The following is a 66,785-nucleotide window of genomic DNA, read 5'->3' on the forward strand; positions in this document are numbered from 1 at the left end:
GTCAGGGCTCTGGAACCAGGCTACTGTATTTGAGAACCCCTCACTGCCCACCCTCTAGCTAAAGTCTACTTTCACAGTTTGGCTTGTTGAGTGGAAACAACTGCCCATGGAACTCTCTAGGCCACACAGACCTTCTTAACTAGTTCCACCTACTGCCTCCTGCTATCTGTTCAAAAAATCCTTCAAGGAAAAGAATGGACTCTTTGAAACTGGAGATGAAAATTTAAAAATTATAATTCACCCAATGCCAGCCTTTCACAGTGCAATCTTTCAATCCTGATTTTGGGCTCTTAGAGGGGGATTTAGATGACAAATCCCAAATACACAGAGACTGAAAGTTTGGAGTCATCTCACCTCAAGTTACCCCTTCTACTCCTCAACCGCCCTACGCCACCAATTATTTGAAGTTAACCTTCCTTCAGAAAATTTCCAGGAAAACTATACCTGCTTTACACTAGTCCGATTAAGAAATTCCTCCTGTGGTTTAATTTTTAATTTTTAATCCCTCTTTTTGGACCTCCATTTCATTCCTCTTTTCTTCCTACCACCTCCCATTGGAAATGGAAGATGATGGGCCCATAAAGTAGGTTTGTACTTTTTGTAGCAACAGTGGACATTCTTCCTTGGGTCTGAACTAGTCCTTTTTTAAAGATAAAAAACAGCTAAAGCAATTAAGGCACTCGAGAATCTAGGAATAATTTAAGAAATATGTAAATTCTATATGACAAAAACTTCAAGGCACTGACAATGGGACACCAATGACTTAAACATGTATATAGGAATATTCTGTGCAGTAATTCTCCCTTAGGTAATCTAAAGTTTGTTTGTGTTCTAATCAAAATAGCATTAACAGTACATTGAAAAGTAAATTGTGCTATATTCCCACAATATACTACTAAAGAGTAATGAGAATGGATGAGCTGAAACTACATATGATGTGGGCTGAATCTCACACAAATAATGTTGCACAAAAGAAGCCAGACACAAAGAATACATACTATATGATTCTCTTCATATACAAAAACAAAAACAGGAAGAACTGGTTTGTGCTATTAGGGGTCAGTAAGAGTGGCTTTCCTTAAGGGGAATAGTAGTAACTGGGAAGGGACACAAGGGTGACTTCAGGTATGCCGTAATGTTCTGTTTCTTAATCTGGACATTGGATCACAAATGTATTCCATTTTTGAAAATTCATCAAGGTGTACAGTTTTTTATTGTGCACGTTTCAATTTTTAAATTATGGTAAACAATATATAATGTACAGCAATTTTTAAAAAACAGTAGGAAACAATGGAACCTCAGTTCTTGAACTTAATTCATTCCACAAAACTGTTCAAGAAGCTATTTGTTCAAAAACCGAATCTCCTTTGTTGCCTGAAAGACACGTGACTGATTATACAGGTATCATCATGAAAGGGTTTTCGGGTAGAGAATCGATACTTTTTTTGTGAACAACTTGGTCGAGAACAGAATTAGTGAAGAACCAAATTGTTCAAGAACTCAGATGTTGGAGAACCAAGGTTTGACTGTACTAGAATATGAATGAAGAGATCAACGAAGATGAAAAACTCCAAGACAGACCAAAATACACATGGCTGTTTGAGTTTATAAAGGTAGCATTCAAAAACAAGGGAGGAAGTATGGGTTATTCAATAAGCAGGGTCAGGTAAAACAAACGAAATAAAGTTAGATTTTTTCTCCCACCAAAATAAATTCCAGGTGAATTCAATATTAAGATATATAAAAGACACTATGAAAGTATTTACGAAAAAATAGAATAATTATAAAATAATCTTAGGTAATAGGAAGTTTTTCTAAATATGATACGAAACCCAGAAGTTATCAAAGAAAATGATGAGAAATTCAACTACATAAAAATAAAAATATTTGCATAGCAAAAAGTCACTGTAAATAAAGTAAAAACACATAGAACAAACTGGGAAAAGAAAAATATATAACTTACACAAAGATAAAATATTAACATATGAACAAATTATATGAACAGAATTTACAGAAAAATAAAATACAATAGCCACTTAAACATATTAAAAGATGCTCAACCTTATAATAAGAGAAATTAAATTATAGTGAGATACCATTTATACTATCAGACAAAAATCAAAAGTTCGATAACACAATGTGTAAGCATGTTGATGGGAGAGAAAATTAGTAAAAATTCCATGGAAGGCAATTTGGCAATACCATCTATACTTACCAAAATCCTTTAACACACTGCTGGTGATTGAAATGAGACATCTTCATGGGAGGAGAGAATTTGCAAAATCCATGTATCCAGATGAAAAAAACAAAACAAAACACCACACATAATGCTCTGACCTAGCATTTACAGTTCTAAATATTTATTATACGGATATGCAAAAGCCAAATGAAATATACTTGGGTAACAATATAATGTAACATGTGGTTAAATATATCAGTATATCCCTCAGGCTTACTATGAAACCTACTATAAGGCAGAGATATCTGTACTGCTGTGGAAAGACATCTAAACTATATAAAAAGGAAACTGTAAAATAGTTTATTATCGACTAGGTAAAAATATATATATTTACTATAGAATATCTTGTGAAAAGTCACAAAATTTGATAATATTGGGTGCTTCCGAGAGAAATAAGACATTCTCTGTAATAACCTTTTCCTTTTGAATTTTGTAGAATGTGGCATGTGTTACTTCTTCAAAACATATATATTTTAAATTAATACAAAACGAAAAACTGACTACCAAAGGCCTCTCTCTGCCTAGCTGACTAAAGATACAATCTTGCGTTCATTCAATGTTCACTGAGTATCACGCACCAGAAATTGTGATAGAAGCTGGTAGGAGCACCCCACCCCTGGTCCCACGCTGAGCCCTCAGGGCTGGGCGGGGCAAGGGGCCTGGGAAAGGGAGCGGGCCCGCTCGCTCGCGGTGCTACCCGCTGCGCAGAGGCCGAGACCTGGCCCAACCGTCCCTAACGTTCCAGGACAAACGGCGGCTGCAATGCACTCTTCCAAAGCAAACCGCCACTTTGAGAAGACCCACCCGCTTTCTCGTCCCCCACAGAAACAGACCCCTGCTCCTGTCGCCGGACTGTTTCCCTCAATCCCCAGGGAAGGGCAGGCCCGCAGCTCCCTTACCACTCAGAACTCGGGTCCTTCATCTTTCCTGTGGTCACCGCCCTCATCGTGTTCCTTCACAGCGGGCCCTGGCTCTCTGCTGCGCAACAACTTCCCTTTGACATTCTCTTCATCTCTAAGAAGCCTATTTTTATGTACAAACCCCCGCACCCCGCCCCCCCAAAAAGTTTTCATGTCACCTGATCCCCTGTCGTGGTATGGGGACCGATTGAGGCAAAAGATAGCAGAGCAAACAAGTAACGGAGCACGGCCCATCATACTTTTCTCCCAACGGTCACTGGGTTGTGGGGTGACACTGGCTTTGTACAAATTTGACACTCGTGAGTGGTTCAAGCCCCTATCTCGCACCTTGATCCCAGCCACCACAGCGCAGGATTTTCACCCAAGGCTTAAGAGATGGAAGCCTCTACGGTAATTAGCCCAGAGGCGGTCAGGGAGTACTCCGTGAAATCTCTAATTGGCTGTTTAATTCTCAGCAGGTGCACTCTTCAATTAACACGGTCTGCTTTCCCTGGGCCCCATTGGCTGTTACGGTGGGCCGGCCTAGAATTCCATCCGGGTAATTGGGGTATCTGCACTCGGCCTCCCGTCGCTCAGGGGCAGCCCGCTGAGGGATTGGTTGTGGCTGGGAAATACTATTGGTGCGGCTGGCGAGCCGGACGTTGATTGGTGCGGGAGGGCTGCGGAGGTGGGGAAGAGGCGGCCGAAGCGAAGTCCGGCGGGGCCGCGAGCCAGCGTGCGAGTGGGAGGAGGCGACGGCTCTGGGCTGAGGTGCGAGGAGGAGCGCGCGACGGCCGACTCGAAGAGCGGTAAGGGCGGGTAGCGGGAGCGGAGGTTGGGGTTATGGAAGAGCCCGGTTGGGGGCGTCCTGGCGCAGAGGAGCCGAAAATGTGTGCGGGGGCTGAGGAAGGGAGGTCTCCGAGGGCCCTGGGCGAGGGGCGGGCCGTGCGAGCCCCGGGTGGTGAGGCGCTGCTGCGGACAACTGTATCTTCTGGGGACTAATCGGATCCAGAGAAGATGCTCTGGGCCCAGGGGTGAGCCACAGCGACCCGGTACGAGAGGGTTTGCCAGTTCGGACTCTTCCATGGATTGGGCCTGTTTGAGAACCGCCGTCAGTTTACCAGCTTGCTTTTCATTTTGCCCATCTTTTTCTTGGATTGTCTCAAATAGAATGACTGTAGTCAGAATGATAAATGGGAGTGGGGGGTGGAGTATTTGTTTCATCATCCCGTTTCCCTCCTGACTCCTTAATGCAGATGTCATCGTGGGTTTTGGCAGAAGACTCCCGTGCCAGAGTAACATTTTTATAGGCTCTTTTCTCAGCTTGAGAGAAATGGATTGAGGCTTTTTCACTCACTGATTCAACAATAAATGTAGCGAGGATGAGGACGTTGAATGAGGTACTTCAACAAGCCTATTGACACGTTTTAGGTACTTTGTGGGTTCTGGTTATTAGGAGATACACTGGAATGAGAGTACGGAACTCACAATATGATTTGACTTCTAACTATGTTTCTGAAATGATATATTGGAAGTAAGCCTTATCATATCAGAAGTTGTTCGCAGCTGTTTAATACAAATGTCAGGAACGTTTGAAGTTTCTGCCTATACTAAAAACCATCATCTAGCTTACAGTTCTCACCTTGAAATGAACCGCATGTCTCCTCTTTAACCCAAGCTTCCCCTAGGAGCTATGGTCTTAAATTCGGACCTGTTCTTCGCATTCAGTATTATACAGTTATTCCCATTTCCATCATATTTTTCCCATTTTTGTTTCTTTTTCCTGAAAAGAAACAACATTATGAAAGAATATGTCAGTTGTAAGAAAAGGAAAACTACTTGATCAATCAAATAGATATTATGTAAGGCATCAGCTGATTAACAAAAACTTCACTTGTAATATCTGAAGAAGAGTTAGTAAAATTTAGCTTTTGGTTCAAATAGAAGTCACCCAGTAAGTGTATTCTTGTCACAGGTATTCATCTTTCTAACACCCCCCCCCCCACCAAATCATCAATATTCTCTGTCTCAAATGCCACCATCTACTAGGTGCTCAAATCGGAAATTTGGTAGCCAGCTTCTTGGCTCAACCTGTAACGTTCCCATAATCAATTGCTAGGTCTTATGTAGTCTACCTATTAAAACTTACTAATCGATCTACTTTTCTCCATCTTTATCATTGACACCTGGACTGGCTTCTGAATTAGTCTCCCTACCCCCACAGTAGCTGTCTTGAATTCCTTTTCACTACAGACACAGCCCTTAATCAAAACTTTCAAGCAATGCGTGTTTTCTGGAGTAGTATTTGGAGTACTATGGAAGTGCGTAACAATGAGACCTAATGTAGTATAAGGATCAGGACTGATGATTTGGTTGCAAAGCCAGAGGAATATCAGATATCATTTTGCCTTGATCCTGAGAGTTTCTGAACTGGAAAAAAACAATACTGTTAGTTCTGTGAGTCTCCTCAAAGAGGTACCATTGGTGACTGGTCTTCAAACCACATTGTACACCACATTGTGTGGAAATCACTAATTAGCTGTGTATCCTTAGGGAAATTTCTTTGTCTCCCTGGGCTTCAGTTTCCCCAGTTGTACCATTTTTAGTAGAATCAGATTATCTCTGTTGTCCCTTTCCATTATGAAATTCTATAGTTTTCTTTGTCCATAAACATGAATTATGGCCAGGAAGGTGATATTAAAGGCAGACAGCACTAGAGTCCGGATGAGTACTGCTCTTGTTTGCAAGGCTAGACGTCTTTCAGTTTCCCCTAAACTTTTTGACACCTACAGACTATTGTCTGTTATGATAGGACTTTCTTTGCTTGATAGAAAGCTTAATAAAGGCAGCTACCAAGTCTCTCTGAGCTGTTATATCTCCAGGGCCAAGCACACAGTGGATACTGTATATTTATTGGTTTGAATGCACAAGATAAATAATTTGTATTTAATGGGGTGGTTTTCACCTGTGTATCATCTGGGAAATAAACCTTTTAAGTTCTAGTTCCTCCCAGCTGTTGCATTAACCAATAATTGTTGTACTAATCAAAATTTTATAGCCTTTGCATTACATATAATTAGTTGTTTTGGTGTTGACCTTCCCTACTAGGCTGAGTATTTCAGGGCAGGAATTCTTGTGTCCTCAGCATCTCCAGCCCACAACAGAGAGCTAACACTGTTTAACTGGAGCACATTAATAGTGAAGACAAGCTTTGCACTTTAGGGACCATATGAGAAAATATATGAAATAACCAGTAGATAAAAGAACTGAAATCTTTTCTAGAGACCCAGAATAAGCCATCTCTTAATATAGGAAAATGGCAGTTCTTGTGACTCAAGAGTTATTTAAGCAAAAAGGGCCTTTACAAAACTGAGCTTGTTTCCTTTCATTTGGTATTGGGTTGGCCACAAAATTTGTTTAGTTTTTCTCTGTATGATGGCTCTAGTAGTGCTTAGTTGTTTTTAACTTCATTCGAAACAATTTTGTTAGATTGTATTGTGACAGCTCTCATATCAGTGGGCATTTAAAAAAACTAATCAAGATTGGTGAATATTTGTGCAGCCATTTAAATATTGAAGATAGAAGGAAAATGCAACATTTTCAGTGTATTATGCTTTATTATTTCAAGAAATGTAAAAATGCAACTGAAATGCAAAAAAGGGTTTATGCACTGTATGGAGAAGCTGCTGTGACTGATTGAATGTGTCAAAAGTGGATTCAGAAGTTTCTTGGTACTTTTGACATTTTGGCCAAATAATTCTTTGCTGTTGGGCTGTCTTATGCATTGGAAGATGTTTAGCAGCACCCCTGGCGTCTAACCACTAGAAGGCTATAGTGGGAGATAGCCAACATACTTCAAATATCCAAGTTAATAAAGTTATTGTGAAAATGAAAACTGTGCCTCTTATTTTATGGAAAAAAATATATAGACTTTTTGGCCAGCCCAATATATAAAAAGATGTTTACATAATACCACCCAAATTTTCACAAAAAGTGTTGAAAGGTTTTATTTGCAGCTTAGTTGGGGGAGGGGAGGAGAGAGAGTACGGTAACTGATTTTTATCCAGTTAGGGTAGGGAAGGAACCTCATATCTTAAACAAACAACCCTACATTAAACTCAACCTTTTTCTTCCTACCCACTAAAAGGTGGCTGGGAGAGGTGGATAGAACAGCCGCATTTTCTCCAGTAGGTTTATATTCAGTCTCTAACAGTGATGTAGTATATTGTATCTACTTGTTGAGTAACTAATTGCCTAGAATAACAAGACACTTGAAAAGAGTCCCTCACCAAGGTGATAAAATGAGGTTTTTTTATCTTTAGGCCATGAGTTGAGCAAGAGAGTATATTAAATTTGTTTAAAACTATTGACTAGAAAAAATAGGTTTGGGAAACTTCTGGTAGTTCTCTGATATCCTTTATTCATTTCTGCTGGTCAGTAAAGCTCTCTGAGGCCAGATGCAAAACTGGGTCCTCCGACTGACAGTAGTAAGAAATTCACCTGTAGTTCCTTATGTAAGTTTTATGTGTTCCTCAGAATGAGATTTTTGTGCTTGGTCATCACCTTTTTCTCATCACTCGTCCTGGGACACTTTCAGGAAAAGCACATATAGAACCAAAGTTTGATTCTTATGTAGGTCCTTTATTAATAAATATGTTTTTAGGCTTACTAGGATAGTCCTTTTTTTTTTCTTGGATATCATAATTATGTGTGTTGAAGTTTTGTACCTGGAGGCAAATTGTAGCATCAGTTACATTTTCTAGCTCATTTTAAAGCAAATCTTGTTAAAAGCCACATTGTGTTTTGTTCTACTAGATTGTAATATCTGGAAATAGACACTATCTGTAGGGGGTTTTGTTTGTTTGTTTTACCACCTACAGTGTTTTCTAACAGTATTTATTCATTTTTAATTGAGTGTGTTGACCAAAATAAAAAATAAACATACCAGAACTGTTTCACGGATAGTTAAAAGGAGGGGTGGGTATGCTTCCAGAGTCTCTTTAAAAGGTTGTTACTATGCAAATAACCCAGACTCTGGATAAGAGGTCAGGTGAGCTCTTTAATCATGTATACTCTTCTGCAAGACTGGGATTAATGTTTCCTATTTTACAGGATTATATGAAGATTGAATAAAGTAATGTATGTGAAATGCCTGGTAGCATAGTATCTACTTAATACATATGTCTTTTCATCTTTGTGTCCTTAAGTGCCACAGTAGCATCTAGCACATCTGCTTAATAAATGTGGTTGAACTGCATTGATGAAGCCAGTGGTTTAGAGACAACATACAAACCATTGAGCTAAGAAGAAACTCCCCTGACATTAGCTAAGGGAAACCCCAGAGACTGCAAAAGAAGTGGTAGCAGCAGAGCTGAGACCTAAAGAAGGAATAGGATTTTGCCAGGGGTTCCAGGTGGGCTGAGGAGTAAGACCAGAAAGACAGAAGTGATACCTGTCAGAGCAAGGATACATAAGATAGCACATCATATTCCTCTAGTGGAGATGGGTTTAGACTATAATGGTAGGCAGAGATCCAATTACTAAGAACTTTTATGCCACTAATGAGTTTACATGCAGGCAACAAAGTTGCTAAGAAGAGGAAGTTTTCATTCAATGAATGATTTTTTAAAATTTTATTTGTTGATTGTTTTGAAAGAGAGAGAGACAGCAACATCAATTTGTCATTCCACTTATTTATGCACTCATTGGTTGATCCTTGTATGTGCCCTGAACAGGGATTGGACCCCCAACCTTGGTGTATTGGATGACACTCAAACCAACTGAGCCACCTGGTAGGGCTCAACAAATGGTCATTGAGTGACTACTGATTGCTAAGCACTAAGGAAGGAAAAAACACATTCCTGCTCTTGTGGAGTTTACGTTCTAATGGGGAGATAACCAAAATGAAGACCTTGTAGGTCATTATAATGACTTTGGCTTCTAATCATAGGGACATGGGAAGCTACTGGAAGGTTTTAAGCAGGTGAATAATGTTATTTGATATTCATTTTTTGGTGTTGTATTGAAAATAAACTGAATGGGAGACTCCTGATCAAGCTGGCAGTATAGGTAAACACAAACAACCACATCACAATTACAACTAAAATATAGAACAACCATCACTCAGAACTGTCAGAAATCGAGTTGAATGGAAATCTGGCAACTACTAAATTAAAGAAACCACATCCATCCAGACTGGTGGGAGGGACAGAGATGTGGTGTGGTAGATAAAAATTCACAAGAGATATCTCAGGAGCAAGGGGTCCCAACCCACACCAGGCACCCCAACCCAGGGTTCCAGTACCAGGAAGCTAAGTCCCCATAACTTCTGGTTGCAAAAACCAGTGGGAATTGAGTCAGTGGAAGAAAGTTCTGGAGTCCCAAGCAATTCCCCTTAAAATTGCCATTTTAATGTTCATGGTTTTGATCTTTTTCTTTTTCTTAAGTAAGTCCCTTTAACATTTCATATAATAGTGGCTTGGTGATGATGAACTCCTTTATCTTTACCTTGTCTAGGAAGTACTTTATCTGCCCTTCAATTCTAAGTGATAGCTTTGCTGGGTAGAGCAGTCTTGGTTGTAGGTTCTTGCTTTTCATGACTTGGACTACTTCTTGCCAGTTCCTTCTAGCCTGCAAAGTTTCTTTTGAGAAATCAGCTGACAGTCTCATGGCAACTCCCCTGTAGGTAACTAACTACTTTTCTCTTGCTGCTTTAAAGATTGTCTCTTTATCTTTAAGCTGTGGCATTTTAATTATGATGTGTCTTGGAGTGGGCCTTCTTTGGGTCCATCTTGTTTGGGACTCTCTCTTCTTCCTGGACTTGCATGTCTATTTCCTTCACCAAATTAGGGAAGTTTTCTTTCATTTTATCAAATGAGTTTTCAATTTCTTGCTGTTCTTCTTCTCCTGGCACCCCAATGAGGAGAATGTTGAAATGTTTGAAGTTGTCCCAGAGTTTGCTTACATTATCCTCATTTGGGGGGATAATTTTTCCTTCATGCTGTTCTGATCGAGTGTCTTTTTTCTTCCTTATATTCCAAATCATTAATTTGACTCTTGGTTTTATCACTCCACTGTTGGTTCCCGTAAATTTTTCTTTACTTCACTTAGTGTAACCTTCATTTCTGCATGGGTCTTTTTTATGTTGTTGAAGTAGCCAGTGAGTTCCTTGAGCATCCTTATAGCCAATGTTTTGAAGTCTGCATCTGATAGATTGTTTATCTCCATTTTGTTTAGCTCTTTTCTGGAATTTTGTTCTTTTCTTTCATCTGGGCCATATTTCTTTGTCTCCTCTTTTTGGCAGCCTCCCTGTGTTTGTTTCTGTGTATTAGGTAGAGCTGCTTTGACTCCCTATCATAGTAGTATGACCTACTGTAGAAAAGCACACTGGTAAGTTGAGTGGGGCGGAGCTTTGGGTAATTGCCAGGGTGGGGCAACCCATGTGGCAGTACTGAGGCTCTGTGCAGGGGAGGGCTCAGAGTGGAGACAATGCCCCTGCCTGGCCACTAGCATTTTGTTTGGGAGGAAGCTGTCTCCCGGCACTAGCCCTAATGCCAGACATTTCCATTTCTCCCCTTATGATGCTGGTGCTCATCCAGCTGTTGCCCTAGTGCTGAACCCCAGAGAAAGTGAATCTGCTGAAGTCCTAAGTTTGTTACATGCCCTTTAGGAAGAGACTCCTGAGAATCCCCCAGTTTCTTCCACTGTCCCAACCCCCACTGGATTTTATAGCCAGAGTCACGGGGACTTATCTTCCTGGTGCTGTAACTCTGGGCTGAGTGGTTTGGTGTGGGGCTGGGATCCCTTGCTCTTGAGGTATCCCTCCCAATTTTTATCCACTACATGTTGTTGAGGGACTGCCCCATCCCACATCTTTCCGTGCCTCTCAGCACATGTCTGTGCCTCTCTATGTCTCTACTCCTCCTACCCATCCAGATGACTATGGCTTCTTTAATTCCTTGATTGTCAGACTTCCTTTCATACAGCTCAATTTTCTGATGATTCTGGGTAATATTTTTTTGTAGCCTGGTTGTATTTTTCCTGTGGTTGTGTGAGGAGGTGAGCCATGTTTTACCTAATGACTCCATCTTGACAGAAGTGACCCTATGACTTCCTAATGGCCATTGTAAGAAGGCCAGTAAGAAGACCATTACAATGGTCTAAATGAGATTTGATAAGCTTCTGAATTAGTCCAAGTGCAGTATTTTGGTATCATTAGCAGGTAAGTAATAATTGAAGCTGTAGGTGTATATGAAATCACCCAAAGAGAGTAGAACGACAATAGCAATGGATAGAGGCCACAGGAAGACAAGCTCAGAACTCAGAACGCCCCTCCAGCGAAATAGGAGAAACCTATTTCAAAGAAAAAAAGGAACAAAGGTAAAATTAGATAAGGCTTATACATGCCATCTAGGTTGATTATCTGGGAAGTTGTAGTTTTGGTGGAACAGGGCAGAACCCCCCTTACACTATTCGTTGAGTAGCAAATAGAAATCAGGAGTATAGATAGTAAATAAAGACAGTACTTCCAAGAAGGATAAGTAGAAGTAGCAAAGCCCAAAACTAAGCCTGGAAAGCTATTCCTAGCAGAGACAACAGGTTTAGGAAAGGCCTGGAGGCATATAGAAGGGCTCATATAAGAATTTTAAATAGTTTGGTATAAAAATCTAAATAGATATTTCTTTGTCTTTGAAAACTGTGATGAATGTGTAGTTCTACTTGGGTGTGGGGGGATGAAGTACGCCTCTATTTAGCTATATGTGTGCGTGCCCCTTAGCTAACTTAAAAAAAATAACAACTCTGAGACCTTTTACATGATATACAGATTTTGAGACTGCTTAAACTCTTAAAATGGAAAAGTAGGCAGTAGTATTCTCTTTAATAATAATAATAATTAATAATAATAGAATGTGTTCCCGTGTCTCTCTGCCAGTCATAAAGGATTTGGATGAAAGTTCCTTATTTTCCCTTATTTGCTTATTTCAGGATGTAAGTCAGAGTACAGCAGAAAATGTCCACTGAACGGACTTCTTGGACAAATTTGTCCACTATTCAGAAAATAGCACTGGGCCTCGGGATCCCAGCAGGTGCAACAGTTGCCTATATCCTATACCGCAGATACAGGGAAAGCAGAGGTATGTGAATCCCACAGCTGCACACATGGAAATGTTCAGACTGTGTTCCAGATTTGCTGAATTGAAATGAAAACTGTCCTTGTCAGACCAGGGATCATTTGTTGGGATGTAATTGACTTTCTCTGAGGGGTCTTTGATGGAAACTATATAGTTTCTTCTTTTCTATATTCTTAATGTGAAGCTATCATCATTTATATGAAACTATCATTTCATCTTCATTTCTATGAAATGAAGAATTCATTTTATAATTCTATTGATCTGTTCCCTTCAGCAACATTCACACTGCAATGGGTTCTTTTTCTTTTTTACAATATCCATAATATTCTCACCTTTTAAAATATGTTCCTTCTATTTAGTTGTTAGGAGAAGGCTAACTGTGGGGTTTGATTTTCCCCAGAGGCTGAACATAGAGAAGAGGACCTAGAGAAATGATTTATGTACAAACAGGAGAAGTTCTGAGCCTAATGGACTCCTCAGGCAATTTCTAGCCTTTCATTCTTCTCCAAGAGAAATCATTTGCCTAAAATCCAATACTTGGTTGCAGAGCCAAATGCATTCCCCATTTTAACATCTGAACCAGTGTCCCAGAGAGAATGCTTATCTTTTGGTCTTTGGGGACCTTTTAATTCCCACTCAGGTGCTATTTCTCTTTGTCATTGTGGTTAAGATCCTCAGTTTATCTTTTAGATCAACATGTCTGTGACAGCTAGATTCAGGGGAGGGCTGGTATTAGTTTTAGGTGTTATCTAAGTTTGATCTGATGAGCCATGATCTATGCAGAAGAACGTCTGACATTTGTTGGGGAGGATGACATCGAGATAGAAATGCGAGTGCCCCAGGAGGCTGTAAAGCTCATCATTGGCCGTCAAGGAGCCAATATTAAACAGGTAAGTGTGTGAGTCAGCAATCTGCTTTCTCAGAAATTGATTCTACTTTTCCTTCTCTGCCCCTATCCCATGAAACCCACCCACACTATGTATATTTTAAAAAGAAAAAATACAGGAACCTTTTAACTAATATGCTGTTTACCTTCTAGAAATAAGTACTTCTGCTCCCTAGAGAATGGATGACTTAGCTTGAAATGGGGATTTTTGATTGGATGCATCTCAGCTTGGTATAGCTTGAACCATTCTTTTCTACTATGGAATTAACAAATTCTCATTAATTGACATTAAATACTGAATTGCTGCCTGATTCTTCTCACCGTCTTTCATTGTTCAGGTGGGGTGTCAAGAAAGCAAAATACTTGATTCTCTAATCCAAATAATATTAGGAAGAAAGAGGGTTCTAAACACAAAGAGAAACTATTTTAAATTAACTACTATTGGGGGTTGCCTTTGTCACTAATTTCCTTCCGTAAGCACCTATCAGGACTGCTTATAACATCCTGATTTTGCTGATAATTGTGTCCAAATCCATCTACCTCCACGGTTAGGTTTAGGGTGTCCTTAGCTAAAGGGGAGCTCTTCCAGAGCATATTGCTATGTATCCTTTTCTCTGCAGCTGCGGAAACAGACAGGTGCTCGGATTGATGTGGACACGGAGGATGTAGGCGATGAGCGGGTGCTGCTTATCAGTGGTTTTCCTGTTCAGGTGTGCAAAGCCAAAGCAGCAATCCATCAGATCCTGACAGAGAATGCTCCAGTGTCTGAGCAGCTCTCAGTTCCCCAGAGATCTGTGGGCAGAATCATAGGTACCACTGGACAGCTTCCTCTACTGTTTCTTTTTTTTTCTTTACCTTTCCTTTCTTCCACACCTTCACAGGGGTTTTTCCTGGCCTACTCCCCCTTCACCTTGCTGAGGGGAAAAAAAAAGAACATGGAGACCAGAGTTTTATTTTTTTACAGAACTGTTGGTAAAGCAAAGTCCATTACTGTAAGAAGTTGTATGATCTGAACTTTACAGTTTCCAAAAAGGTTCGGGTAAAGGTACTGACCTCATAATAGATGTTTAAAGGGACTCAGGATGTTCATGTTTTCCCAGATCTTTCAAGATAGTGCTCTAGAGAGTACCTGCCATACTTTCCTCTAGAGCATTCCTTATGCTGCTGTTAGAAGCAGAGAAAAGTCCTGTCCTTGGTCCAATGGTTCACACACCACACCTTGTAAGATCTTTTCTAATGAAGTGGATATAAAGTATGCTGAGTGGCCAGAAAATGGAAATGATATAAAGAAGTTAACCTAGCTAATGTTAGAGTTTAAATAAAATGGATAGGGCAAATAATCCAGAATTATTATTCTTACAGTAGGGATTTCAGTAGCTCCTGCTTTTGCATTCTGTTCAGTTTGAAAATGGGAACTGACTCTCTCCTCCTAATGTATGCAAAATAGTGATTTCTCTAGCAGTTAAAGTTGGCTAGGACAGAAGGACAGGATTTTATGTATTGTTCAATGTAGGGAGAGGTGGCGAGACGATTCGTTCTATCTGCAAGGCCTCTGGAGCCAAAATTACCTGTGACAAAGAATCAGAGGGGACATTACTACTATCAAGACTTATTAAAATCTCAGGAACACAGAAGGAAGTGGCAGCAGCCAAGGCAAGTAGCTGATAGACTTAAATCATATCTAAGAGTGAAAAGAACCCTTTATTCCATCCTGGGTCAAAATATCTGGCCACATAGCCATCATCCCTTCTCTTATTTTCCACAGCATTTGATACTAGAGAAAGTTTCAGAAGATGAAGAACTTCGGAAGAGAATTACTCATTCTGCAGAAACCAGAGTCCCACGCAAGCAGCCAATCAGTGTAAGAAGAGAGGAAGTGAGAGAGTCAGGTGCAGCTGGAGAGCCAGCTCTATGGAAAAACTCTGGTACTAGCAAGGAGCAGGCTTCACCACTGGCAGTTCCTCCCTGCAAAGGAGGTGGTGACATGGTTGCCATAGGGCCAGAAGAAAGTTCCTGGGAGAAACCTAATGGTGACAGCTTTCAGAAGTCTGGAGCCCAGAGCAGTCCAGAGATGTCCATGTTTGAAAGTATGTAACAGAGGGAACCCATAGCAATATGAAACATAGAAATACTGGCTTAGATAACTCAAAATTGGAAGCAATAAAAAATAATTGCTGTTTTCTTGACTGATAAGTTTCATCACAGATACGCCTTTCCATTAATATTTTACTTGGATTAGTACTGAAGGTAATATTTTTCTGAATACAAACAAGCTAATTATGGAAAACAATATGGGACTATGCTAGTTCACAGGAAACTAGCCTGTGAGTAATGATATCAAATAATTAATTTACATTATATTCTCTCTCCTAACATACTTTTTTTTTTTTTTAAGAGAGGGAAGGGAGGGAGATAGAGAGAAACATCAATGTGCAGTTGCTGGGGGTTATAGCCTGCAACCTAGGCATGTACCCTGGCTAGGAATCGAACCTGGGACACTTTGGTTCCCAGCCCACGCTCAATCCACTGAGCTACACCAGCCAGGGCTCCTAACATACTTTTTAAATTTTTTTTTTTAGATTTTATTTATTTATTTTTAGAGAGGGAAGGGAGGGAGGGGGAGAGAGAGAGAGAGAGAAACATCAATGTGCGGTTGCTGGGGGTTATGGCCTGCAACCCAGGAATGTACCCTGGCTGGGAATCGAACCTGGGACACTTTGGTTCCCAGCCCGCACTCAATCCACTAAGCTACGCCAGCCAGGCCTAACATACTTTTTAAACAGGAAAAAATACTCAGCCCAATTTTTTTTGCGTGTCTCGTTTTTAAAAGTCATCACTATTCAAGAAGAATTAAAAGGCTGTGAGCTTTCTTTTTCATGCCTAGGTATGGAATAGGCAGAGGAAACCAGGGCCCCTGAGAGGTTCACAGACTTGTCCAGAGTCACACAATGAGTCAGTGGAAGAATGAAATTTGGACAAGCCCACATCAGTCCATGTGTCTTTGCTGGTCCATGCTACAGCTAGCATATGGAGGATTTACCGTCATTATAGTTGGTGACTGATTTGAATACATGGCAGATGACTAAGAATGTAAACTCTCTTATTACTCAATTACATAGGAAGGTACAGAACATAGCTTAGTACCGTTCTTCAAAATGTTGTTGTGTGATTCATCCAGTTGTTCCTCCAGCCACTTTTAAAATTGTAATAGCCACTTGGTATTTTTACCTCTCACCCCCTGATGCAGTCTCCTCATTCTGACCAGAGACGATTCCGATATCATTACCATATTAGATGGTGATAATTCTGCAGCTTAACTTGCTTATCCCTGTGTTTAGTTCCCAGTCCTGACTTCAGTTTCCATGCTGATGAGTTCCTGTAAGTCTACGCTCTGCTTCTGAACATCCTAACCACTTCTGGATTCAAAATCATTGGTTCTCGAAGCCTGCAATTGGATAAGCTTGTCAATGAGATGACCCAGCACTATGAGAATAGTCTGGTGAGGGAGAGGACTGAATTGATGAAAAGGGGCTTATCCTTTCATTGTTGTATATTCTCTTCCTTTCCTGTGGAGCAACAACTTCATTCTTTTCTTCCTGCTTACCTTGCCTGTTTATTTTTTAGCTTACCCCCTTTTTAAAAAGGTTTTTATTTTTAATTTTAGGGAGGGGGGAAGGGAAGGAGAAAGAGAGGGAGAGAACCATCAGTGTGTGGTTGCCTCTCATGAGCCTTATCACTGGGGACCTGGCCAGCAACCCAGGCTTGTGCCCTGACTGGGAATCGAATGGGCAGCCTTTTGGTTTGCAGGCCCACACTCCATTCAGCTACACCAGCTAGGGCTGGCCTACCCCTTTCTAACTACCCTCTCCTGACTCCTTATGTGTGTAGCCTGAAGACTTGACTGTGCATGTAGGAGACATTGTAGCAGCACCTTTATCTACAAATGGTTCCTGGTATCGAGCCCAGGTCCTTGGCACTTTGGAGAATGGGAACCTAGACCTCTACTTTGTTGACTTTGGAGATAATGGAGATTGCCCACTGAGGGACCTCAGGGCACTCAGGTCAGTGTGGAGGCCAGGTGAAATCAGGCTAGAGTGCCAACTTTTTTTTTTTAAGATAGGAAGGGAGGTAGGAAGAGAGGGCAAGAAACATCATTGTGAGAGAGAAACACCAATTGGTTGCCTTCCGTACATGCCCCAGAGGACTATACCTGCAACCTAGGCTTTGCCCTGACCAGGAATCAAACTGGTGACCTTTTGGTTCATGGGACAATGCCCAGCCAACTGAATCACACTGGCCAGGGCAGGAATGCCAACTATTGACTCAACCCTGGCCACAGGGTATTGAGTTAGCTGTTAGTGTTCATCACCAGGGGGGTTTTGGGAGAGCTATTTATATAGAACAGATTATTTCTCCCACTGCGTTAGTCAGTGCTGTCTGGAACAGGAATAGAAGGCCCTTCTTGGCACTAGGAGTCTAATTTCAATTTCTTTCACTTTAGGAGTGACTTCCTAAGTCTTCCATTTCAAGCAATAGAGTGTAGTCTGGCACGGATCGCCCCCTCAGGTAAATTGGTCACAACACCTATTGACCTGCCTCTAATAGAATAACTTTAATACATGGGAATTCTCACATTCCAAGGCTTTTGAGTTCAAGGGGCTCAGGTGTCTTTTCTCCTCACCAGAACTAGGAATCAACAGCCAGAAACTTGCCTAGCTGTCAGACATAGGTGCCTTCTGGAATAGAAGAGTAGTTCTAATTCCCTCCAGGGGTATAATCCCTCCCCTGTCAGTACTAATCCCTTCTTAGGCTCTCCCTACAATCTTTTGCCAGGTGAACAATGGGAAGAGGAAGCTTTGGATGAGTTCGACAGGCTTACTCACTGTGCTGACTGGAAGCCTCTGGTGGCCAAGATCTCTAGCTACGTCCAGACTGGTACCTCAACTTGGCCCAAGATCTACTTATATGATACTAGCAATGGGAAGGTAAGATTGAGGTTTCAGCTCATTGCTTACGGGCTCTTTAGTATACTTATAGCCTCATTTACTTCTTTCCCAGAAAACCCTATCTGATGTTATTTCTACTTCATAAGATCCTGCTTACCATCCCACCAAAGGAATGTCTTTCAAGTATCAATCCTAGCCCTTCTGCCCTGCAGATATGTCCTTCCTTACAGAGAGAATGTCATTCCCTTTTCATTTTTCTCCTCAGAAACTTGATATTGGATTATAATTAGTTCGTCAAGGTTATGCAGTTGAGCTCCTGACGAAATGGAAGAAACCAGAACTGTCCCAGATGTGTTACATGATGCGGTGAGTAAGCTATTGCAGTCACTGAGGGCGTCTCTTTGGGGCAAATCTCATGCCTTAAGAGACGTCAGGACTTACAGTCATGCATGACATTTTGTAGAGTGCTCTTCGGGCTTATCAAAGGAGGCACTGAGTTTGTTCAGCAACCAAACTCAGCTGCCTAAACCAGATCTTGTGAGCAAAATGACAGAGTGGCTACTTCTTTCCACCAGCCAACGCATTTTTTTTCTCATTTACATTCTCTCAGACACAGAAACAGATGTTTCTCTCAGCAGCATGGTCAATGAAACCAAAAAGAGCTCTGGAGAGATAGCGAAATAACCCTCTCCCTGCCTCAGCTTATCAGGTAACAGCCTTTCTTCCCTTAGAGCATCTTGGGAAATTACCATTTCTCAGTCTTTCCGGACTAGGGGACTTGTTAAGGCTTGCCTCTAAACAAGGTGACTGAGCCTCACTGGCAAATGCCTCTAGATTAGGGCAGTGTCTAACTTTCTCCTCATTTCTGCTATGTAGAAGCTGCCTCTATGTCTGGTGATGATAACCTTGAAGATGACTACTTAATTTGAAGTCTGCTTCAGCTGCCTCAGCCGTCTGCTTTGCTGTGTGAGTGGAGCTATCATCTCTCTGTAGCAAACAGGAAAAGGAGTGGGGGTGACAATGGGGGGCCTTCCTTTACTCTCTTCTCCATAGCCTATCCAAATAGTACTTCTCTGCAGGCTGTTTCCCTATACCTTACTGCTCTCAGACTGAGCCCTTTCAATCTTTTTTGTGTCTTTGTGTTTGTTTTTGACAGGATTTGTGCCTGGAGAGAGGAGCCTATAGAATAAAGAGATCTATGCAGTTCTTCCTTTATTACACAATATGGTTTGCTGTGGACCAAATGCATTTTCTCCTTCCATGGGATGACCAGAAAGAGTATGAGGCAGAGGGAGATACTCCACCCCACACCCAACCTTCCTTCCAGTGTTTTGAATACTGCTGCATTATGTCCAGGCTGCTCAACATCTGGCTTGTTTCCCTCAAGCCAGTCCGAATGCACACTTCTGCTAGGCTGTCCTTTTTGAGGCTGGGAAGCAGCCAAGGTTTGGTCGTTAGAAGTGATGATTCTGCACACTTTTGGACTCACCTTCTCAGGTGACTCTGGTGAAGGGAAGTTTTTGAGTGATGAAAGACTGCAGTTGAGTCAGAAGGCAAAGGCAAACTCAGCATATTTGTATTAAAAACCCTCAGGAAGTGGGAGAGAGAATGCTGCCTTTTATCCTCAATTGCTGATGCTATTGGAGACAAGTCTTTTGAAAACAGTGTTCCATCTATTTTTCTGTACACTTTGGTTAAAATATAAGCAAGGGGAGAGGCAGCTCAGGAAATATTCTAGATTGCTAGTATAGCATCTATAATATATATATATATATATATATATATATATATATATATATATACACACACACATATATACACATACCCCTGAAGAGAGGAATGTTAAAGGTTTGGGAGATTCTTTGCTGAATAAAGTTCTCAAAAAATTATCTAAACTAAATACTGGTTGAATCACAAGGTGGAAGCAGGCCTATGGGTATCTTCAGGACCTTTTGTGAAAATTGTGAAGACCTCACACAGAAGGCCAGTCTGTGAACAAATGCTCCTCCCTTGTATTCTTTCCCTAAAGTTTCCAGGAACAACTTAGGTTTGGGCTGTGCGAATAAGACCCCACCTACAGTTTGGAAGAAAAGGCCTGGATTAGGATTAATAGAAACCAGGGTCTACAAATAGATCTCTGGATTTTAGGCAGCTGTTTTCTCTACAGCCTCTCCACTTCTGATGCTGTGGTGAGGATCTAGTGAAAACTGTAAAGGTAACTGAAAGTAAATATAAATGTAATATGGGTAGTAAAACAATGGCAAATGAACATTTTTTAAAAGGATCAACAAAGTAAACAGACAACCTTGAAATTAACACGTAAGAATACCTTTTTAAAAAATCTAGGAATGAGTGATCTAGGTCTGTCCATACACTACATGGCAATTGGATATTCCCATTGTGACAATTTTCAAAATTTATTTTCTCAGAAAAATCTCAGTACCAGTTAGCAGACACGCTCCCATGGAGGAGCAGCTCTAATGAGCAGTCTTAGAAAAATCAGTAAAGGGCTGCCATTGACCTTTCAGACCTTGCCTCAGCCCTGGAATTGGAGCCACTCGACAGCAAAGTCATGAGGTCACTTAACCCCGTTTCCTTGGCTCCTTGGCCTTTACTGTTAAGAGTACCTGTAATATAAAAGCCTAAGACTTCTTGCTGTGGAAACGAGCACTATTTCATTCCTAGCTACAGTTTGCTACGTATAAAGTTTGTTCTTTTAATGTGGCTTTTAAGTCTTGTCGATTAACATCCCATTCTGATGGGTTCCTTCTTCAACACAACCCTGTACTTTTCCTACTGCCAGGAATGCCCTTTTCTATGCTTCCTACTTGTTATTTTCTCTGTTGAAATCCCCAAGTCAAAGCTGTGGGACCCATGTCCCTTCTCTTTTCTCCACATCCAAAGAGAAGGAATTAGCACTTGTATCCAGTTTGAACTGAAATACATCAATGAAAGTCTCCCAGTAAGACTCAGTTCTTGCTCCTGGCAGGTGCTCAGTAAATGGTTAGAATAAATGGGAAAATGAGTTTGGAGTGAGGGGATGGTAAAAGGAGCCTAAAATCCTTGGGTTCCTTTCCTCTTTATTCAGGTCCCTCTGATCTCTCAGTCATTAACGTTTCCTACAGTGAATTCAGCTCTGTACGGCCCATGTTCCATTCCAGCTGATCCCACCTTCCCCCCAAGAAACAGTGAACACTTGAGGATTGCACTACCCTTTATTCCTAGGATAGAAGAAGGTGTCTCGAATCACATCCTGGGTCTCATTTATCAAGGCCCCCAGCCCCTCACAGAGTAGGAATAAGCATGTTCAGGGAGGTTCACTGGGCAGGTGGTCCAAGTCCCTTTCAAGGGGATACACCATAAAGATGGCATTGTTCCAGGGAGGGAGAGCAGGGTGACCTGGTCTGACCAGCTCAAAGCCCATGTAGCTGAAGGCCCGTAGTAGGGCACCTGTGAAAGAAGAGAACAAATTGGACACTCTGAAAATACCACTGTTCCCCCGGAGACTGGATTTTTTCATTAGGGAATGGCTGTGGGGAGAGTAGTCTAGTGTAGGCATCAGGATGATGTGCTTTTGAAGTCAGACTTTAAAACTATAACCCTGGCTTTAACCCTTGCTTTGCTTTGTGACATCCTACGAATTAGCCCTTCTGAACTTACTCTCTTTGTACAATGGGGACTATAGAACCTTCTTCACAGAATTTAAACAAGATGTTTATGAAGTGCCTAACACAATGATGGTATAAACTCTTCACCATCTTTTGACTTATATCCAACAGAGTATCAAGTCCTTGAGGGACAAGGTGGTAGTTTCTTTAACATGTGGTCCAAGCATCTAGTTAAATATATTCCTGTCCTGGCCTTATGGATCTTATGCCTAACCCTTTCATACTGTTGGTATCTAATATTTGAAATCCTTTCTGTCCTACCAGCCAAATTCCTTCAATGGATTCTGTGTAATTTAATTAGTGCTCTTTTAGCCTGGCTTCTGAAATTTATCTGTAGGAACTTCCTAATAGTCCACTTGTAACTTGAACAGAATGCTATATACTTTCATTTCCTTGGTGGGGGTAACCTGAAATGCTTGACCATGCCTTTTTAAAAAAGAGTTGGGGGGAAGAGGGTCTCTTAAAAAGGAAAAGTCACTATTAGCTGCTGCAGCACGAAGGACCAAGGACAGCAGATCTTCACCTCTGTCATTCCGGTTGTTTTGGAAGTTTACAAACACGGAGTCCACATTGGTCTTTTCCTCAACGTACTCCAGTGTGGCAGTCAAACTAGGAGCCAGGGAGAAAAATCATGGTTAATGAAATGTCTAGCAAACTCAGAATCCAAAAGAAATCTTATTGGTCAGTTTTTGCTAACCCAAGCCATGAAATGAAGTTGCTAGACTAGTTTTGATAGATTTTTCTCTGAAGCCAAGGGGTTGCACACTATGAGACTGGATGGTATCTGGGGAGAAGGGACCACTCTATAAAGTCAACAACTGGAAAGCATGTCCTATTCAACTGTTTATGGATCCTCACGTCTGTGTTTTTGACTCTGAATTCAGCAACCTTCCATGGACTGTTAATCCCTTGAACCCCAGATCCAGGCTGGCTCACAGGCCTGTCTGCATGCCAGTTCAGTGGTTTGACTCTATCCAGCTCCTGAGTCAGCTCTCACTGGTTAGCAGTATGCCCAGTATCTGATGACGTGATAAAAGCGTGAAACCCCAACTCTCTTCCCTCCCTACTCCCCATCCAGGCTCGGTCACCTTTCCTGGTTGCCTTGATCCAAGGCCCGATATGGGATATCCAGGAAGAGTCGATGGTCACAGAGAAGGCCGTGCCAATGAGCAGAGGTCTGGGGGGTGAGGCGGAAATGGAAGTCCAACTGCACAGGGTCCTGGTGGGGTAAGAGGTCAGTAGCCAGCACCGTCAAGTTCCCAGCCTGGAAAAGGAGTACAAATGAGAGTAACATCTCCTACTTTTAAGTGCAGCATGCAGCTAGTACTTACACATCAGATCTCAGGTCAATTTGGGTGTCTGAGGAAGCAAGGAGGGGGCTGATGGAGAGCCTGGGAGAACTGAAGACAAGGTCTTATTCAACTATATATCATTTAGCCCTAAGACCTCACTCCTTTTCTGTCACAGAGTTCTCCTCAATAGCAAACATCTGAAATCTGGATTCAGATGTCAATGCAGGATTACTGCCTGCTAACCTCAGCTCAGGGTGTACTATCCCTTTTGAAACTGACATTTACATCACAAAGCTTATTTAAATAAAGTTGTGCCATCTGTTTGTGTCTTATTGATGATACCCTTCCACTTTTTCCCATCAAATGAGTTTACTCACAATTCTCCTCCCATTTCTCATCTAAAATGCAAAGGTCACACACAAGCAAGTTACTGTAAAATGATACAAGGGCAAGCGCAGGAGGTCTGGGTTCTAGTCCAAGTTAGCATCTGAACAGCCTTATGTCCTACAAGTCTTTTATACAGTCTGCTCTTTGTTTCCACTTCCTCTTTTGCCATCCTGCTTTTCACCACCACCTTAAGATCTCTGGGCCAGAGTCTTTATCTATAAAGCAAGTAGCTTTTACACATGAGCTTTAAGGTCTCATCTTGCTCTTTCTATGATTTATTTTTCCAACTAGCTAATGTTCCTTCTGTACAAGGTATCATTACAGCAGGCATGGGACTGCCCAGCACCAACTCACAGTCCACTTACCGAATACAATTCTTTAAGCTGGTCGTGGTCACCCTGCTCGGTGCTTCTGCCCATCTGGGGGCCTACTAGGGACTCAGGAGCACTGAAGACAGGAACGGGGCCGGAGTGTCAAGTCCTCCCGTTCCTTATAAGTGATGCTGGTTGGGAAAAAGAGGCCCAAATTAGTTTAAGTCTGAGTTGGGGAAATGGTCGTAATTCCCAGGAACACAGGACCAGGCTCTGGCACTATTTATCTTCCCTAGAGCAGTTTGTTTCCATTTTCCCAAGCCAGCCAGTTGGAAAAATTCTTAAATTCCATGTAGCCTTTCACCCTACTTTGCTATTATCATCTCTTGCCACTTCAGAAGTTCTTTCAAATGCCTGTATATTTCCTTACATTCTACATAAACAACCAGAAGTAGAGATGAAAACAAGTACCTTTTGTAACAAGGCATCATTTTCTCCCGGAGGGTGATCCGGTATTTGTAACAGTAGAGATAATAGGCGTATGGTGACCAGATTGGGTAGAGGTAGTTCCGTGTTTTTCCCCTCTTGATATAAGAAAGGGAGTAGAAAGAGGGGCGCAACCTGTTACAAGGCAGTTTCTCAGTTCAGTGCCTCCCTGTGGCAAAGTGAGGTTCAGAGATGGATGACAAAGGTTTAGGCAACCTGATGCCATTGTGACCCGGTGGGCATTATGACATGGACAAGGAGTCAGCTTTTATGTCATTTCAGCACTCAGCTGCCCCGATACCTGACCCTTCCCCTTTAGCCAAGTATGTAATTCACAACTGGGTCAGTGGTCAACAGCCCTGCCCTGAGTATTTGTTGTGCCTACCCAGCCTGCCCCTCCCCCCAACCCTCACATACAAACACCACCTCCCCTAAGTTTCTGCCACTAAAGAGTTGGTGTCCAGGGGCTGACCTGATTGTTTGGTTCCTGGCTCCTTTCAGTTCAGTATTTTCATTATCATTCCTACCTTTAACAATCCAAGGGTGCTACACATGTTTAAACTCTCTAAATGCCTTGTAGAGCAAGAATTGCAAACTGTCTCCAGGAGTCCTGACAGCTAAAAGAAATTAGTGGAGCTGCTGGGTGGAGCTGTAGCAAAATGGAAAGCTCACACCATGTCTCAAGCCAACACAACTCAGCTCCATCCATCTAGTTGCCATGCAGGAATGTAGACTCTGTGGTACCAGAGTGTATGATTATTCAACAAACTGGAAAGACAGGTTTTTGTGGTAAATGTCTCCAATTTTTAAAAATTGAGTTAAAAAATTAAAAAACAAAACATTGTGAGTAAAACTTAGTTCTGGGGCCACCAGTAGGAGACCTGTGCATATTCATTCATCCATTCAACAAATATTGAGGGCCTACCATGAGTCAGGCACAGTAAACAAAGATCCTTGCCCCATGGACATATCTTCTAACAGTGAGAGAACAAATCTAAACAAATAGATAATAATATGTTAGAAAATATACTATGAAGAAAAAATAAAGCAGGGTAAAGGAGGATCAGGAGTGTAGAGGGGATGGGGCAGGTTGCAGTAATAAAAGGGTGAACCAAGTAAACCTCATTGAAAAGGTGACATTTAATCAGAGTTGAAGGAGGCGAGGAAGGGGTAAGAGCATTCCATCCATGCCAACACAACAACCAGCGCAAAACCCTAAGGAGGAAGTGTAACCGGTGTTTTCAAGAAAAGGGAGGCCACTGTGGGTAGAGCAGTGTAAGCTGTAGGAAAGGAGAGGGAGGTGAGGTCAGAGCTGTCAGACCGGATCACATATGGCCTTATAGACCATTATATGGACTTCAGTAAAGCAGGTAGTAATTTCAAAGTTTTTGGCTGGAAGAATGACATGCTCTGTCTTATGTTCTTAAAAAGACTCTGACTGATATAAACTGCAGATCATTAAAGCGACATTTGTCAGGAAGACTATTGCAGTAATCCAGGTGAAGGGTAATATCTTATTCCAGGGTGAAGCATTAGAGGTGATGGGAAATGGTAAGATTCCTTAAGCAGCTTAAGGATAGAACCCACAGAATTTCAAAAAACTGAAAGAACGGAGTTTCCATCAACTGAGATGGGAAAGGCTCCAGGTGAGGCAGTCTGGGACAGGGGAATAGAGATTGGTTTAGTTTGGAGCATGGTAACTTTGAAAAGTCCATTAGACTATAAGGGCAAGACAAGTAGTTGGATATTCAAGTCTGGAGTTTAAAAGTCTAGGATGGAGATAGAAATTTGAAAGTCATTGGCATATTAATAGTACTTTACACACCATGAGACTGAATGAGATAGTCAGGAGTGTATATATTGAGAAGAGTCAAGATCCAACCACTGAGTCCTGGGGGCACTCTAAGAAGGGAGAAAAGGTGAAATCAGCAAAGGTGACTGAAGAAAACTAGTGCCCTGGAAGATAAGTAAAGAAAATATATTGAGGAGGGACGGCTGATCAAAGGCCATTTATGGGTCAAATAATATGATGCACAGGGCATCTTTCCATAATCTCCTCTGCCAAACAGACCTCACTGATTCCATTTATCGGATCTTCTCTCCAGTACTGAGCCCCTCCATAGTTTCCTTTTCTTATGGCTTATCTCCCTTATGATTTAGGATTCTTTAAATATTATCTTAAACACCGCACTTGTACAGATTAAAAGACAAATCCTGGGTTATCATAGTTTTCCAGCGGAATTCATCCTTTCACCACCTTTAGGTAGATTTCAAGTAAGTAAAGGTGAGAGGGGCAACTCCCTCCCCTCAGTATCCAGTTTATCAACTGTCAGAATTGGAAGCGACTTCAGAGAGCTACATACGGCAAAGCCCACAGCTGTGTCTTTTCCGGGTCAGTCCACCTAACAGTCATTCCGTTATCTGTCAGTGCAATGGCCATCCCTCCCCCGAAAAGAAACAGGGAGAAGGGAGTGAGGAAAACGCTGAATCTCGGAGCATCGACTCGGATCTCTGGCCTCCCCGCCACGGCAAGGCAGAAAAGCCGCTGCGATCCACCCCGCGCGATGCCTAGCCCTCGGCTCCGGTTCGCCGGGACGCGGCCGCGCCGACTCAGGCGCGCCGCGGGCACGCGACGGGGGCCTTCCCTGCGCCGGCGCCGGTCTCCTCCAGGTCCTCTCAGTGCTCGGGAACATGGCGGCTCCCATGGTGGTCCCGGGCCGGGCTCTGCTGCGGGCGGCCGCTGAGCGGCTGGTGCAAGGAGGAATCCGGGTGCTGCTGCGGCTGCCACTCGAAGGAAGGACCCCCGGCCCAGAACGCAACTTCAGCCTCTCTCACTGTCGGGTGAGGGCCAGGTTTGGGTGTCGGGACCCTGGACTCTGGTGGGGCCCTTTACGCCCGAGTCTCATTTCTGAGGGCGCGTTGAGACGTAGCGGGCTCTCCTGGAGTGGCGGTCATCTCGGGGACCCGGGGGCCTCTGCGTGAAGACTCGCTTATCCTGCCTGTCTGGCCACCAGAGCACGGTCATCGTGGAGCGCTGGTGGAAGGTGCCGCTGGCCGGGGAGGGACGGAAACCGCGCTTGCACCGGCGACACCGCGTCTACAAGCTGGTGGAGGACACGAAACACCGGCCCAAAGAGAACCTAGAGCTCATCCTCACGCAGTCAGTAGAGGGTAAGGCCGAGGCACAGGTACTTCAGTCCCAGGCTGGTTCTGCGTAGCACCAACTTTTTCCTGCCCTGTCCCCTCAGCTGTTTGTAGCCTTTTCCTACTTTGTGGGAAAAAATCAGGTCTACATTTGAGAAGAGAAAGCCATAAAAAGTACTACGATTGTGCTTCAGCCTCTTGCGCTGAAAATTAGTAGTGCAGGAACATCGTTGTGTGTGTGTGTGTGTGTGTGTGTGTGTGTGCGCGCGCGCGCGCGCGCGGCGGAGAGGCCTGTGTGCCACCGACACGAAATCCTGTGATAGGACAACGCTTCACTTTGTACAGGGAATATTAAGTATCTAAATCAGGCCCTCAAGAAACTAACTAGAAGTCTCTTAAATGTTGTTCCTACTGAATATTAACATTTCTTCTAGGAAGAATAAGAACTGAGAATGAGAGGAGCTTCTACCTTTGGTCATCTTCTCATGAGATACTGACCCAGTGTCTCTGTTTGCTTTGGCAGAGCTTGGAGTCCGGGGTGACGTGGTTTCGGTTAAGAAATCTGTGGGCCGTAATCGACTGCTTCCTCAAGGACTGGCGGTATATGCATCTCCTGAAAACAAGAAGTTATTTGAAGAAGAGAAGTTGGTGAGCTCAAGGAAATGCACAGGGAGGAATAAAACCTTAAGATTTTCTCTAGCAATTTCTGTCCTTTTTGTATTTAATTTGAAAATGAAGCGGGGACTAGAACAGGAATTCAGAAAACCAATCTATGCTTAGTATAGTAAGAGTTTATTGTCATTTATTATGGGCTCACTTTTCTTTTTCTTTTTTTTCCCCTTTCCATCTTTAACTTTCTTTTCTAGCAAAGACAAGAAGGAAAATTAGAAAAGATCCAGACTAAAGCAGGTGAGGCGGTGAGTACAAACATATAAAGTCTTTATTATCTATAGGAATCACCAACCTCTTCTTGAGAGGTTCATTGATTTCCTTGAAGTCTCTTGATTCAGACACAAGGGTAGCAAAAAGGGGAAGATTTGTAACTTCTATAACTGGTACTGGAACCTCCTGGGAAATCCTGACCTGTTGGGTGAAGTGCCCTGGCTAAATGAGTGAGGCCCCGACCTGGGCACCAGGGGACCATGGAAGAGTGTGCGATAAGTCTCTGACTTGGGAACCTCAGGAATATTTACAGATAAGTTAGAATGTATTACCTGCAAATAAACTCAAGATAGTAAATGATAAGAGTGACCTGGACCAAAATGGATTAGGGTGATTGGAGAGGGCTTTTTTCCCAGACAGGACTGAATTAGGCCTTGTGGGATTGGTAGGATTTGGTTAGGCCAGGAAGGTGTAAAAGGTATTCTTAATATAAGAAAAAGTATAAGAAAACACTTAAAGCATGCATTAACATAGAAAGTAGACTAGTCTAGCTAAAGCAGAGGCCTTGTATAGTATAATATTAGGAAACATGGCTGGAAAGGGGATTAGGGCAGGATTTACAAAACATGTTGAATCCTCAGTGAGTGAATTGATACTTTATTCTGTAAGAATCATTAACCGGGTAGGGGTGGTATTAAAGTGCCAAAAATACTGGGTTAAAACAGTCTATGAAAGCCATTCCATCCTGAGGTGTACCAGTGGCCCCCATTGACACAGAAACACGGCCTGTTTCCCCTTGATGAGGAACATCTAGGTATAGTGGGCATTCTCCCCCAAAGCGGCACAAAAACATATTCCCACAATATCAGCCTTGACATAGAATGTCCTTGTTCTTTGCCATTCCTTTCTCTGTTCTCACCTGTCTTGGCTGTGAGGCAGAAATTGTGCCTCTTGCTAACATGATTCCAGCTCTAACATAACCCCTGCTTATAATTCCTTCCAGACAGTGAAATTTCTGAGAAGCTGTCACCTGGAGGTGGGGATGAAGAACAATGTCAAGTGGGAGCTAAACCCTGAAATAGTTGCTCGCCACTTTCTCAAAAATGTGAGTGTTCCCATGTAGTGCTGTACACTGAGGGTAGGAGCTACCTCCCTGTGTCAGGAACAGTGTGCGTTTAGCTGGAGTAGGGGAAGTGTTCTTGGGTGGTTTGCAGGGGTATGGGAGGGAAATGGCTGAGAAATAACGGTGGTTACATAGAATTTGAAGACAAATGAAAAGAGATGGTATCATTTATTTCCTCTCCAGCTAGGGAAAACCTGAAGAAATGTGGCTCACTGGAGAATATTTCTTTTGTGAATGAAGTAATTTAGGTCTCTCGCCCTTTTTCTCTTTGTGAGTCCACCTTTCTGAGAAATTAGGACTGAGTTTCTCTGCCACTATCTGTGGAGGTCTGTGCCCTCCTGTGGGATTAGCCAGGATAAACTTCCCAGGTTTATTCAGCTCTGTACAGGAAATTCTAGAACCCTCTTTATGAGCTTGCCTAGAGTGACAGACATATAAACAGAGCTCCTTTTTCTATGATTCTTTTTCCAGCTGGGTGTTGTGGTAGCCCCACATGCATTAAAGTTACCAGAAGAGCCCATCACACGGTGGGGCGAGTATTGGTGTGAGGTGACGGTGAGTATTCACGTATGAGCTCTTTTTTCTGGCAGGGTGAAAAGCTGGGATTGGGTGCTATTAGCTCTGATCTACAAACTGATCTCTGGGGATTCCTGTTCTTTTATATACAGGTAAATGGCCTTGACACTGTAAGGGTACCCATGTCTGTGGTGAACTTTGAGAGGCCCAAGACCAAAAGATATAAGCACTGGTTAGCCCAGCAAGCTGCCAACAGAATGGCCTCCACCAGCTCCCAGACAATGTGAACCTACCTGTTCTCCCTCAAAAGCAGCAAAGCAGAATCTGAGGCACAGTGGAGCAAAGATGGGCCAGCTCTGGCCGAATAATTGAATTCTAGAGAGCATGTTGGAACATTGGACAAAACTGTATATTCATGTTGAATTCATCATTTTGCCATCTTCATCTTCTACTGTTACCACATCTAGCCTTGTTGGGGTAATCCTGCTCAAGAAGTACCAAGCTATAGATTCAATAAGCCAAATATTAATAGACTAAAACACTCCCGATCCTATTTCCTCTTCCTCCATTGGAATTCATTGGAACAAATGGAAGAGCTAGTTATTATCTTTAGTACTTGACTCATCCTTATCATTGAAAGTGAACGAACATTTATGTCTCAAGAAGAAATAAAGAGGTATTCTTTTTAGGTGTTCTTTCTACTGTGCTTCAGTAGACTGGGGACAGGATATCCACATGGGATGTCCCCTTGAGCCACCAAGGTTTGCTACTAAAAAGGAAGAATAGGATATATTTGCAGGCTACAGTTGCTATGGGCAAGTTGCTCATGAGCTGTAATGTCTTTGGCCTTAAAACTTGCTCTCATTAGGTATATTGATATAAGTCATCACTATAAATATGCATAATGGCCCTGGTTGGTGTGGCTCAGTGGATTGTGTGCCAGCCTGTGAACTGAAGGGTTGCTGGTTTGGTTCCCTGTTAGGGCACGTGCCTGGGTTTTGGGCTGGGTCCCTAGTTGGGAGCACATAAGAGGCAACTGATTGATGTTTCTCTCCCTCTCTCCCTTCCCCTCTCTCTAACAATAAATAAATAATTTTTAAAAAAATTGGAACAATGATTTAATGTCTCTCTTCCTCTCTCTCAAATCAAATAAATTTTTTTTAAATAAACAAATAAGCACAATGGATTCTACTTTTCTAAGGCAATCTGAATTAAAGCCCAAGGGTAATTGCTGGGGAAAATGAAGCTGGGATGGAAGAAGCTTAAAAAGGAAACCTGTTTTGTTTCTTGAACCAGCCACTAAGATTTCAAACCAAACCAAAGTTAAGATGGGGGCTGGTCATCTTATGGGATGATGCCTTGATAAGAGATGAAAGAGGTAGTTCTGCATAAGTTTGAGGTCCATTAATGGGACAAATACCCAGCTGTTGACAAGTGAGTTATGCTGGAGTCATAAATGAGGGGTCATGCAATTTAAGAAGGATAAAGACGGGACATTGACTCTTGCTGTCCTTAACCAGAGCCTGCAGCGCTTAGTTTTTGTCAGACTGAGTCAATTAAGCTACCACTCCCAGATAATTAAGCACTTGAATTCACTTTCATCCACATGAAGCCATCTCAGCTAATGAGAGGTCTGTCATCCGTGGTTGCACTGAAAACTACCCAGGCTCACACTTGCCAGAATGCTGTATGTAACTCTAGTCTAGCACTGGTATTGTTTGAAATTTGCCATTTCTATGATCCCCATCCCTACTGTTGCTGAATGGAAAGCTTATTTAACACAGCATCTTTCCACACCACCACCATCACCATCATGAAGTCTGAAATTGAGCAACAGGCACAACACCACACAACTAGTTTCAAAGTGTTTAGATATTTGCCATAGGCCCTGGCTGGTGTGGCTCAGTGGATTGAGTGCTGGCCTGCAAACCAAAAGGTCTCTGGTTCGAGTCCCAGTTAGGGCACACACGTGGGTTGTGGGCCAGGTCCCCAGTAGAGGGTATGCTAGAGGCAACCACATGTTGATGTTTCTCTCCCTCTAAAAAGAACTAAATAAAATCTTTAAAAAAAAGACAACAAGGTCTTCCTGATAAAAATAATAATAATAATATTTGCCATAGGGTAGAGATTTGCATGCAGGAAGTTTATTGAGAATTTTCTAGATCAACACCTGTGTGGGAGAGTAGGAAGCAGGATTGGGTAGAGGAAGGAGTTGAGCTGATTGTCTCAACAAAGATTTCAGTTAATCCCACACGGTCCAACTAGGATGGATGGCTGTGCAGAAATGTGTGTCCTGCTGAAACAAATGGCCAGACCAATATGTCCCAGATTGATGGGAATGGGGCATGACCTACAGTGAGGTGACTGACTTCAGGCAAAGGTAGTTCCCAGAGGGGACGTCAGATGAGAGGTATCAGTATTCTCAGCAGCCTGAGAAATGAGTGCTTCGGTCCTGAAGGGGTTTCTGAGCAGCACACCAGTCTCCACTGCAGTCCACCTCTTGCACTATTCCAATCTATTTGCTTTATAAGTTCTAGAATGATCCCCTCAGGATTCTGATGGGCCCTGTTTTCTGGGAAAACTTAAAAGATGAAGGTCTGAGCCACACCACAGACAGCCTCTGCTGTTGCAGTTTGTCTTAAGCCTGCAGTTGGTACGTATCATCTCCCTCCTAAACTACCCATTCTAGATTCCTACCCACAACCCCTCAACTTGCACTTCTGCTGGTCCAAATGGGTTACCTAATAAGGTAGCCAGTCATCAGGCCTTTCTCAGGCCATGACTGCACTTGTCCATTCATCATCAAAATTAGGCAAAGGAGAAGCAATACATACCTAAGTGGATGGCCTGGATGCCAAATATTGTCCTTCCCTGTCCACATTGTGTAACAGCAGCCCTACCTCCTGATTTTCATGGTCAGTTCTGCCAAGATAGTGATTTCTTTCTTTACCTGCTTGTCTTCTTGGTTGTGACCTGAAGTAATCAGGTGGCAGCCATAGCTTAAAGTTTAGTGAGACTCTGGGTGTGTCCACTGGCGGAGGTATTTCCCTTCCGGGAATCAGGACTTCTAAATCCTCAGAGCCCAGAGTTGGGATAGGAGGCAGTTTCCCCAACTAGGTCACTTGGACTGATGGTAATGGGGGATTTTGCATATGTCCAGTTGTTTCCCAGACCCATATATTTTACTTAGGAACATAGCACTATAGGATGGCTACTGATCCAGGGCATATATTGCATCTGGGAGCATGGTTCCTCATCTTTACAGGGGATCATCCAGGTGGTGCCTCAGCTGTGCCTTCATCAGGCTGTTCCATCATTCTAGGTGCAATGGTATGTGATCAGATCAGTGGATCCAATGGTTATGTACCCAGTGCTGTACCTCCTTGATATAATGTGGGTCTTGTAGTCCAATGCAATGTTATACAAGATCTCATGCTAATGGATCAAATATTCTGTATGCCTTTGGCAGACAGGAAAGGCAAACTCATACCCCTAAGACATATCAGTTCCAGTTAAGAGGTAACACTGCCTCTGCCAGGGTGGCAGGGATTCAATATAATCAACCACCAAGTAGCCAGGTGGTTTCTTTGAGGAAGTAGAGACATCAGGGGCTTAGTGTTGGTTTCTGTTGCTGACAAGCTGGACATTCACAGCAACTGTAGCTTGATCAACCTTATTGAGTCCTTGACGTTGGGCTCATGCATGGCTTTCGCCATGGCTCCTCCATCCATACACCCATTTCCCATCTTCGGGTGCCAATGACAGAGACTGGCTAATACCGACTGGCTAAGTCATTCGTGTCTCCTGTGGTGGATGTTCTCTGGTGGGCATTAACATGCAATATAAAGATCATCACACTTTGTACCCATTCTTGGGTAAATTAAACGCCTTTTCCTCAAAATTCCTTGTCTTCAGACTTCCATTTTTTCTTCTAACAGACTCCTGAACAACTAGCAGAGCCATTCACCATTGCCCACGAGTCTGTATTCTTTCTTCAGGCAAGTGTGCTGCCTGAAGCTCCACCCATTGGGAAGATTTCCTCTCACTGCTGCCTTTCTACATGGCGCCATAGTACCTCCACAGTCTATTTTCAGCTTACTTCCACCTTCTGTGACAACCCGTACATTAACCAAGCCCAGCCTTTTTCCTCTCTTGTCATCTGATCATAAGGGATTGCCTCTGCTCTGTGTGGTGATAGACATGAACTGAAGGAGAAGCACTGGGGCAATAGTGGCGGGTGATGGGGGTCTGGCCACCCTCTTATGCAGCTTGCTTTTGTCCTCCAGCTCTGCTTGTGCCCAATTCTATATGTATCATTTTCATCTTATGAAGGACTGCTGAGGGACCCATCCACCCAAGCTTATGACTTGTGAGTCTGACAGAACCCAGGTTATAATAGGCATTTCTGGCTACATGATCACTTTATGTCCCATGGCCAAGTACTTTTTCTCAACTAGGATGAAGTAACATGACAGCTGCAATCTTTTGAAAGGTGTAATACTCATTCGATGGCATGGCCTTGTTCTAGAACCACTGGGGCCTGTGTGTGACTTCCTATTAAAGCGTGCTGTAAACAGCATGTGGAATATGTTCCAGCACTGACATCTTCAGTTGAATAGGTGTGCCATTTGTACCACAGTCTGGACCTGCTGCAGAGCCTTTGCTTGATCTGGGTCTCACTCAAAGTTGGCAATCTTTTGTGTTCCCAATATATGTGTCAGTGCCATTTTCCCAAGTGTGGAATATGCTATCTGTAGGCCTGAAAGGGGCTTACCAAGCATTGTCTTCCCTTAGTAGTGAGCTGTGAAATTTCCCCTTTACTCTGGAGGAGATGTCATGGCATGGTCCAGACCATTGGACCGCTAAAAACTTCACTAAATATTTGGGATTTGTGTACTACCATTTGAACAGTGCTTATCCTGCCAAGGCCTCCAATGTACTTGCCACTTCTCGCTCATCTTGTGCAATTAGCATGATTTCATCAATATAGTAATGTGATATTTTATGGAAAGTCCAGATGATCCAAGTTGCTTCAGATTATATTGCAGCGGAGGGTGGGAGAGTTTATATGGCCCAGGCACAGGACTGTAAATGTATATTATTGTTTATCTCAGTAGTGAAAGCAAATTTTTTTATGATTCTTTCTATATTGTTCAGATTAATGGTCACCAACTATGTAACTGAGCCTTCATTAACCTGCTCTAGCAAAGATATCACAGTTGGCACAGCTGATACAATTGAAACTATTTGTTGATTGAGATTGCCATAATCCACTGTTATTTTCCAGGAACTATATGGTTTTAGCAGGGGCCATGGCACTATGATGGGGCCACCATCTCTGTATCCTTTAGGTCTTAAAGGGCCACTAATTTGATATTTTTATTTATCTTGGCATGAGATCATGGAGGCAGTTTCAGGAACATCATGTTGGCCTTCCTCTGTATGATATCTCGTAACCTAACATGGTTAATGTAGAAGTCAAATATCAAATATGTCCATCTCAATTATCTGTTAATGACCCAGTGAAATGACCACTATGTGGATCTGTGAACCCAGTAGACCCAATGAGAGTCACATCTAGGACTGGAATACATTTGTCACCTAGCCCCGATACACTACTACTTTTTTTTTTTTTAAGATTTTATTTCTTTATTTTTAGAGAGGAAAGGGAGGGAGAAAGAGAGAGAGAGAAACATCAATGTGCCATTGCTGGGGGCCATGGCCTGCAACCCAGGCATGTGGGTTGCATGTGCCCTGACTGGGAATCAAACCTGTGATAATTTGGTTGGCAGCCCGCACTCAATCCACTGAGCTACGCCAGCCAGGCTGATACACTACTACTCTTAAAGCGGGCCATGATGATGCTTCAGATCAGTGAGTATTAATGTCATATAGGATCCTGTATCCAACAATTCTTGAAATGGTTGAATATTATTACTTTTTTAAAAGCTTTTATTTTTTTAAATTTTATTGTATCTTTTCCACTACCATTTTGTCCCCTTACACCCCCTGCCTCCCACAATCACCACACTGTTGACCATGTCCATGAGTCCTTTTTCCTTTTTGCTCAATCCTTACACCCCCTAACCTCCCCACACCAACAGATGTCATCTGCTCTCCATCTATTAGTCTATTGCTTTTGTTTGTTCAGTTTGTTCATTCGATTCCACATAAGAGTGAAATCATATGGTACTTGTCTTTCTCTGACTGGCTTATTTCACTTAGCATAATGTTCTCCAGGTCCATCTATACTGTTGCAAAGGGTAAAATGTTATTTTTTATGGCTGAGTAGTATTCCATTGTGTAAATGTCCCATAGTTGTTTTATCCACTCATCTACTTATGGACACTTGGGCTGAATCTTGGCGAGTGTAAATAACACTGCAATGAACATAGAGGTACTTAGGTTCTTTTAAACTAGTGTTTTGGGTTGTTCCAGAAATACGACTATTTATTTTTTTAGAGAGAGGGGAAGGGAGGGAGAAAGAGAGGGAGAGAAACATTAATGTGTGAGAGAAACATCAGTCAGTTGCCTCTGCATGGTCCCAACTGGAGACCTGGCCCACAGCCCAGGCATGTGCTCTGATTGGGAGTCAAACTGGTGACTTTTCAGTTCACAGGCCAATGCTCAACACTGAGCCACACTATCCAGGGTGGTTATTATTATTCTTTCTGCATTGTATATTATGCAAATAAGTGATCATAAGCCCCTACTGAATAGGACTGAGGAATTATTACCTATACACTTGTCATGGTATCAGGGTCCTTTGTCCCGGGGACCTAAGCTTCTTCTGTTGTTTCTAGTTTTTTAAAAAAATACTAGCTCAGGAAGACTTACACTTCCACCTATGAATCACAGCTACAGAGACTGCCCTTTCACTATAAACACCTATAAAAACCAGACAAAATTATAAAAGAAATGTTATAGATATTGGAAATCAGGAAGTACAGAACTTTATTAACTGAGAAAAGGGAAATGCAGTGAGCTCTATGACTGCCCCAGTTTACTGCCTTGAGGTAGTTTCCTGCACTGTGCAGTAGGAAGCAGTGCAGAGGAGGGAACCCAAATAAAGCCAGCAGTCTCCATGTGTGGAGAAGATATAGAGTTTGTGGAAGGTAAATTGGCCAGAAATTAAACGTACAATAGTAGAAAGGGTTTTGAAGATCTGAAGAGAGGTCCCCTCAAATCTTTGGCTGAATACTGATCTATATGCATGGGACGAAACTCCATGATGCTAGGGGGGAAACCACCAGAAAGCAGTAGGCCAAACAATTCCCAAAGCTCACACAAGAAGATTGAGAGTGGGTTGTGTTTCTGACAGCCAGTGTGAATAGATCTTATAATACATGGAGTATCAGGTAGAGTCCTCAAAAGAACTCAGTAGTAGTGGACATTAGAGTACACGCTACCCTGGACCCATCATGCAAAGCTTGAAAGCAAGCCTTGAAAGGATCAGATACCATGTATGCCAGAGCCAAGACCAATATTCATTAAAGAAATGTAACAAAATCCAGCACTGAACAACATAAAATTCCCAATGTCTGATAGCCAATAAAATATACAAAAACAAAAAAAGATTAAGGAAAATATTAACCAAAACCAAGAGAAACAGCCCCAGAAATGATAGCAATGGTGGAATTAGTAGGCAGGACATTCAAATAACTATAAATACACTTCATACACTTTAGAATGTAAAGGTAGTTCTTTTTCAGTGCTACCTACAGAGGTGGCAGCTGTCTCCTACTCCGCACAATTGCTGCCCTCAGACCCCTCATGAAATTGTCAAAAAGAAGACCAAGAAGTTCATCCAGCACCAGTCAGACCCATGTGTCAAAATTAAGCGGAACTAGGAGAAACCCAGAGGCATTGACAATAGGGCAAGGAGAAGATTCAAGGTCCACATTTTAATGCCCAATGTTGGTTATGGGAACAACAAGAAAAAGCACATGCTGCCCAGTGGCTTTCAGAAGTTTCTGGTCTAGAATGTCAAGGAGCTTTAAGTACTGATGATGTGCAACAAATCTTACTATGATATTATTTACAATGTCTCCTCAAAGAATCAAAAAGAGTCATTGTGGACAGAGCAGCCCAGCTGGCCATCAAGTCATCAATCCCAATGCCAGGCTATACAGAGAAAAAATTAATAGACAGATTGTATACACACTGTATTTGTGTAAATAAAACCATATTATACTGCCAAAAACAAAAAATGTAGACTTCCAGTCAAGAAAACAGAATAGGTAAACACAGCCAGCCTCTTCATACAACCACATCAAATTACAACTGAACAATAGAACAACCACCACTCAGAGCCATCGGAAATTGAGCTGCATGGAAGTCTGAAAACTACTGAATTAAAGAAACCACATCCATCCAGGCTGGTAGGGGGGCAGAGATTCAGAATGGGCTGGTCCCATTCCACATGTGGTGGATGAAAATTCAGGAGGGATATCTCAGGAGTGAGGAGTCCCAACACCACAGCAGGCTGCCCAGCCCTGGGTTCTGCAAAAACCCTGGGCTGGGCAACTGAGTCAGTGGAAGAAACTACTGGAGTCTTCAGTCAGTGCGAGAAAGTTCTAGAGTTCCAAGCAGTTCCTCTCAAAGAACCCACACACGACCCTGACTAGTGTAGCTCAGTGGATTTAGTGTGGGCTGTGAACCAAAGGGTCGCCAGTTCAATTCCCAGTAAGGGCATATGCCTGGGTTGTGGGCCAGGTCCCCAGTATGGGGTGCTCGAGAGGCAACCACACATTGATATTTCTCTCCCTCTCTTTCTCCTTCTCTTCCCCTCTCTCTAAAAATGAATAAATAAAACCTTTTAAAATTTTTCTTAAAAAAAAAAAAACCCACACATGTACTAATTCAGACTCATTCCCTCTGAGCTCCAGCACTGGTGTAGCAGCTTGAAAGGCCCCAGTGGCATACAGGGAGGAACTGAAGTTTCTGGCATCAAGGTGAAAGCAGGGTGGGGTGGGGGAAGTGGAGGGAGCAGGGAGAGACAGCTTTCTCCCAAACAGACAGGCAGAGGCCATAGTCCCTTTTCTGAGCCCTTCCCCCACAGAGCCACAGAGCTGGCAGGCTGGTGTCATATCTGAGACTCCATCAACCTTGCTAACACTGTTTGTCCTATCTTAGAACTCCCTGAGACTCCATCCCACCCAAATCACAGACCCACCCAAGCTATTAACCATGACTTTTTCATATGAATGGCTGGTCTTGTCTCATGCTTCACAGTTCCTAAATCCTATCAAACAAGCAACAGCTGGCCTCAGTGAGCCCCTAGTCCTCCTCCCCCATACCTCTTGCAAAGTGGGCCCAGGCCCAGCACTAGCAGCAGCCAGCCTAGATTCACAGGTTGGCTTCACCTGGGAATCTCCAAGCCCAGCACAAGTAGCAGCCATCTCGGGTTGCTTTATATCTCATGCAGGGTGGTGGCCCCTGAAAACACAGGTTGGGGCTGACCTTGGCCTATACCACCTGGGAAACCCCAGAGCCTGTGCACCCAGTGGATAGCTACATACCATGATGTAGCACCACTATGCTGCCCCTCCACAGGGCACAGCTGATCCTCCATGGAGGGTGGAAGTTGGTGGTCAGAGGACACAGCCAGTCCTTGCAGCTGACTGACCTGGGTAAATTCCTCCCATTGATCTGCCAACAGCAATCAAGACTCAACTACAAGATGAGGGTGTACTTGGCCCACATGAAGGGTGTACTTCAAGCACCCATCTTGGGTGCTAGGACCCTACAGGACACCTACTACATTAGAACATGCTGCCAAGATAGGGAGTCATAGCAGCTCTACCTAATACATAAAAACAAACACAAGGAGCCTGCCAAAATAAGGAGACAAAGAAATATGGCCCAAATGAAATAACAAGTCAAAAGTCCAGAAAAAAAAACTAAACAAAATGGAGATAAAAGCAATCTATCAGATGCAGACTTCAAAGAGGCTCAAGAAACTTAGTAATAACCTCAAGAAACTTAGTAATAACCTCAAAAGTATAAAAAAGATCCAGTCAGGAACAAAGGATACACTAACTGAAATAAAGAACAATTTACAGGGAAACAACAGTAGGGTGGGTGCAGCCAAGAGTCAAATCAATGATTTGGAACATAAGGAAGCAAAAAAACAACCAATCAGAGCAACAAAAAGAAAAAAGAATAAAAAAAAAAACCCCACAAGGACAGTATAAGCAGCCTCTAGAACAACTTTAAGCATTCCAACATTCACATCATAGGGGTGCCAGAAAGAGAAGAGAAAGAGCAAGAAATCAGAAACCAATTTGAAAAAATAATGAAAGCAAAATTCCTTAATTTGGTGAAGGAAACAGACATGCAAGTCCAGGAAGCACAGAGAGCCCCAAACAAGATGGACCCAAAGAGGCCCACTCCAAGTCACATCATAATTAAAATGCCAAAGGTTAAAGATAAAGAGAGAATCTTAAAAGCAGCAAGAGAAAAGCAGTTAGTTGCTGAGAGGGGAGTTCCCATAAAACTATCAGCTAATTTCTGAAAAGAAACTTTGCAGGTTAGGAGGGATGGGCAAGAAATATTCAAAGTGATGAAAAGCAGGGACCTACAGCCAGGGTTGTTCTACCCAGCAAAGCTATTTATTATTTTGAATGGAAGGGCAGATAAAGAGCTACCCAGACAAGGTAAAGCTAAAGGAGTTCATCATCACCAAGCCCTTATTATATGAAATGTTAAAGGGGCTTATCTGAGAAAAAGAAGTTCAAAACTATGAATAATAAAATGGCAATAAATACTTCTATCAACAATTGAATCTAAAATGAAACTAAGCAAACAAGAAGAACAGAGACAGAATCATGGATACAAAGAATACTTTGATGGTTGCCAGATGGGAGGGGGCTGGGAGGGAATGGGTGAAAGATGAGGGGATTAAAGAGTACAAATAAGTACAGAATAGCCATGGGGATGTAAAGTACAACATAGGAAATGGAGTAGCCAAAGAACTTATACATATGACCCATAGACATGAACAATGGTGTGGGGGTTGCCTGAGGGAGTGGGATGTGCCGGGCAGAGGGGAGCAAAGGGGAAAAATTGGGAAAACTGTAATAGCATAATGAATAAAATGTAATTTTTAAAAAAGAATGTAATCTTTAAAAGAAAAAATTAAAAAATTAAAAAAGAATGTAAAGGCAACAAAAAAATACAAGAGAAATGGAACATAAGAAAGATCCAAATGGAATAGCTAGAGATGGAAAATACAATATACAGGGTAGGGCAAAAACTAGGTTTACAGTTGTTTTTATGAGAATAATTATTAATAATAATACAAGAATAAACTGTGTTTTGCTTACTCACAACGGTAAACCTACTTTTGCCCACCCTATACTAAATGAAAAGTAAACTGATAGAACTTCTGGTTTGAGGAAGATGCAGCAAATGTATTTTACCATTCCTGGTACAACTCTGAACACAGGAAATTATATAAAACAAATGTAAGACTTTGAAAAGTGGAAAGAAGAAAGTAGGCTGGCTAGGAATCTCAGGAGCCAAGGATTAACACTGTTGTTAGACTCTTTGTTGTGTTTGCTTGCTTGCTTGTTTGTTTGTTTGTTTTTGCCTCATTTATCCCAGTCTTGGAGCTGAAGAAATCAGTAACCTGGATGTGCCAGTGGGGCACAGACCAAAACAAAACCCCAACAGCAGCTTACACCTACTAGCCAAAGGAAAGGGGCAGCCTAGTGAGGCAAAACTTTTAGGTGATTACTTTCACTGGACATTGCAGACAATACTGTGGCCTTAACCCCCATCCATACCCAGTCTGAGTGTAGAACCTAGACTTCCACCCTCATAAGATTATAAGAAGTCACCCCAACACCCCCGTTAGGGTGGTGTCACACAATACAAAGTAGGGAACTATGATTCGGATCCCCCACCCCAGCCAGTAGCGAGCCTTCCTCTCCTCCCATGGTGTCACTACAGACCATGGTGTCAGTAGGAACCTGGGCGTCTACTCCTACCTACCTTCCCACCAGGTAGTATGAAAGGACACCTAGTGGAGAGTTAGGACTTTCACCATTACCCAGCAGTAACAAAGTCACATCCCCCGTAATATTACTGGAGACCATGTGAGGAGCTGGAACTCACACCCCACCAGCTGTAAAGAAAGGCTCAATTTACCTTGGGTGTCAACAGAGGTGAAGTAGAACATCTGAAATTCCACTTTCACCTGGCAGCAACGAAGTTCCCTTCCCTCCCATGTCAAAGCAGTGTCAGAGAAAGTTAGTTAAAACAGAAGTTTTAAATTAAGATTCAGCCCTGGCTGGTGTAGTTCAGTGGATTGAGCGCAGGCTGAAAAACAAAGGGTCACCAGTTCGATTCCCAGTCAGGGCACATGCCTGGGTTGCAGGCCAGGTCCCCAGTGGGGGCCACGTGAGAGGCAACCACACATTGATGTTTCTCTCCCTCTTTCTCCCTCCCTTCCCCTCTCTCTAAAAATAAATAAATAAAATATTTTTAAAATAAAATAAATTAAGATTCAGTCTCAAACATAATAAAAAATGTTCATGTTCCAATTTTTTGAAATATCATACCAAGAACTGGGAAGATCTCAAACTGAATTTTAAAAAGACAATAGATGCAAATACTGAGATGATGAAGATATTAGAATTATCTGATAAAGTTTTAAAAGTAGCCATGATAAAAATGCTTCAACAAGCAATTATGAACATGCTTGAGACAAGTGGAAAAAATAGAAAGTTTCAGCAAAGAAACAGAAAATCTCAATGAAGAAATAGAAGATATAAAGGAGAACCAAATGGAAATATTAGAACCATAAAATACAATAATCAAAATGAAAAGTTCAGTAGATGGGCTTAGAAACAGAATGAAGAGGACAGAGAAAAGATTCAAGGAGCTGAAATAGAAATTACTCAATCTGAACAAAGAGAAAATAGCCTGAAAAAAAAAATAAATGGGGCCTCAGGGACCTGTAAGACAATAACAAAAGATGTAACATTCCTGTAATTAGGATCCCAGGAGATGAGAAATAAGGCAGAGCTGAAAAGGCACACCAAGGAAAAATAGTTGAAAACTCCCCAAATTTGCTGAGACATAAACATACTGATTCAAGAAACTAAACGAACTCCAAACAAGATAAACCCAAGATACAACTTTTGAAATCTAAAGACAAAAACCTTTGAAAGCAGCTAGTGGAAAATGACACCTACAAGGGCAAATATTCAAATAATAATAGATTTCTCATTAGAAACCATGGCAGCAAAAAGGAAGTGGTACACTATTTTTCAAGTGCTGGAAGAAAGGAATTATCAACTCAGAATTCTATACCCAGAAAAAATATCCTTTAGGAATGAAGGGGAAATTAAGACACTCTAAGATAAAAAAAAAAACTAAAAACTTGTCACCAGTAGACACACTTTCAAGGAATGGCTAAAGGAAGTTCTTTAACCACATAGGAAACAATAAAAACAGGAATTTTGGAACATCAGGAAGAAAAAACATGGTTAGCAAAAAATATGGGTAAAATCAATAGGTCTTCCTTCTCCTTTTGAGTTTTCCAAATTATGTTTCACAGTTGAAGAAAAAATGATAATATTGACTGATTTGGTTTCAAGGGTATACAGAGGAAATATTTAAAATAATTATATTATAAATGAGAGAGGGAACAGAAGAGAGGTAGTTTCCATAGTTCATGCAAACTGGTATGTGATAATGTCAGAGGCTTTGATAAGTTATATATAATTATACACATATATCAAACTTATCAAAGCCATATATATACATATATGTGTGTATATATGTATATAATGCAATACCTAAAGCAGTCAATAAAAAAACTATACAAAGAGATACACTCAAAAACACTACAGGTAAATAAAAATGGAATTCTAAAAAATATTCAAGTAATCCTCAGGACAGCAGGAAAAAGAGAACAAAATTTAAAAAAAAAACAGAACAAACAAAAAATAAAATGGCAGACTTAAACTCTAACATACCAATAAGTACATTAAATGTAAATGGTCTGAATACACCAATTAAGAACAGATGGGCAATGTGGACTAGAGAACAACCCAACTATGTACAGGAAATTCGCTTTAAGTATAATGATATAGGCAGGTTAAAAGTAAAAGGATGGGAAAAGTTATACCATGCAAATATTAACTGAAGCAAAGCAGGAGTGGCTATTTAATATTAGATAAAGTAAACTCCAGAGCAAAGAATTACCAGAGACCAAGATCATTATATAATATTAAACAGATCAATTCACCAAGAAAACGCAACAATCCTAAATGTATATGCACCAAACCAAAGCACTGGAAAATGTGAGAAGCAAAAATGAACTGAACTAAAAAGAAAAATAGACAAATTCACAATTCTATTTGGAAATTTCAGTACCCATCTCTCAATCAATAGCATAACCAGACAGAAAACCAGCTAGGATAAAAACTCAACAACACCATCAACCAAAAGAACTTAATCAACATTCATAGAGCACTTAGCCTGACAACAAAAGAATAGACATTTTTTTAATGCTTCCACAGAAGCATACAAAGGTAGACCATAAACACATTTATATTTATTTACTTTCAGGTGGGGAAGGGAGGGAGAGAAGCATCCATCAGTTACCTTTCACATGTGCCCTGACCGGGAATCAAAGTAACAAACTTTCAGTTAGCAGGCCAGCACTCAATCCACTGAGCCACACCAACCAGGGCAAATTTTAATGAATTGAAAAGGATTGAATCATACAGAATGTTATCTCTGAACTCCATGGAATCAAACTAGAAATCAGTGATAGAAAAAATAAAAGGAAATCTCCAAATACTGGGTTGGCCCAAAAGTATGTAACATTTTTTTCTGTAAAATAAAAGACACATTTTTCATTTTCACCAATAACTTTATTGATTTGGATATTATGAGTATGTCAGCTATCCCCCACTATTGGCTTTAAATGGGTAGAGGCCAGAGGTGCTGCTAAACATCTTCCAAATGCATAAGACAGCCCCACAGCAAAGAATTATTTGGCCAAAATGTCAATAGTACCAAGAAACTTCACAAACCACTTTTGACACATCAATCAGTCACAGCACCTTCTCCATACAATGCAGAAATATTTTTTTGAGTTTCAGTTGTGTTTTTACCTTTCTTGAAATAATAAAGCATAATACACTGAAAATGTTGCATATTTTTTCCATCTTCGATATTAAAATGGATGCACAAAAATTCACCAATTTTGCTGTTGTTTTTTTTTTAAATGAACGCTGATATGAGAGCTGTCACAATACAATCTGACAAAACTGTTTTGAATGAAGCTAAAGACAACTAAGTGCTACTACAGCTATCATACAGGAAAAAACACAACAGACTTTTTGGCCAACACTTCAAAAATAAACAACACACTACTAAACAATCCATGGTTCAGTGGAGAAGTCTCAAGGAAAATTTGTTTAAATACATTGAACTAAAAAAAAAATTAAAAACATTTCAAAATCTGTGGCACACAGCTAAAGCAGTACTGAGGGAAAATCATAGCACTAAATAGATTAAAAAAGAGGAAAAGTCTAAAATCAGTCATACAAAGTCCCACCTCAAGAACCTAGAAAAGGAAGAGTAAACTAAACTCAAAGCAAGCATGACCAAGGAAATAATAAAGATAAGAAAAAGAACAGAAGCCAATGAAATTTATAAAAGAAAACAACAGAGAAAATCAATAAAACAAAGAGCTGGTTCTTTGAAAAAAATTAATGAAATTGACAAACCAGTAGCCAGACAGACCCCCCAAAAGACACAACTCTCAGAAATGAAATACAGCATAGTACTAGAGACCTTACAAATATCAAAGACGATAAGGGAATACTAGGAACTCTATACACATGAATTCGACAACTTAGACAAAACAGATTAAATCCTTGAAAAACACAAACCATCACAACTATTCCAATATGAAATAGGTCATCTGAATAGTCCTGTAATAATTAAGGAAATTGAATCAATAATTTAAAACTCCTATTTCTCCCCCCCCACCTAAACTCTCTAGGTCCAGATGGTTTCTCTGGAGGATTCTGTCAAATGTTTAAAGAAGAATCAACACTAATTCTATATAATTTCTCCCACAAAAAAGAAGAGGAGGTAACACCTCCCAATTCATTTTATAAAGCTAGTATTACCCTGAAAACAACAACAGTACAAAAAAGATAAGTATAGGCCAGTATCTCTCATGACTATGAACACAAAAATCCTTAACAGAGTCTCAGTAAATAGGCTTTAGCAATGTATAAAAAGATTTATACACCAAGCCCAAGTGGGATATTCCAGGGATGCAAGCCTGATTCAATATTCAAAAATCAATCCAGGTAATCTACCATAGTAACATTCTAAAGAAGAAAATCACATGATCACATCAATTGGTACAAAGAATCATTTGACAAAACTCAATGCCCATTCATGATTTTTTTAATTTCAAAAAATAGAAATAAATACAGGGAAACTTCTTCAACTTGACAAGAACCCCTACAAAAAAGCCTGCAGTTAGTATTACACTTAATGGCGAAAGTCTGACTGCTTTTCTCAACAGATCAGGAACAAGGCAAGTGTATCTACTCTCACCTCTCTTATTCAGAGTGATGCTAGCAGTTCTGGACAGCACAGTGGAGCAAGAGAGGCATACAGATCAGACAAGAAAGTAAAACTGTCCCTATTTAGAGATGACATGATTGTCTATGCAGAAAATCTCAATGAATATTGAAAAAAATTCCTAGGAATAAATTCATACACTCCTCGCCATGTGGACACCAAAATTAAAAATGCAGTACTGTTTACAATTTCTTTTAAAAGTGGTCAGGTGTAAATCTAACAAAATGTATGTGGGATTTATATGCTGAAACCCAAGATGTTAATGAAAGCAATCAAAGATTTAATAAATGGAAAAACATACTCTGTTCATGGATCAAAAGATTCAATGTGGTAAAGATGTTGCTTCTTCCCCAAACTGACATACAGGCCTAATGCAATTACTATCAAAATTCCAGAATTTTTATGTAGACATATATAAGATTGTCCTAAAATTTATATGGGAGGTAAAGGAACTAGACTAGCTAAAATAACCTTGACAAAGAACAGAGCGTGAGGAATCAGTCTACCTGATTTTAAGACTTCTTATACAGCTACAGTAGTCAATGCTGTTACTACAGATGAAGGAATAGACACACAGATCAATGCAACAGAAGAGAGATCCCAGAAACATACGCAAACATGCCAACTACTTTTTGAATGAGGCACAAAAGCAATTCAATGGAGGAAAGATGGCCTTTTCAACAAGCAATATTGAAGCAATTGGGCAGCCATAGGCAAAAAAATGAAACTCAACCTAGTCTAATGCCTGTACACACATTAACTCAAAGTAACCACAGACTTAAATGTAAACTGTAAAACTAAAACTTATTCTTTTTTCTTTAATATAGTTTATGAATTATGCTATTACAGTTGTCCCATTTCCCCCTTCACTGCCCTCCACCCTGCACACCCTCTCCTACCCACATTCCCCTCTTTAGTTCATGTCCATGCATCATACTTATAAGTTCTTTAGCTTCTACATTTCCCATATTATTCTTACCCTCCCCCTGTCTATTTCCTACCTACCACCTATGCTACTTATTCTCTGTACCTTTTCCCCCTCTCTCCTCCTCCCACTCCCCTGTTGCTATCCCTCCATGTGATCTCCATTTCTGTGGTTCTGATCCTGTTCTAGTTGTTTGCTTAGTTTTTCTTTTTGTTTTAGGCATGGTTGTTAATAACCGTGAGTTTGCTGTCATTTTACTGTACATGTTGTTTATCTTCTTTTTCTTAGATAAGTCCCTTTAACATTTCATAAAATAAGGGCTTGGTGATGATGAACTCCTTTAACTTGACCTTATCTGAGAAGCACTATATCTGCCCTTCCATTCTAAATGAGAGCTTTGCTGGATAGAGCAATCTGGGATGCAGGTCCTTGCCTTTCATGATTTGGAACACTTCTTTCCAGCCCCTTCTTGCCTGTAAGGTCTCTTTGGAGAAATCAGCTGACAGTCTGATGGGGACTCCTTGGTAGGTAACTGTCTCCTTTTCTCTTGCTGCTTTTAAGATTCTCTCCTTATCTTTAATCTTGGGTGATGAAATTATGTTGTGCCTTAGTGTGTGCTTCCTTGGGTCCAACTTCTTTGGGACTCTCTGAGCATCCTGGACTTCCTGGAAGTCTATTCCCTTTGCCAGATTGGGGAAGTTCTCCTTTATTATTTGTTCAAATAACTTTTCCACTTGTTGCTCTTCCTCTTCTCCTTCTGGTATCCCTATAATTCAGATGTTGGAACGTTTAAAGATGTCCTGGAGGTTCCTAAGCCTCTCCTCATTTTTTTTTGAATTCTTGTTTCTTCCTTTTTTTCTGTTTGGTTGTTGCTTTCTTCCTTCTGGTTCACTCCATTGATTTGAGTTCCAGTTTCCTTCCCATCACTACTGGTTCCCTGTACATTTTCCTTTATTTCACTTAGCACATAGGCTTCACTTTTTTTCATCTAATTTGTGACCAAATTCAACTAATTCTGTGGGCATCCTGATCACCAGTGCTTTGAACTGTGCATCTGATAGGTTGGCTATCTCTTCATCACTTAGTTGTATTATTTCTGGAGCTTCGATCTGTTCTTTCATTTGGGCCACTTTTTCTGTCTTGATGCACCTGTTACATAGTGAGGAGGAGCCTTAGGTGTTCACCAGGGCGGGGTAACCCACATCACTGGGTTGCGATGCAATATGTGGGGGAGGGGTCCAAGAGGGAACCATGGCACTTGCTTCACTCTCTGCAGGATTTCAGTCACTTCCCCCGCTTCCCCCAAGCAAACTGGCCCTTCTGGTACTGATTCCAGGGTGGGTGGGTTTGTGCACATTCTAACACTCTGTGGGTCTCTCCAACGAACTCTCCAGTGAGGCTAGGAGTCTCTCCTGGCACCTTAGCCCCCACAGGTGTTTTCAATCAGTGTTTTGGGGCTTTATTTCTCCATGCTGGAGCCCTGGGTCGCGCTGTCTGTCTCGCTCCCCAGTTTCACCTGGTTTATCTGCACTCAAATGTGGGACCGCAGGGTCCACCACCCACCTTGTGCACCACAGCCCCCCACAATCCACTGCTTTGCTAGGTCCACCTGCTGTCACCTGAGCACCCAGGGTCTGCCAGCCACTGCTTTGCTGCTAGTCTTCTCCACCCAGCCTCCCGACCCCGGCCCTCCTACCAGTCTAGATGAATGTTTCTTCTTTAACTCCTTGGTTGTCAGACTTCCATACAGTTCAATTTTCTGTCAGTACTATTTTTTTGTTTGTTTGTTTGTTTCTAAATTTTTGTTGTCCTTATTTTGGTTGTGTGGGGAGGCACAATGTGTCTACCTATGCCTCCATCTTGGCCGGAAGTCCCCTAATCTAAAACTTTTTTTCAATAGGAGAAAATCTTCAAGACCTATGATAGTCAAAGAGTTGTTAAATTTGATTCTAAAAGCATGATCCATAAAAGGAATAATGAAGAATTTGGATCATACCAATATTTAAAACTTTTGCTTTTTGAAAGCCCATGTGAAAAGGATGAAAAGACAAGCTACTGGGAAACAGTATTTGCAAACCATATATCCAACAAAGCATTCTCTTCAGTGTAAAAAGGAACTCTCAAACTCAGAGTAAAAAATTACAAACAATCCCATCTGAAAATGGGCAAAAGATTGGAGCATAAATTTCACCAAAAAGGATATAAAGCAGGAAAATAAACATGAAAAGATGTTGCCTTGGCTGGTGCAGCTCAGTGGGTTGAGCATGGGCTACGAACTAAAGGGTCGCCAGTTCAATTCCCGGTCAGGGCGCACGCCTGGGCTGTGGGCCAGGTCCCTGGTGGGGGATGTGCGAGAGGCAACTACACATTGTATTTCTCTCCCTCTCTTTCTCCTTCCCTTCCCCTCTCTCTAGAAATAAATAAAATCTTTAAAAGAAAAAACACATGAAAAGATGTTCAACATAATTAGCAATCAGAGAAAAGAAGGATCTCCTTCAGATTCTAGGTCACCTGTGGCCTCTGCGAGATGGGATCAGAAATTCGACTTCTGTCCATTGTGCTGGGCCTTAATGAGAGCTTTCTTGGGAAAGCATTAAGTCTTCAGTCTCACACTAAATAGTCCTAACCTCCGACAATGAAAACTCTTCTCACCAGCATGCCCACACTTGTGGTGATCTCCTCAGTGACCATTCCCTGTGCAAGGTCAAATTAGTTCTGCTGCTTCACTGAAATAATAGCTGCTATGTATGAAAGCCTATGGGCCAGACATGGCTGTGGAGCCCAGATGTGTAATGACAACTGTTGGGGACCACTTTGTGTGGTATCGGAGACTGTAGCCCTGCACCAGTGAGGCCTTGAAAGAGGCCTGCAAGCTTTGACCAAAAAGCCAGGAATGCAGCAGGCAGGCATGACCTGATATTAACACCAAGGGTTCCCACGGATCAGGCCTGAAGAGTGCATTGTACCCTTTGAAACTTGCTTTGCTTTGTAAAGCTTTGTTAATATAAACCAGATGTTTAAGTTCAAAGCAAAAGGAGTGAACTCCTTATCTCATGAAACACACCTTAACAACTATCTGGCGCCAGCATGCCTAACAGACCCTGACCTGAAACAGATCTCTGTGTTTCTTCAATTGTTATCTATAGATAATGTCTATTTTCCATAACTATAGCCTTTGGACATTGATTGATGAGCTATGCATGCATGCTGTCTACCTCTGCACATACCAATCCCAATCCCAATCCCAGTAAAAGCCATTTCGGAGAAGGGCGTGGGGCATTCTCCACTAGAGGGCATTGCCAGCCCCTCTCCCCCAAGACTGTGTCCGAGCAGACTCATTTCATCTGAGACCAGGAGGACTCTGTGGGACAGGGTTCCTCTCAGACAACCCTCACAACTCCACAAGGGACCTGCTCTCCCCCTTTATAGAGAAATAAACTCAGCAACAACAGGAGTGGTTTAAGAATGCTGAGAGTTCATTCTTTTCAATAAGCATTTAGTGAGAGGCTGACGTATGCAAAGCACCTTTGGTTCTTTTGGATTCAAGCTGAATTTTCCTGTGGATGGGGAAAAACTTTAGGGTTTTCACGTTCATGTGTACATACCAACCTGCTCCCAGGGAGATGCTTTTACACATCCAGGGTCAGCATTCTTAGAGTTCAGTCATGTTCCGGGTGTGTAAAGGTAACATCTAGTAGCACCCCCTCTTTTACAGATAAGAAATTCAAGACCCTAAGAGACTGTTAAACATGAAAGTCAAAGTGAGAGAAGACATCAGAAAGAATTTTCTTGGAGGAAAAAGAATTGCTCTTCAGATTTAATAATGGGGAGCTATTGTATTGGAAAGTAACTTGGTGCCCATAATTCCAATTCAACTGTTAACATTCAATTCCCATGTGGGGGCCCATGTTACAGCCACCTCCTTGTCCTGCCCCCACCCCACTGCCCCAGTGCCAGTCAAGTGCCCTTCCTCTGTGTGTCCATAATGGCTTGGATGTTTCTCTTATCATTTCACTTTGGAAACTGTGTTATAATTATGTATGTATTCATCTTCACTCCTTGAGGAAAAAATTTGTTTTATTCCCAAAACTTTGCATTCTGAGTATACAATATGCCCTAACAGTTGTTGAATAAATGAGTGAATAAGTGAATGAGTAAATGAGTGAATGAATAATCCACCTTATGAGGTTTCTTCCAACACTTTTGAGAAGGGGACATCTAAGGAGCTCATAAATCAGCACTGGCCAGAGATAAAACCCTGAATATGGTAACTTGTGAAGAAACTTACTATTACAGGGATCTGTAAATTTCTGAATGTTTCCCACTCTTATGCCTGTTTCTCTTCTTCCTGCTGGCTCTTCACGCAGGCACCCTCCACGTGTTGTATCCAATTCTGTGGCCGTGCCCAGGAGAGGGCAGCAGAGGCCTGCCCAGCTAGGAGAAGAGTGCCTTGCTTTCTAGATGCTGCCCATCCTTCCCCTCCTTAGCAGCGAGAATCGGGCAGTCCTTACTGCACACTGGCCTGGGAGCAATGAACAAGCCTGATGAGACCCGCTCTCACTGGAGCTCACATTCTTGGAGCCACAGGCAATGATGAGAAAATGAACACAACAATATCAGATACTGTTGGGTAAAACAAAACTGAGTGATATGATGGAGGATGGTGGGGGGAGTTTAATTAAATATTTTAAAAATGTCTAGGGGCAGTCACTTCAGCTGGGTCCCTAGGAAAAGACTCTAAGAAAGTGACAGGAAGCTACCTAGGATACTGTTGATGGCTAACTACTCAATTTCCCAGCCTCCCTTAAGGAGGGGCCTTGTACACAGCTCTGGCCAACGGGCTGTTAGTGAAAGTTGGTGGAGTTGGGAGAGGGAAGCTTTTGCTTTCCAGAAAAGAACAGGAATGGGCAGAGTCCCTTTCTGGTTCTCCTGCTTCTCCATGACCATAAGGGAAAGAGCGGAAACTGAAGAGAGGCAGGTGCTGAACCAACGCCAGCAGCCACCACCTCCACGCTTGCTGTGTGAGGAAAGCAAGCCCAATTTGCTTAACAAAGTTTTACTCTTAGCAGAGCTTTCTCTTCCTTCCCGTGTAGAGCACCCCAACTTGGACTGCCAGCCCTGTGAAGATCAGGGGAAGAGGAATCCAGGCAGAGTGCAAAGACCCTAAAGTGGGAATGACTTCAGCATGTTTTAAGGAAGACAGAAAAGATGGGTGTGGCTGGAGCCTGGGGTAGGGGAAGGCAGATAGAGTCAGAGGTGGAGGAGGTCTCACAAAACTTTGTAGCCCCTGGAAAGTTGTCTGGGTTTTACTCCAAGTGGACGACAGGCCGCTGGAGGGTTGAGCAGAGAAGAGTGACATACTCTGATTTAAGTTTCCTGAAACACCATTCTGGCTCTAGCTCGAACGTGGAGGGTGAGTCAGGGATGCAGATGGGCAGACACTGCTTTGGGGCTGACTTCGCTGTTCCTACTCTTCTTTTCTCTTGCCACCTTTGCTCTAAAAGCAAAGGAGTTAAAAGTTCCCTTCCCTGTTCTCGGTTGCACTTGGGGTGAACCACAGGACCCTGTGAGACATAGGTAGGGAGGATTTTCAGAAAATTTTTCTTTCCTGATAAAAGGGGACAGACTCGGCTGGTGTGGCTCTTCCTTCTTCCCACGGGGAGGACAGAAACGGCCCCGGGGCATGCAGGGGCCCTCCCGGAACTGTAAGGCCACACAGGCTGGCAGTGAAAAGATGGAAGGCTAGTCTGGGTACCGGCCTACATCATTAAACATTTGAATCTTGTTTACTGCCAGAGCTTTCATTAGGTGAGAAAAATAACCCCCTATTTGCATAAGGCACTATAAATTGGGGTTTGTTACCTGCAGCTAAATACATTCTCAACTTACATAGTGGGCACAAGAGTCAGCAGAGACCAACTAAGACATGAGCGAAGTGATGTAGGTAGAAATGATGGTGGCCTGGACTATGGCAATTATCTTTGAACAGGACTTTCCATTCTAGCCTCGGTTTTCTCTAGCTTGTCTTCCACAGTATGACACTTTGTAAATATGAATCTCTTCATCAATTCCCCTTGGTTTGGAATTCTTTGCTGGCTCTCCATTGACTACATGATGAAAAACAAAACTCGTTTGCCTAATATACGGTGCCCTTTGTGATTTGTCCCCACTTTTTTGCTCCCACTACACCCACCTTTGCATTTTACACCCCCCCATAGGACACACCCCTAGCGAACACTCCCACATGCGAGGCCCCATCCATTCTCTATCCCTAATCCAACTCAATGCTCAAGGAAGCTTAGTGGCTTGGCCAAGACCACACATCTAGCTAGTAAGTGGTGGGTCAGAATTTAAACTGATCTGATTTTAAAACAAATTAGAGCTTTATTTTCCTCACTTGCCAAGAAGTCTGAAGGCAGGTGACCGCTGGGCTGTTCAAGTACTCAAAGATGCTGTCAGGGTCTCAGAGCCTTCTGATCATACCTCTCTGCCACTTCAGAGGACTAGTTATCACCCTCCTGATTATTTCATGGCCTTAAGATGATTGCTCAATTCAACATCACATTCAGGTTCAAGTCAAGGAGAAAGAGAAGAAAAGGGAGGGCTACATCAGCTTAATCTGTCACAACCCCTTCCTATATTTTTGTTACAAAGGCAAAAGCTTTCCTAGGAACCCCCAGCACACTTACTAGTAGCTGGCTCATGGACATACGGCTTCCCCTAGCTGCAAGGGAAGCTGGGCAACTGGGGAATGTGATTGCAGTGATTGGCTTAGATAAATACAACCCACCACTTGGGATAGGGCCCACCGCTGTCCTCAACAAAACTGATGTTCTATTAGCAAGGAAGAAAGGGGTAATGAAGATGAACAGGTGATAAACAGAGTCTACCATCCTGCTCAACAGAAGGGAAACACTGGGGTACCCTGACTGTCCCACGCCTCCGTTATCCGCCTGGCAAATCCTTTCTTACCCATCACATGCCAGTTTCCATGAGCCTTCCCTTACTCCTCCAGGCACACCTGGTGTTCTTTCTTCTGTCTTTTCCTATATTATGTATTTACTTCCATCACAGGTATATACTTGTCTTCAAAGCAACAAATAAAATGTGAGTGCTCAATTACACAAGCATTCATTTTCTCCACAAATGCTTACTGAGAGTTTGCTATATTCCAGACACTGTGCTAGGAGTCAGGAATTTAACTGTGACCAAGCTTGACTTTTCAATTTGGTCCCTGCCCTGATGGAGCTCTCAGTGGAAAAGGTGAGATATGTGGACAGTTAAGGATTGGGGAGAAAAGCAGCCCATCTCCCAGACCCTAAACCACTGCGTGGAACTCTCTGCCGCATTCCCAGAACCTAGCACAGTGCCTCACACACAGCAGATACACGATGACCACTGTTAGATGTGTTCTTTACTCCGGAAGTCTTTGGAATATATTTTATTTTTTAACTTAATCTTTATTATATTTTTTCCATCACCATTGAGTCCCATTATGCCCTCACCGCAGCAGTCACCACATTGCTATCCATGTCCAGGAGTCCCTTCCCCTTTTTGCTCCATCCCTCTACCCGCTAGCCTCCCCCTCCTGCTGGCTGTCATCCTGCTCTCCATCTATGAGCCTGTCTCTGTTTGCCTTATTAGTTCAGTTTGTTCATTCGATCCCACATATGATGAAATGGATATATTTTTAGAGATTTTATTTACTGCCCTGGCTGGTGTGGCTCAGTGTGTTCAGTGCAGGCCTGCGAAACAAAGGGTCACCAGTTGGATTCCCAGTCAGGGGACATGCCTGGGTTGCAGGCCAGGTCTCCAGTAGTCGGTGTGTGAGAGGCAACCACATGTTGATGTTTCTCTTTCTCCCTTCCTTCCCCTGTCTAAAAAAGGTAAATAAAAACCTTTTTTATTGATTGATTTTCAGAGAGAATCAGAGATTCTCTGAGAATCAGAGATGGGAAGGAGAAAGAGAGGGAGAGAAACATCAGTGTGCAGTTGCCTCTCGTGTGCCCTATACTGGGAACCTGGCCTGAAACCCAGGCATGTGCCCTGACTGGGAATCGAACCCGTGACCCTGTTTCGCAGATCTGTGCTCAATCCACTGAGCTATACCAGCCAGGTGATGAAATATATTTTATTCTGTCTACCAGGAAATCCCCACCCCCAAAGCATGAACCATTGTAGTCTCACAGTATTAAATCATGCACTCAAACATCTTGAAAAACACTGCTCTCTCCCCACACGGGTGCAAGTTGCTTCTCCCAAGAAAGGTTCCGAGAGTGTCTACCATAACACTTCCATCAGAGGCCCTCAGTGGGTGTTTTTTGCTGAAGACTTCCTTAGGATTTTCGAAAGAGAGCCATAGCTACTGATGTGTGATTCAAAAGGCACTTAAAATAATGCCTCAAGGTTTGTACTCCAAAGCTTATTATGTGCAGTTTTTAGTTCTCTAAACGCCCTAATTTGTTGCCCTTTCTACTACTGTGGCTGAGAACAAAACAGAGATAAGGTAAATACAGTCTCTGCTTTCGGCTGTGCTTCTGTTGCCATGGCGATGTTGGCACGTGACGCATGGATGACAGGTCCTTCATACAGTGGAGCCAGTGGGTAGTGGAGGCCAAGCAAGACATAAACAGGCACCACCCATGCCTCCTGGCCTGAAAAGGACTGACTTCCTAAGACCAACTGGCCCATCCCCATGCCTCTCAGCTGAAAACCCAATGGATGGGTGGCGTGTTTCTAAAACTCCGCAAGAACGAAGTCTACCACCTCTCTGCGTCCCCCGTTAGGCTCACACTTCACAGTGCTCATTGATATGAAGGTTTTCTATGTCCAATCTCATTCTCTTTTGCTGTCCTCCCAGCCCAATTCTTCCTATTGTTTCTATCTTAATGAAAGTTAATCACCACCTGTATACACAGAACATATGATAAGGAAAAATCAAAAGCCACTGCTGAAGGGTGGGCTGTTTCAGCACCACCACGGCCTGCTGTGGTCCTCGGGGTCCCCAGCCCTGTTCTTTCTTCCAGTCTGGGCTCTGCAGTAGCTGGCCCGAGAGGTGGGGAGGACACGTACTGAGGCCCATGGGGAAGATCCACCTGACCTGAGTGGCCCGCGAGCTGCCACCAAGAGGGACAGGCCCGCCGCCTACCAGGGCAGAGTAGGGGCAGAGCAGCCTTCCCACAAGGGCTGGCCTTCTTCTGAGTGAAATAAAGCAGAGATCAGGAAGGTCTGTTTTTAATGAGTATCTTTAAAAGCCTTTGCAATGCAGACAGAGCCCGAGGCAGCTTGAAAACCCACACTGATAACAATAGGACTCTCTCACGTCCACATGAGCCTGCAAAACAAAAAGGGTTCTGCTAAATCAGGAGTGTGGCTTTTTCCCACCTCACATTAAAAAGAGAAAAAAAAATCCCAGCCATCAAAATCATTTCAGAAATCATCCTGCCTGTAAAATGTGTGCTGGCCCCAATGGCCTGGCTTGGTTCGAAGGGGAGGGGAGTGGGAAGGGCCCAGTCCAAGAGGCAGTGAGGGAAAGCGCTCTCAGCCTTTCCAGAAGCTCCCTCTGCCCTCACCTGCAGTGAGCAGGAGCAGTCTGAGAGCAAGGTCTTGACACTAAAGGCCCCACCCCTACTCCCTGTCACTCTCTGTACCCCTAAGTACTCCCACTTCCATTCTCTTCACCCATTTCTTCAGATTAGGAAGACACAGGTCTCCTCCTGCCATGGACATGCTGGACAAACCCTGGGCCTCTCTTCACAGTCCCTAGTCCCCAAAATAGTGTCAAGAAGACTAAACACTTGCATGAACTCTTCTCTGTGCTTTCTTTCACATCCTGGGCCCAGAAGCCAGTGCTTAATTCACAGGAGTAAAGGAGTGTCTGTCTCCAAGTGAGGTTAACACCCACCCCAGGCTGGAGGCTTTCTGGTCTCTTTCAACAGCAGAGCATCATGATTTTGCTAATTAAGCCGCTTTCTTCTCCTTAATTAGCTGCATGTGAATCTTGTTGGGAAGTCTTGGATCCGTGAAGTACTCTGGGATAAGAATCAAAAAGAAGAAATCATCTAAACCTAAGGGAAAAAGAGGAGGGGGTTGCTGGGGAGACATGTACTCAGCTAAAAAGTTAGGTTGGCTCAGCCTTTGCGGAAATGTTATTGGTGGCCCCACTTTACCACCTAATGTGAGGTTCACAGCGAATCCTGTGATCACTGCCCCCCACTAGTCCCCGCCCCCCGCAGTCTGAGCCTGCCAGCTCCAGCGAGCCAGAGAAGAGCGTACCCGGGAGGGCTCCCGCCCTCCACACTGGCGTCCCACAGCTTGCTGACGCACAGGGAGCCATCAGAGGGCTGAGGGAGCCTCTGGGTTTTCTGCTCCCAGCCCATCTTGGGACCCAAATAAATGCCAAGTGTTATTCTCGTCTCGACTCGGCTTGCCAACTCTTGTCTCTGAGATATCACGCCCTCCCTGAAAATATCCTCTCAGAGGACAGCCAGGCTCTCGGAGAATGACGACAGAAGAGGGTTTTTAAACACCCGGCATAATGTAAATCGGAGACAGCATCTGCTGTGGCAGCAGAGACACACTTAGACTTAGTTAGAAATGGTTTGAGGATGTAACCAACTCCCAGGGCTAACAGGACCCAGGAAATCACCCAGCCCCTCCCCTCCCCTCCCCTCCCCTCTAAACACCATTGACCTTAAGCCATCTCTGGGCAGTGGAACCCATTAGAGCCACCCAGGGAGCCTTTAAAACTGTGGAGGCAAAGCCCTGCCCCAGACTAATTAAATAAAACCCTCTGGGGGTGGGCCTGGGCCTCAGTATTTTAAAAGCTCCCCAGGTGATTCTGATGTGTATCCAGGAAGGAGGACCTGCTTTCAGATCCCCAGGGAAAGAGTCTGGGGAAACTCAGAATTCTTAACCCTCACCATTAGAAAGTTCTGCCTCATTTCCTACCTGTCCTTGTTCTGAGGAAATGACAGTGGACAAAAAAGCCTTCTAAAGCAAGCTCCCTTGGGGGACACAGGGTGAAGGCACACCCCAGACTGTGAGGAGAATGCCGGCTCATCCAAGGCTAAGTCCACAATAATACTCCTTGTGCTGGTTCACCAACACCCTCAAAGGACACTGCCTTACCCACCTGCAGCGAATTCTCGGATGTTGTCTGGCCTCTTCAGAAACATTTCTCTGAAAAACATTAAGGGATAAGGATAGGATACAAAGCAGGCTTTAAGGTAGGCCCGGGCCACGGGTCCGGGACTTTCAGGGCTGCTGTGCTAAAGCCAAAGGAAGTTTATCGTATGTTCAACAAACACATTCACAAAACCAGAGACCTCGCCAGGGGTGGGCAGCCAAGGTGAAGAGCATGCGGCCTCATCCTCGAGGGGTGGTGCGATAGATACTCAACCCCACAATCTCCTGAGTAAGTTTACCCATGACTTGCCACAGGGGGTGAGACTAGAAATACGGTAAGACAATGCTGAAAAGGTGGACTTAAGAGGGCTGGTGGCCCTCCAGTCCAGCAGACAGATCCTGCGACAGCACCCACAGCCCCAGTGCCACTGGGAGTCAAAAATGCCTTGCCTCGCATAGAGGTTCATGGTTCATAAAATATGTTCACAAATATCATCTCAATTAGCAACAACCGGTGAATGACTGTGCCGCTTTACATATAAATAAACCAAGCCTTTGAAAGGTTAATCATTTGCCCAAGTTCATAAAGCGAGTAAGTAAAGGAGACGGGGCCCAGGCTCTCTGATTCCAAGCCAGTGCTCTCCCGCATGTCCTCATGGCCATGGCTGCCCCGCCTCTCCAGCCTACACGGCCTCGCCAGCCCAGGGAGCCCCTGCCCCTCGAGCATTAAGAATTTTGCTTTCCCTGGCTGGTGTAGCTCAGTGGATTGAACGCGGGCTGGGAACCAAAGTGTCCCAGGTTCGATTCCCAGCCAGGGTACATTCCTGGGTTGCAGGCCATAACCCCCAGCAACCGCACATTGATGTCTGTCTGTCTGTCTGTCTCTCCCCCCGCCTCCCTTCCCTCTCTAAAAATAAATAAATAATATTAAAAAAAAAAAAAAAAGAATTTTGCTTCCCTGCTTCTCCTTCAATTCAATTTGAGAATTAGTGAACTCAAACCATGTGTAAGTAACTACACTAGATAAGAGAGATTGGTATATATAAATATATATACATATTTTTTTAATCTTTACCTGAGGATATATTTACTGATTTGAGGGAGAGAGAGAGAGGGACATTGATTGGTTGCCACCCGCTTGCAGCCCAGCCAGGGATTCAACCCACCATGTAGGTATGTGCCCTGACCAGCAATCAAACCTGCAACCTTTGGTGTACGGGACAACTGAGTCACCTGGCCAGGACATGAGAAACTGATATATTTTTAAATATAAACTGAGGCCCCACCACAATCAAGTAAAATGGAATGGGTAAATTCCCAAATGTCCAAAACGCCACCTCCAGGAAGTGCTACAAGAGGGGGTATTCGTGTGCTGGGAGATCAGAGAGAGAGATTACTGAGATGAGGACCCCAAAAATCACAGAGCAGCTGGCACTTGAGAAGACCCTCAACGTGCACATGGGATTTAGTGCAGGACAAGGGATGAAGGACAAAAGCATTCCAGACCCAGGGAAGCCCCAAGAGCAAAAACCCAGAAACGAAACAGCCTGGGTTCTACAGATGGTGAACTCCCCAAGGACAGGTACTGGGTCACTTAAGGAGTGGCAGTGTCCCTCCACGAGGTCAGCGGAATGATCAGGGAGGTGCGGTCTGGCTGGAGTAGGAGGCACAAGCAGGGAGTAGCAGGAAGTGAAGGAGGCTCTATTGTGGGTGCCATGAAGGCCAGGGAGAGACATTTATACCCAATTCAAAAGACAAAGGCAATGCACACAGTCTGGCATAGGCGCACGGCGGAATACAATACAGAAGAGAGAGTGGGGATCTACAAGATGCTGTTGGGCAAAAGCAGCCAGGCACAAGAGAGTGCAGACTGCAGAAATCCATTTAAACCAAGGCGAAACAGAGCTGTGCTCCTAGAAGTCAGGGTGCTGGCCGCCTTTTGTGGGGCTTGTTTCTAAACAAGTAAAAAGTCAGATGATTTTTTACTAGGAGGGGCCACACAGGGCCTGCCTGAGGTGCTAGTCAGGTTCTAGTCCTTGCTCTGGATGTTAGTGCCACGCGTGTTCTCACTTGTGCAAGTTCATCCAGTTTAGGATATGCCACTTTTCTGTACTTTGTATTTCAACAGAATGTTTAAAAAAAGAAAAGCAATGGTGTAGATCCACTGAAGATTTTTTCCAGCCAAGGAATGCTACAATCAGTGCCATATGGGGGGAGATTCATCTGCCTGGGTATTTACAAAAACATTTAATAAAACCTTTCTAAAATTTCACTCCTTTGCTATCATATCTCCAGCCCAATATCTGAACTATCTGGGTGCCTAAAGTAAGATCCCTCCTCTTGCCATTTTGTAGGTTCAAAATTCAAGGTACTACGAGTTCTGCACACTGTACTAGTACAGGCTGGAGTGCTATGGCTGACTAGCCATAAATCACTGAGATTGGAAAACCCAAGTGGGGAGCTTGCTAACCCAACAAAAGCAGTTCAGAGTCTCTGGTGGCTTGAAGTGAGCCTACAGCAGAGACCTGCACAAGAGGTGAGGACAGGTGTGCTGCCCCGGATCCTGTCCCCTCTTCTCCCTCCCTTTTTCACTGGAAGGACAATCTGAAGCATCCAGTACAGACGAGGGGCTGATTCTGGTTCATCCTGGCGCCACCCAAAGTAACTCTAACATCAAACAAACAAGCAATCTGAACTTCAAACGCTTCCTCTCCCTCCCCCACCTTCATTCACCCCAGAAAGAGAAAGGGCTAAAAGCAGCCAGGAGGATTTCAGGTAGGGGGGCTTCAGGGCCAGCAAAAGGAAAAGCCTGCTGCCCTGGGGAGGGGGAATGATAAGGAAGGAAAGGGAAGATGCCTGGGGCTGTCCCTCTGCAGCCAGGCGTGGATGTCCAGCTTCTGGAAACTGTTTCTGGAACAGAAGTGGGGCCATCCCTGACACGTGACTGAAAAAACGCCCTCTTCACCACCCCCAAGGATTTTAATCCTTTTGTGGACAACACAAATGAGGATTTAATTCGGGCTTTTAACCTCTATCTCCAAGCTCCCTGCTGGAATCATTCCTAGTTGGGACTGCAAGCTCCCCAGGATAGGAAGGATGTCATCCTTATTTCCCTTTAGAAGAAAAGGTGCTAAAACTGACGGCCTGATCCCCAGGGCTGACATTGGCAGAGGACCCCCTAACCTACCTTTTGCCCAGGCTTTACCAGTGGCCCAAATAAAACCAATCTTCACAAACAGGTTTCGGTTGTCTCTGTCTCTCTCCCCTCCAGCCCTCTGAGAATCTGCTGCCACTTGGAGAAATAGCTAAAATTTAAAGAATGGTGAAATCCAGGAAAAACAAAGAGGACTGAGGAAAAAAGACACCTCTCCAGGTCTGCCTTTGAGAAGAGAGAGGAGAGCCCCATCTCTGGCTTCCCAGCTCCATGTTCTTACAAGAAAACACAGTGAAAAACCAGGAGTTTGGGTCCTGGTCCAGCAACTTGAAGGAGGTACTTCACCTCTCGGGCCTTAAATTAAAAGCCTGTGAAATAGAAGTGATAATACACTCTCTTTTGTACAGTTGCTGGGAGGATCAGCAAAAGTGCACCAAGATGCCATCACTGTGTGCGCACTGGGGACACAAATGTGGTTCCACCAGCTTAGAGCTTTGGTCCAGGCAGAGAAACAGAAGATGGACAATGCAATTACAATACTGTGTGATAACTTCTGATGCAGGAAACCAACATGGTGCCTGCAAACAAAAGCCATTATTACGATTTAAACCTTGCCTATGTGTCTATAGCCAAACAGTATTTGAGATAGCTCTCAAATTATTATTATTATATTATTTCACCCACTGCTGCTCCATGATGTTTTTCCCCTCAATTCTTTGTGTTTTATGCCATGAGACTTTCCTATTCAAACACATGCCATACCGAAAGGCAGCATGGGGGATGGAAAGAACGTGCTCCAGGATACCCTGGAAAATGGTCTTTTCTCTAAGACTTACAGTCAAGAGTGACTCCCAACTCTTGGAGTCTTTCTACAACTATGTTCTCAAGTAGGGAAGGGCCAAATATCTGAATTTTTTTAAAGTTCTAGTCATCCTGTTAAGCTTCTCTGATGGAGAATGGCCGCCTGCTGAGTTTCTCAACTTCTTATTCCAAGTGTCATAAGGTACATAGGTTTCCTTACAAGTACAATGAATGAATATTAGTACTTTTGAAAATTTAAGAGGTAACTGAAAGAAACTTCTAGAGATAACTCAAGAAACCCCTGGGTGCCACAAATTCCAGAGTTGAAAAAATCAAACCTTAGGATATTTTGTAACTTTCAGACCCTAGAGGAAGTAATAGGGAGAGGGAAAAGAAAGAAGTCACTCACACACATCTATCTCCAGGTTTAGCAAACTTTTCCACTAGTTGCTCAAGGCCAGTCTGGAATACCACCTACCGGAAAAAAGCACTTAGGAGCAACTCCACTTCTTTGTGGGTCCTTAGGTACTTTTCGTTAGCAATCCGAGTCTGAATCTGGGGACAAGAGCAAAGTGTCACGCTCCATCAGAAGACAGATTTCAGGGTTCAAGCCCTGGACGTGTGAAAGACGGGGGAAGCAACGTGCGCCTTACCCGGGTCTTTTCGCTGGATGTTTGAAAATGTAAGCCCTGCCTTCTTAGAAATCAACATCAATCTCCATGCTGCTTCCTACGCAGGCTTAGGAGCCTTAACTAAGGTCGGGTCTCCATCATCGGGAAGTCCTGGTCTGTGTCTAAGTTAACGTATCCGGCAGTAATTTCGGTCCATTTCTTTGTGCAGACCCCTGTTTTAGTTCTTCCTGCACTTCCAGGGATTCGCCCGGGTTCTCCCCCCAGCCTTCCGCCCCTTTATCTGGAACAGGTTCCCCTCTGGGGGTCCTCCTCCCTGTCTGGGCCCTTATCCTGGGAGAGCTGGCCCTTAGGTGGAGGCGAGGGCGGGGGCGCACCCACCTTGAATTCGCGCAGCTGCTCCCACTGCGCGGGACTCAGCGCCCCAGGGTCGGGCGCCAGCAAACCGCCAGGCTGCAACGCCATCTTGTCGCGGTCGTCAAGGCGACGGGGCCGCGCGGGGAGGGGGAGACCCGCCCCCGGCCCCGCCCCGCCCCGCCCCACCCCCAAGCCCGGCCCTCTCTAGCAGCCCGGAGCAGTCAGTGCGTAAGCAACGTGGGGAGGCTCTGAAGCTGAGGAGTGAGCTCTTGAGGGTTAGGTTTTCCCCAGATTCGGTGACTGATTTTCCGGCTTGACTGCATATGCAATGAGCCCTTCTTCTTGACTCCACCCAACCTCAAGTAGATTTTTTTTCTTAGCTCTAGAGCAAAACTGGAAAGGAATTCCTAAGGCAGAGTCTCCCAGAATCTGGTTCCTGACCCTCTCTTGGGCGAAGCCGGATGAAGGATAGTAAGTAGTAGGGAAAGAGGATCCAGGCTTCTTCTCGTACTGCTCACCCAGAAGCCAAACACTTCTTCCGTCCTGTAGACACTTGACACCGAACTGTAAGATTCTTAAAACAACATGAAAGCACCCCACAGGATGGAGTGAACTGATTTCTGCAAAGGAATAAACGGTCTCAGAGTGAAAATGGTGGAAAACATGTGGGGGAACAACCTGCCAGAAGTGTCCCTTCTTGTGTAGATTAACCATTTCCCCTCTTGTGACTTTCTTGTGTAGATTAACCTGATCCTCATAAATTCTAAATTATTTCCCCCTTTCCCAATTCAGTCGGAGCCGAGAAAGGCAGTCGGTCTTCAAGATGTGTTCTTCTGGTATCTGTTTAGGAAGGGAGGTGAAAGATAAAGCCAGAGCGCTGAAATAATAGAGGCCTGGAATGGGCAGGAGCCTGCCATCTCCTGTGTGTGCGCAATGAGTTTCTACACCCCCGGGGATCATGCCCAGCAGAGGTCTTCTGCCAGCCAGCAGCCAGCCAGCCTGCAAAGAGAACTGGAAAAGGGGGCTGCCTTTTCAGATTTGAGAACCACTGCCCACGGAGCAAGGAAAAAGCCTGAGAAAGAAGCCCTGCATCCAGCCGTGGCCTTGGAGGGGTCTTTCAATGGTTGCTTCTGTCCCTCTCGGCAAAGACTAAGGGAAGCAAGTAAAAATGTTGGCAGTTCCCAAACCAGGAAAAACCCAGAAGAAGCAGATTAGGTAGCGAGCTACAGGCCTCTTTCCAAGAACGCCATCCAGGTTAGTAATCATTTCGGTTGTTTGTAGTTTTTAAGAGAGAGAGTTAATAGAGTGAGAGGTAGATAAGCTGCCATCTGTCAGAAGTGATTTTTTTTTTCAGGCAGGAGCAGAGATTAATCAGAGGTGACAGTTCCTGTTGGCCAAGACCTGTCTCTCCCCACTCCTCTGTCCCCCAGAGAAGTTAATGGTGGAACCTCTAGAGCTGCACCACCCAGTGAGTGTGGTTGCCACGAGCCACTCATGCCTACTGAACACTTGAAGTGTTGCTGTAAGTGTCGGATGTGCTGTAAGTGTAAAATACACACTAGATTTGAAGACCTAGTACAAAAAACAAGGTGATGTACCTCACTAATAATCTTCATATTGATTACATGTTGAATATCTTAGACATGTCATAGAAACATGTTGAATAATATTTTGGGTATATCAGTTAAATAAAATGTATTATTAAAAGTAATTTTACTTGTTTCTTCTTATTTTTTTTAATGTGCCTACTAGAAAAATTTTAATTACATATATGGCTTACATTATCTTAGACAGTGCTGGGCTGGCCTGGCCAATCTACCCCTGCACCATCCCCTCCATCCCCCACCTCCATACAAAAAGTCATTGACATGCCCCTCTGCTGGTCTACGATCTTCTTGTGCTTTGAAAATCACTCAAGCCTTTCTTGACTGGTCACTTCCCATTGCCCGAATCCCAAATTCCTGTGTGTCAGTGAGAGAGGCTGCTTTTGCTTTCTCACAACATCGCAGCCCTCACCACTGCGCACTGTGTTGGCCTCCTGTCTACCTCTGCATTTGGGGGAAAGAACGTTATATGACCAGTTCTTTGTACGCTCTGCTGCAGATGCCTTCACTCGGTTTTCAGTTAGTGAGGACAGCAAGTATTTGGTGACTAGCCACTCTGCCCACACATACCACCACTACATTATGCCCTTTTTGAAAAATATCCCAAGTATTCAGCATTTCTCATTTTCTCAGAATCTAAAATGAGGAGTGAGTTCTCTGTTTATAAGATCAGTCATCTTTTTTGTGAACCAATGTCACCCAAATAAATTCAAGTTAAAAAATAATCTTTTTGTGTCGGGCAGCTTAGCACTGAGTGCAGAGGGAAAAGAAAGAGGATGAGCTTGAAGACAGTGGACAGAGAAAGTGCCTTGGGGGACCTAGGGCTTTGAAGCCTCACTTCCTCCCGGAGAGCAGCTCCCCAGAATGAGCCTCTGAGTCACTGGGGGTTTCCCCCACTCTTTGCCTCACAGGGTTCCCCTCCCTCATGGCCTGAAGGAAAACAGAAATGTGCCCACCGTCTTCCAGCACAGAGGGCCTGATGAGAGTGCCCACCTCTTCTCCCCTGAACCCTGCCTCTCCTCTCAGACTGAAACCTTCCATCTGACCACAAAGCAAGAGAAGGATCGGAGGCATTATGCTGCCGGCAGCTGACCCCCCAGTTGTGGACTGGGAGGAGGACTGAGGGGAGTTCATTATAATTCATTTTGGTGAATGTTTAATATTTCAATTAATATGATTAGCCCCAAGCCTAAATGAGCAGCAGGGCGGCAGATCTGCTGACAAGACACAGAGTAATGAGATCAAAAGGGCAGTGGGGTCTTCCTGGGCTTCATCCTCAGAGGGCGTGATCTGGTTATCATCTCCATAAATACCAAGATCAGATTAGAAGCAAGAAAAAATGCACTGAGGGTGAAGGAGGTGAGTGGAAAGTTACTTTCCAGATGTGTCTGCACTCTCGATTCCCTGGCACTGTCATCGCATGCTCTGACCACCCAGCACTGGGTCCTCTACCATCTCCCCCCACCCCAACCTTAGGGGACCCTACCAGGAGGAACTGGGTGTCCATACAGTGAAGTATAATCACGTTGACCACACACACACACACACACACGCATACTCAAATATGCACACCTATCAGAATGTGGCTTCAGGCTGTAGACACCCACATTAAGGAAGAATGGAAAGTGGTCATAGTGAACCAAGCAGTAAAA

The 66,785-nt window shown here is 43.2% G+C and overlaps 4 protein-coding genes across 5 annotated transcripts; 2 read left to right on the forward strand and 2 right to left on the reverse strand.

Annotated features, from left to right (window-relative positions):
* The first annotated feature begins 3,830 nt into the window (after positions 1-3,830).
* Positions 3,831-19,861, forward strand: TDRKH (tudor and KH domain containing). Its single transcript, XM_036015857.1, is given in 17 exon segments — positions 3,831-3,947; positions 12,124-12,272; positions 13,053-13,159; positions 13,776-13,965; positions 14,669-14,808; positions 14,921-15,242; positions 16,494-16,541; positions 16,544-16,581; positions 16,583-16,654; positions 17,044-17,216; positions 17,657-17,721; positions 17,989-18,140; positions 18,367-18,412; positions 18,415-18,471; positions 18,712-18,810; positions 19,257-19,352; positions 19,355-19,861. Coding segments are annotated over 16 exon segments (1,977 nt in total). The 5' UTR covers positions 3,831-3,947; positions 12,124-12,148; the 3' UTR covers positions 19,603-19,861.
* An 807-nt stretch (positions 19,862-20,668) lies between these two features.
* OAZ3 (ornithine decarboxylase antizyme 3) lies at positions 20,669-26,772 on the reverse strand. Its single transcript, XM_028503174.2, is given in 7 exon segments — positions 20,669-21,551; positions 22,293-22,378; positions 22,858-23,033; positions 23,814-23,888; positions 23,890-23,950; positions 24,231-24,343; positions 24,920-26,772. Coding segments are annotated over 7 exon segments (657 nt in total). The 5' UTR covers positions 24,923-26,772; the 3' UTR covers positions 20,669-21,408.
* Positions 26,773-26,900: 128 nt separating this feature from the next.
* On the forward strand, positions 26,901-30,680 carry MRPL9 (mitochondrial ribosomal protein L9). 2 transcript variants are annotated; one of them, XM_028503172.2, is made up of 7 exons: positions 26,901-27,086; positions 27,260-27,416; positions 27,913-28,037; positions 28,256-28,306; positions 29,275-29,376; positions 29,866-29,949; positions 30,063-30,680. In XM_028503172.2, exons 1-7 carry the CDS (start codon positions 26,937-26,939, stop codon positions 30,195-30,197), a joined length of 804 nt encoding a protein of 267 aa, XP_028358973.1. In that variant the 5' UTR covers positions 26,901-26,936; the 3' UTR covers positions 30,198-30,680. The 2 variants fall into 2 exon arrangements, with proteins under 2 accessions (XP_028358973.1, XP_028358974.1); XM_028503173.2 differs by lacking the exon at positions 29,275-29,376.
* Positions 30,681-56,677: 25,997 nt separating this feature from the next.
* Positions 56,678-63,671, reverse strand: RIIAD1 (regulatory subunit of type II PKA R-subunit domain containing 1). Its single transcript, XM_028502931.2, has 5 exons — positions 63,554-63,671; positions 63,022-63,098; positions 58,596-58,642; positions 57,366-57,492; positions 56,678-56,795 (listed from the first exon to the last, which is right to left on the reverse strand). The coding sequence occupies exons 1-4, from the start codon at positions 63,635-63,637 to the stop codon at positions 57,422-57,424; spliced, it is 279 nt and encodes a 92-aa protein (XP_028358732.1). The 5' UTR covers positions 63,638-63,671; the 3' UTR covers positions 56,678-56,795; positions 57,366-57,421.
* Between the last annotated feature and the right edge of the window lie 3,114 nt (positions 63,672-66,785).

Source organism: Phyllostomus discolor, chromosome 14 (genome assembly GCF_004126475.2).
Source record: "Phyllostomus discolor isolate MPI-MPIP mPhyDis1 chromosome 14, mPhyDis1.pri.v3, whole genome shotgun sequence".
NCBI classification, from domain to species: domain Eukaryota; kingdom Metazoa; phylum Chordata; class Mammalia; order Chiroptera; family Phyllostomidae; genus Phyllostomus; species Phyllostomus discolor.

What these genes read in the sequence shown, in the direction of transcription:
- MRPL9 (XM_028503172.2), top strand. Translation starts at nt 26,937, where the DNA reads ATGGCGGCTCCCATGGTGGTCCCGGGCCGGGCTCTGCTGCGGGCGGCC. An exon ending in AGACTAAAGCAGGTGAGGCG is followed by an intron (nt 28,307 to 29,274) that starts GTGAGTACAAAC and finishes AATTCCTTCCAG; the next exon opens with ACAGTGAAATTTCTGAGAAG. An exon ending in CTCGCCACTTTCTCAAAAAT is followed by an intron (nt 29,377 to 29,865) that starts GTGAGTGTTCCC and finishes TTCTTTTTCCAG; the next exon opens with CTGGGTGTTGTGGTAGCCCC.
- RIIAD1 (XM_028502931.2), bottom strand. Translation starts at nt 63,637, where the DNA reads ATGGCGTTGCAGCCTGGCGGTTTGCTGGCGCCCGACCCTGGGGCGCTG. An exon ending in AGCAGCTGCGCGAATTCAAG is followed by an intron (nt 63,099 to 63,553) that starts GTGGGTGCGCCC and finishes TCTTGTCCCCAG; the next exon opens with ATTCAGACTCGGATTGCTAA. An exon ending in CTCCTAAGTGCTTTTTTCCG is followed by an intron (nt 58,643 to 63,021) that starts GTAGGTGGTATT and finishes AATGTTTTTCAG; the next exon opens with AGAAATGTTTCTGAAGAGGC.